At 34.7% G+C, this 61,494-nt stretch overlaps 5 protein-coding genes and 1 long non-coding RNA gene across 10 annotated transcripts; 3 read left to right on the plus strand and 3 right to left on the minus strand.

Moving 5' to 3' along the window:
• Positions 1-6,699: 6,699 nt before the first annotated feature.
• LOC112012643 (uncharacterized) lies at positions 6,700-15,329 on the minus strand. Its single transcript, XM_065776310.1, has 9 exons — positions 15,042-15,329; positions 13,336-13,451; positions 11,645-11,837; positions 9,942-9,991; positions 9,357-9,447; positions 8,643-9,259; positions 7,527-7,751; positions 7,394-7,450; positions 6,700-7,188 (listed from the first exon to the last, which is right to left on the minus strand). Exons 2-9 carry the CDS (start codon positions 13,387-13,389, stop codon positions 6,973-6,975), a joined length of 1,503 nt encoding a protein of 500 aa, XP_065632382.1. The 5' UTR covers positions 13,390-13,451; positions 15,042-15,329; the 3' UTR covers positions 6,700-6,972.
• A 4,324-nt stretch (positions 15,330-19,653) lies between these two features.
• Positions 19,654-24,621, minus strand: LOC112012659 (uncharacterized). Its single transcript, XM_024045042.2, has 7 exons — positions 24,174-24,621; positions 23,951-24,047; positions 23,502-23,617; positions 21,142-21,186; positions 20,769-20,794; positions 20,306-20,441; positions 19,654-20,180 (listed from the first exon to the last, which is right to left on the minus strand). Exons 1-7 carry the CDS (start codon positions 24,571-24,573, stop codon positions 20,068-20,070), a joined length of 933 nt encoding a protein of 310 aa, XP_023900810.1. The 5' UTR covers positions 24,574-24,621; the 3' UTR covers positions 19,654-20,067.
• Positions 24,622-26,089: 1,468 nt separating this feature from the next.
• Positions 26,090-30,547, plus strand: LOC112012656 (pentatricopeptide repeat-containing protein At2g32630). 3 transcript variants are annotated; one of them, XM_024045037.2, is made up of 4 exons: positions 26,090-28,263; positions 28,599-28,940; positions 29,358-29,447; positions 30,142-30,547. In XM_024045037.2, exon 1 carries the CDS (start codon positions 26,166-26,168, stop codon positions 28,017-28,019), a length of 1,854 nt encoding a protein of 617 aa, XP_023900805.2. In that variant the 5' UTR covers positions 26,090-26,165; the 3' UTR covers positions 28,020-28,263; positions 28,599-28,940; positions 29,358-29,447; positions 30,142-30,547. The 3 variants fall into 3 exon arrangements, with proteins under 3 accessions (XP_023900805.2, XP_023900804.2, XP_023900803.2); XM_024045036.2 differs by having other exon boundaries at positions 28,599-28,841; XM_024045035.2 differs by having other exon boundaries at positions 28,599-29,447.
• Positions 30,548-31,437: 890 nt separating this feature from the next.
• On the minus strand, positions 31,438-49,025 carry LOC112012652 (ABC transporter G family member 28). 3 transcript variants are annotated; one of them, XM_065776313.1, is made up of 15 exons: positions 48,491-49,025; positions 48,308-48,384; positions 47,076-47,351; positions 46,919-46,982; positions 46,668-46,814; positions 46,181-46,215; positions 45,428-45,501; positions 44,263-45,191; positions 41,306-41,602; positions 39,881-40,201; positions 34,478-34,657; positions 33,928-34,076; positions 33,203-33,492; positions 32,962-33,095; positions 31,438-31,896 (listed from the first exon to the last, which is right to left on the minus strand). In XM_065776313.1, the coding sequence occupies exons 1-15, from the start codon at positions 48,727-48,729 to the stop codon at positions 31,740-31,742; spliced, it is 3,369 nt and encodes a 1,122-aa protein (XP_065632385.1). In that variant the 5' UTR covers positions 48,730-49,025; the 3' UTR covers positions 31,438-31,739. The 3 variants fall into 3 exon arrangements, with proteins under 3 accessions (XP_065632385.1, XP_065632383.1, XP_065632384.1); XM_065776311.1 differs by lacking the exons at positions 31,438-31,896; positions 32,962-33,095; positions 33,203-33,492; positions 33,928-34,076; positions 34,478-34,657 and adding exons at positions 36,695-37,153; positions 38,222-38,355; positions 38,463-38,752; positions 39,184-39,332 and having other exon boundaries at positions 39,734-40,201; positions 48,491-49,024; XM_065776312.1 differs by lacking the exons at positions 31,438-31,896; positions 32,962-33,095; positions 33,203-33,492; positions 33,928-34,076; positions 34,478-34,657 and adding exons at positions 36,695-37,153; positions 38,222-38,355; positions 38,463-38,752; positions 39,184-39,332 and having other exon boundaries at positions 39,734-40,201; positions 48,574-48,709.
• A 4,105-nt stretch (positions 49,026-53,130) lies between these two features.
• Positions 53,131-53,751, plus strand: LOC112012651 (protein VACUOLELESS GAMETOPHYTES). The gene has a single exon (XM_024045029.2). The coding sequence runs from the start codon at positions 53,131-53,133 to the stop codon at positions 53,749-53,751; it is 621 nt and encodes a 206-aa protein (XP_023900797.2).
• A 1,704-nt stretch (positions 53,752-55,455) lies between these two features.
• Positions 55,456-60,265, plus strand: LOC112012641 (uncharacterized). The gene is made up of 5 exons (XR_010630072.1): positions 55,456-55,866; positions 55,981-57,963; positions 58,172-58,440; positions 58,661-58,987; positions 59,891-60,265. It is a non-coding gene; the product is annotated as an uncharacterized LOC112012641 (long non-coding RNA).
• The last annotated feature ends 1,229 nt before the right edge of the window (positions 60,266-61,494 follow it).

Here is a 61,494-nt window from a genome sequence, read left to right on the forward strand (position 1 = left end):
AAAGCTATACATGCCCCTAGATTTATCAATCTTGTCTGGACGGTAGCAGTGGAGGAACTCCCTTATCGTAAGCCTTCTCCTACTATTCGACATAGCTTCGTACAGAACCTCCATCACTATAAAAACCCTCCAGGTATTATGAGACACCTGGCTGACGGATATACCTAGGTATTTTAGGAGTTCACGATGCAATGAATTTAGTGGAAATCTTAGGCCGGCCTTGAGCACTTGTTCGTACACCCCTACTCCGTCCACTCCTTCATAATAGCATTTTTCTGACATATAGGGTAGATAGAGTGGGATGTGCTCTGGGATCTGGTAACGGGCCCTAAAGGTATTAACGTGAGGTTCTTTGATAGTGGATGTAAAGGCGTGTACCGTCCACTCTGGAAGCATGATGAACTCCCTAAGTCCATCAGCTCCCACGACGGATCTAACTATCGACTCTTCGTCGTCAGCTGAACCCTCTTGTATTTCAGTCATCTCCAGGCCCTCATTTGTTGAGGATGAGGAGGATGAGGATGGACTACTCTCCTCGCTCGGGGCGTCTTGGTTTTTGGGACCTGACGGGTATACCTCTTTGTAGTCTGCCCCGTCACGGACGACCGACTGATTACTCGACGCACTAGACATGGCCTACATGTAATGACAAAACCTAAGACTTTGATGGGTTTGGAAAGAACGACGGGGGCATAAAGTCTAAAAAAGAGAAGTAAAAAGTAAACAAAAATTAAAAGATGATGGATAGGAGATTGCTTACCAAAAATTCGTAGTGAGCAAGCTGTTACAGACGACGGGTATAAGAGTGAACGGAGTATTCTCTGACAGGTATGACGAACTCGCTCTAACAATTTTTTCCAGTAGCAAGTGGAAAAATGAGGGGCGGAGGGGTCGATATTTATAAAGGGTATGCACGGAAGACGAAACGACACCTCGTTCCAAAACAACAACCATTGAAGGGATGACACTTGGCACGACTCATAAATGTTACTCCTAATCTGACAATGTACGGAGGTAAGTTCATGGATCTAGGTATCATAGAAACATGATCGAGGTTTCAAAACTGTCACCCCACGGGTCCGTTATCTTATCTATGACGAACCCATCGGGTGAGGGAGCAACTGAAAGGATAGAAATATGGGCTAGGATGCCTAGTGTGAGTGGACGGGCTAATTATAGTCCGTGAGCCGAAAAAGAGACGAGCCTGTTATTCATGCAAGGCCTTACATGGACGGACCTGAAATGGACGGAGGGCAGAAGGATGGGCTGATCGGCCATGGGCCTGTTGGGCCTCTTAATGGGAATATTTTGGCCCATTCTCGAAAAGCCCTAAACAGAGTCCTAGTGCAAGGTGGATTCTAGAATTTTCATATATTGGTGAAGATCTTCCCTATAAGGAGAAGATCTGTCCACCACGTTTTGGATTCTAAAAAAGATGATTTCTACAAGGAAAGGACTTCGACTCCAAGCGAAAGAGGGAAAATTTTCGACTACTATAAAAGCCCCAATACTCTCACTAATCAAGGTACGTATTATTTACCCTCTCTAGCACTCTAGAGTTGTGAGAATATTTCTGACTTAACCTTCGAAGGGCATTTGGCTGGCACCACACCGGTGCTCTTTGATAGGTTTTCTTCATTGTATTGTGTAGGTTCACATTCGAGCGCGAAGGCATCGTGTGGCTTACTGGTGAATTTCTCAGCTTCATCATCATCAATGATGTTTCCATAGGTAGAAAATTCAGCACCTCCCATGAGTAATAACATTGATCACCAAAGCCAAATCCCCTTCAAAAACAACTCTGCAAAGCCCAATTTCAGCAGCAAATTGGACAGCTCTTCGACATGCCTAAGCTTCCATATCTGCCACTGAGTGAGAAACCGAGATGGACTGCAATAGAGCACCAATGACTTTCCCATGCCAATCACGAGCAATAATCTCAATACTAGCTATATTAGAAGCTTTGAAAACAGCTGCATCAAAGTTAAGCTTATAAGAATCCACATCTGGAGGGTGCCAATGTTTGCACATCAAATGGCAAAGTGATCATCAGTTCCACATCCTGTGCCACTAGAAAATCTTGGAGCAAGTTTCCTGCCAATGCACTAATGTTAGCAATAGGTTGCACGGGTCTACTAAAGTGGAGAGCATTCTTCCTATTCCACAAAAGCCAAGCCGAGATAGCAAAGATTTCCCTCCCAAAATCATCTTTAACCTGCAAAAACCGATTAGTTAGCTCACAAAAATCAGTTGGAGGAGGAAAGCATGCCATAAAAACATGCTTTGATGCATTTTTACATTGTAATCAAAATTAGGGCATGTTTGGTTTTAGCAAAAAATAGATGTACTCTGTATTTATTTTCAGCTTTTTTTGGGACCCATTACTAAAAAGCTTGTTTGGCTTTGTATTTATATTTTGTTTTTATTTTTATTATCCAAAAAAGTAGGATTTGAATACAAAAACTAAATACAACTTTTTGGTTTTTTCATTTTCTTGAAAATGAATATAATGACATTTTTGAAAAAAATAAAATCTGTAGGTCTCATTATCATTGACTTGTCACATCAAAGAACCCAAACTCACTCTCTCTCTCTCTCTCTCTCTCTCTCTCTCTCTCTCTCTCTCTCTCTCTCTCTCTCTCTCTCTCTCTCTCTCTCTCTCTCTCTCTCTCTCTCTCTCTCTCTCTCTCTCTCTCTCTCTCTCAGTGGTTATTAGGAAAAAAAGTGAAGCGGAAGACAAAATAAAAAATGATGCCAAACAAAAAAAATGTATGGGAACAAAAAATAAGTACCAAGATTTAAGTATAGAAAATGAGTCCTGAAAATGAATACAATCTCAATATAAATCAAACAAACCCTTAGTTACTAAGCTTGTATCTAAATAGTGAAGAGAGCTCAATTGACACCTCTTAATGTTTTGAAAAAAAAATGTTTAATATTCAAATATTTTTCCAAGCTGAATTGTGATGGTGCTTCTAAAAATAAATCAAAGAAAATAAAGAAAGAAAGCAAAATATAAAAGTACGTATAGAGGGTATTCATTTTATCAGCTCAATCACCGATTTACCATTGATAACCAAAACTTCAACTATAAGCTAGTGTGAGACAACAAATTGAGTAAACATCAACCATTTGAATTAGGTGTATGCACATCCATCCTCTTTACTTAGGTATTCTGACATCAGATGCCGTGCAAATCCTCCCTAATGTCTATTATGCTAATGAATTATTCATTTAGCTCCCATCATCGTAATCATTATTGTGGGGGTAGAATATGAGTCTGAGCCGAGAGCCAAAGGCCCAATAGATTATTTCTTGAAAGATGGACCTGGCCCAAAGGCGTGGGTGTGAATGAAGTGGTTTGGGGAATAAAAGACAACTCCTTGAGATAGATCCCATGGAGATCTGGGCTAACTTCCACTACCAAGGTAATGAGTAGAACCTTTCCTATAGCAAATACTACAAGAACCATGGATGATCAGTTCCCCTATGGACCGAGGTGACACCCTCTATCAAATTCACCTCGGGAAACACCATGAAGAGATAAGGACCACTAGAGCAGTCACCTCAACATTAATAAGGTGTTTCCACCTACTCTCTACCACATTAAATATTGACTGATTGGCTTGAACAGTAGAAACACCCCTAAGAATCCTATTTCATGATGAAAGAGTGGCAGAACAAAAGGGTGATGAGACAAGTATCTCTTAAATCCAACTGGGAACAGGTCAGGTGTGGAGAGATGAAAGGGGAAAATGCCTATAAAAAGAGGAGAGGTGCAACAAGAGAAGGGATTTAGAAAAATTAAGTAAGAAAGCTTAGAGAAGAACGAGAGAGAGAGAGAGAGAGAGAGAGAGAGAGAGAGAGAGAGAGAGAGAGAGTAGGTTGCAAATCCAAGAGCCCCTCTACCTAATATTAATATCTTCTACAGGTAATTAGCTAGCAAAATTTATTTTTATGTTTTGATACATACCAAAAGCAACCAAACAGGAAACTCATTATGCTTGATTGACTTTGCATATGCTAATATTTCCACTTAAAAGGTGGATTTTCCCTGTTAAGGCTGCTAATGCGAATCCGCTATTAAACAAATCATATGAGTCCCAATGTCTTGTCTCATTTTCGGTGGAGATCCCATAATTTAATTTTTAATACTATGTGTCACTAAATGACATTGGCATTATTTCCTATATATATATATATAGTGTCAACTAGCTAGATTGTATATATACAAAACACCACAAAAAATGAAGCTTGTAGTGATGTTCTTGGTTATAATGGTCGTGAGCTCTTCTTGCTTGGCAGTGCCGATGAGAGGTATGTTGGGTGGTATATATGGACAAGAGCAGCTATACCATGCTCAGAATAGAAAGGCAATGGAAGATAGTAAAGAAGAGAGCAAAGTTGAGTACCCAGATAGCAGCATCAACAACCACCATAACATACCTAGACAGAATTTCAATAGTGGGGATGGCTCTTCTCAAGGAGAAAATGGTTATAGTAATGAAGGTGGAAGTGGGTAACAATACTTGGCCATGAACTTGGAGTATTTGATGTGAATAGAGCGTTGATATATCTATATATCTAAATGGTTGTCAGTAGTTTTGTGTTTGTTTCTGATGGCTTGTAAGGTCTCGTACGTATTATTAGTTTCCTTATATAGCTTGCAGAGTTTGTGATAATAGTCTTGGTTTTTGTTGGGGTTCATGGAAAGTTCTAAATCTTTATCTCTAGCAGTCCCTCAACACTTCAAGTGTCATGATAATGTATATTGCAGTATAGGAACGTTAGGATCCAAATTGAAGCGTATGTTCAGTACTATCGTGATATCGTATGTAAAATATATTAAGTTTGACTAAAGATCTCACTTAGTCTTGGTTTTGTTGGTGTTCAAGAAAAGTTCTGAATCATTCTCTCCAAAAAGTCCCTAACACTTGGGTTATAAATAAACTAAATTGTTTATGAACCATTCGTGTTCAACCGGGGGGAAAGATTTGTTTATGTTTGTTTATTTAGCAAATAAGTCAAGCTCAAGTTCAAGTTTAAGCTCAACTATTAAACGAGCCAAGCTTAAACATAATGATGTGTTTGTGAACAAGCTTGTAAATATGATGAGACTCAATTTAAATATGAATTTTACTAATGTGTGCCATAAGGGCACATAATAGTAAACCAATTTTGGAAAAAGTTTATAAGAAATTGAAAAACTTTTGACAATTTTTTCAAATCCCAATAAAACTTTTTCAAAAATAAATTTGTTAATGTGTGCCATAAGGGCACACATTAACCGGACCCATTAAACATATATATATATATATATATATTTATATATAAAAAATATCATACTTTTATATGTATACTTGTCTAAAAATATCTTATACAAAGTTAAAATTAGATTATATAAGTTTGTTAATAGATTCATATGATATCAAATTATTATTTTTAGTTTATTATAAAACCAATTTATAGTAAAAATTCATAGATTTGTGAAGAGATAAAAAATTTTAGTTATGGCTTTACTATAAATAGAAAAAGAATAAGTTAATCAACTCGCTCATGAAAAAACTTGAGCTTATTTGACGAGAAAATCAACTAAGCTTGAACATATTATCTTGTCTCAGCTTGTTTATAGCCTACTTAGGTATCATAATAATGTATATTTCATTGTAAGATTAGTAGGGATGAAATCTACTAATGGATGGAAGCCGGTTTTGCATATTGTGCCATATCACCTCTTTAGGTGGGGGTGGGCTTCGCATATTTAATCTTTTTTTATATAAGTTATATTCCTAATTTATTTAGATATTTTATTACTATTCCTCAAAGCTCTCTCCCTCTCTCATTAATGTCAAAACTATCTCATTAAAAATGACAAAATACCTCCAACTCATCCCGGCTCCAATTACCTCATTTTAGCCCCACGAGGTTTTCCTGCCACAAAAAGGAAGGAAACAAGGAGGGGAGCACCTCTAATCCAACTCCATCCCGCTTTATTGCAATCCCTACGATTGAGAAACTTTGAATTACGGTCTCAATCGAAGTGCCTGTGCAACTTATTTGTTGTTTACATAAGAATTGAATTTGGACAAAGCATAACAATACTGCATCTTATCTTTTCTGTCCTTATAAAAACTGTGCAAAAGATACTCTTTAATGCAGCTAGGGAAGAAACTTCCAAGGTTTTAGATGTCATGTTCCTATCCATTTCCTCTGATGGTAATTCCCAAACCAATACGAATGGTATTCGGCCAAAAAAGGAGAAAGACAAACAAATAAGTACAAATGGTGACAATCCCAAAATCTCAATTTCCTCATTCAACCCAAGGCCCCTACCACTTGTTACATAGTAAGTATGAATCACCCAAAATCAAATTAATTAACATTTCAATATAACAGAATAAAGAGAGAACTTCCAATGTTTTAATCTCTACTTAAAGTTCTTGCTATGTGTAACTCTAAAGATGGATATTACATAGCAAACCCAACAAAACACCTGAAAATCCTCCCATCACTTTCTCCACAGAAAATCCCAACTCAACCACCACACCCATCAACTAAAAGTCTAAAACTAACTAGCAGAAAGCCTTAAAACTCCAAAAATGGCAGATTCATCATCAGCGATAATAATTCTAAATCAGAGAAAAAGACTTTTTACATAATCGAACCTTTAAACCAAGGACATTACATAGCTTAAGAACATCAGGCAATGCATGGGGTTTCGAATTGTCAAAGATAAACTACTAATGTTTAAGCATATCAGTTAGTTGCTAGCATCTATTACAAAGGAAATTTTTGACACTTTTGCAACATACATCACATTCTCTAACCAGAGTTTTGAGAAGATCCGAGAATTAGATGTTTATGTGCAGAGCATAGCTAACAAGATTTGTAATCCAAAATGCAGATTTTTACAGCTAAAAATTAATTTAATATTCCTGACTATTGCTTTACTGCAGATGGCGAAATGGTCCTTCAAGTACAGTTCTTCCTACGTACAGTTCTTCCTCCACCAAGATTAGATGGTGCACCTTTACTTGGCCCAGGAAGCATGAGAGGGGCAACTTGACCAAGACTTGATTTCTTTGACATGCGCACCCTTGGATATGGATGAATTTTGGCTAGTTCACGGACTCGTTTTAGCAAAGAAGTTGGTAAGGGACGCAAGGCATGCTCCTGCTTCTGCTCAACCTGCATTTGCCATAAAATTAACGTTATTATTGATTGTACCAAAACAAGCCCAGATGACATTTGCAACTTAAAATGAAGAACAAATGTGCTTTTATTACAGTGATTCAGCATAAAATCCATGAAGCACTAGAATAGTTGTAATATAGTATATATCATAACAAGTTTAACTAACTCTTTGCAAACAAAAGAAAATAAGAGAGCTAACCCCTTTTTTGCTTGCTTTTTGTGCACCGCTAGCTCTCAAAAGATTTCGCCATTTGTCCTGCAGAGTCATGGATGGTAAGCGAAATTTCATGTTTAAATACAACTGCTTAATTAGAAAAGGCATTGTAAAATACCCTGAGATCAATAGGAGTGCGATAAGCAGATGCTGAAAACAGGTTCCTCTTTATATCAGTCCATCGGCCTATTCCATGATCAGAAATACCATCAACCAACTTCATCACCTCGGAAAGGGTCCACATCCTTTGATGCTTTCTCCGATCATGCTTTTTAGATTTTTTCTTTGTGACACGGTCATCTTCAGACTCAGATGAGAGAGGTTCCTCATCAGATTCAGGCGCCTGCACATGATCATATATACAATTTAATATTTGATATTCTCAAACTACAGCAGCACATGATCTTGTCACCAAACCTCAGCATTTCAAGCAAAACAAACTTCCCGTGCAAGGATGGAAAAGAACAGAAAACTTACCTATCATTGAATATGGAAAAAGATCAATTTTCCCCTGAAAATTTCAGTTATATCCGTTTTGATAGACAAAGGACAATTTCATCAATAAGGTACAACCAAAAACAAATCAGTCTACAAGAATCAAAATATTTATGGATGTATGCCAGGCATAAAATATGCCTGATGGCAAATGTCCTTTTTTATTTTATTTTTTACTGATAAGTAATGCACACCTAGTGGGTTTTGAACCCACAACCTCACCCTCCACTCACTTTCGTGAGAGGATGTACCATTTGAGCTAGAGCTCATTGGTGGCTAATGACAAATGTCAGGATGCAGATCCCTCTGAAATGCAACAACAAAATCCTGACTGAAAATGTTAAATATATCATAAGACCCTCAGGCTCTCATCTCGGAGGGCCACATTGCACCTGGCCAGTACAAATGACTAATTAAAACCATAGCCCCTTGGCTGCTAACTGCTAACATCTTGATATAAAAAAATAAAAAAATAATAAAAATAAAAAAATAAATAAAAAGAGAAAGTAATCTGAAACTGAATATATTTTTACCATTTCAAAAATATACTCCAAAGACAGTTATTGTAATTTTGTTTTACAAAAGATTGGACATGTTTCAACTCAACTAAGCCATGGAAACATGTGAGCGTGTTTATAAGCCTGCGCACACACATATTGGGGGAGAGGGGTTTGAGTTCAATGAAGCCTCTAAATTACCGGAAGAAATGAGAGGATGTGATGGGTTAGGACCTCCTTACCAAAATTGGCGCCTGTTTTGTCGCTTGTTTCTTTGGCCGTCCCCTCCGTGCCCGAACTTCAGACACTGACTGAATACTAGTAACACGCAAAGGTTTCTCCCCATGAACTACTGTTAATGCTCTACGTCTCACATTATGAAGTTCACTATGAGATCTAACCTTCAGACTTGTATCTTTTGTAGCAGCAGCCAAATATTTTTCTCTTCCCTTCAAACATTTCGGTTTTTTATTTGAAACTTCTTCAATGTACCTCCTAGTAGGCTTACGCAATCTCTTCTCTCTAAGAACTCCACCAATCTTGCTTGCTTCTAAAAAGCTCTTATCGTCATTATCAAAGTCATCAAATTTACTTAATTCAAGTGAAGCAAGGTCTTCAGCTGGTGTTTGACATCCACATTTGCTCCTGAAGCCACCATGTAACTCACAGGTTAATGCCTTGTTAATAGTACCATTCTTGCATTCAGATGTTGGAATAGTCACTGCTGATGACTCTGAAATCCCTACAGCACCATTACTACTTCCACTTAATCCAGGAGACTGACTCTCCGAGCTTGAGTTTCCCACATATGATCCCACACGAGGACCAGAAATCAATTCAACTTTCTCAAATTCAATGTCTGTTCTTGCAGAGAAAAGGCGAGAAAGTATCACATTGACTGTAATCTAATCAAGTTACAATAGCAGATTAGCAAACGTGACGTCATAAAAATTTACCCAGAAGAAAATCTTCACATGCATTGGAGAGACCATGTGTCGCTTCCAGATCATCCACTTCCTCAACTTCATCCAGAAATCCATCAAGAACCTACTAAAACATTAATCAGAGATCAATCACAAACATTTTTTTTTTTTATGTTGCTCATTTATTAGCAGCATCAAAACAGTTCTAGAAGTGCATAGTTCTCAAAAGGGGATGAAAATTCAAATTCAAGCAAGCCAGAACTGATGGATGACTTTTGTAAAGAAAATTTGAGTGTATTCTTCTGGTAAGTAATTAATTTAAAAAGTGCCAAAATGAGGAACAACCAATTACGTAGAAGTATACACTTTTTTTTTTTTTTTGGTTGACAGAATAAAAGGGGTGCTTGCGCATGTGGTCATTGTCCCCCACCCACTTAAACCCTATTCTTATATGGCGTGCAACCGCCCAAGCAATAATGGGGCTTGCCACTACTCAAACTTCCTACCACTAAGCCATGCCCTCGAGTGGTACATAGAAGTATTCACAAGGTAAAAGAAAATCATACAGGATAATAAATGTGTCATGATGTATAAATATGCACAAAAACAGATACGTACTTCAAGTTGTAAATCTTCTCCTTCCTGAGTAGTATTAGAATCCAACCCACCTTGAGATGAATAAAATATTCACCAGTATTAGCATGATAAACAAAGTAAACAGGAAAAGCAGATAACATGCAAATACCCAGAAAGCTAAAATTGTCAAGGAAAAAGTGAACACCAGATGTACAGCTCTTGGGTTAACCTACGTAAATGTATCAAATTATCTCTAAGTACAGATATCCTGGATATCTGCGTCAAACATTAAAATTCTTTTTTTTTTTATAAGATGTGTGTGTCAAACATTAGAATCCCTTAATGCACTCTGATTTGACTGTGCAAGTATGTATTCCAATTAGGGCTGTAAATGAATCAAGGTATTTATGAACAACTTGTGATCAGCTTGAACAACTTGTTTTTGTTCATTTATTTAGCAATGAGCTAAGGTCAAGCCTAGGTTTAAGCTTGGTTATTAAATGAGCCAAGCTCAAACTTAATAACACGTATGAGTATGAGGCTCATTTTGAGTATATTATAATATTATATGTTTATCTTCATTTATTTATCAAAAAATATATTGAGAGAGAGAGGGAGTTTGAGATTGGCTTATGTAATTTTGTAAATAAGTTAAACAGTAGTTTGTAGTTTTACTGATACTAGGTTGGTGAATCTAATTCTTATAAGTTGATTGCCAATGAGATCTAACTCAACCAACACCTCCTCCCTTTATATATGCTTGGTGGAGGATGGGGTCGTGGGTTCAAGATTCACTAACTTATTAATAAATAAATAAAATAAAAAGTTCATAAATGAAAATCATTCTATCTAATTAACTCAAATAATATAATTTCAACTATAATTTAGTTGGTAATTATTAGCATGGATTTGTAAAGGCGTAAACCATTTTAGCCACAATGTTTACCATACATAGGAGAAAGATAAGTTAATCAAGTAACTCATGAACAAGCCTTGTTAGACAAGAAAATGAACCAAGCTTGAATATGTAATCTAACTTAATGATGAGCTCAAGTAAAAATTAATAAACCAATCCTGAACATGATTCAGCTTGGCTCATTTACAGATATTAATATCCCCACTCAATACAGTGTCAAAATTTCACTAGTAATTTCTCAGAGACAGAAAACACCCAACCATGAAACAACATAATCATAAAAAATAATGGAGGGAAATGTAAGTCCAAATTTAAAGATTACATAGTGATCAAAATTAATGTTAAAAAAATTTAAAAATTAAATTCCCTGCAATGCTGTTTGTGTGTGACAACCTAGGTGCATACTACAGACACAGTGAATCATTCCCACAAAAATCTGTTTCAAACTTTTTGAGGAAGTGCTGAAACCTCTATGAAACTCATGTCCAACATCTTTTTGAGTAACGTATGTATAGGTGTTCTCACATTCTTTTTTTTACTTCTGCAATATTTAGGTAATCTTCAGCCACAACAGGTTGGGATGATATCATGAGAGAGAAAAAAAGGGAGGGGGAGGGGGATTCAGTCTGTTCAACAAAGTTTATGAACCCAAGAAAATATTCCAAATTTACTCACGATAATCATGATGGATTAGACAGAGAGGGTGTTATCAAGCATTCCTGAAACTTCTATCTTCTCCCCTTTATCTAAACAAGTGGACCATGACATACATTCTTTCAAAGATAAAAGCAACAGCAAGGAGCAAGCTGACAAGTCATTAGAGTATTACCACTATTTGTTCTTAGTCCATACTCAAATCCACAGGAGAAATCATCCATTTGCAAGCCTTTTCCCAGATTCTCCCCACCAAAGCTTAGGACACCATCTACTGAAACATGCTCATTTTTTGGTTCCGCAAGTAAGTTCTCAACTTCAATCGCTTCATCTTCTAAAGCAGAAACAAATGATTCTTCTTTTTTTACCTACAAAGGGAACAACAAAAGGATGTTTGTAAAGGACAATGTCACAAGAGACAGTTAAGGAAAGGTCAAGGTACAGACAGGCATATTCTATGGCAGGAATTACATAAACTGACTTTATGGAAACAATTTTTTCCATTAGTAACTTTAAGAAAACATTTTAAAAATATGTAATATGAACTGGGACATGCATCATACAAAACATGCAAACATCTTAAGGCCCAAATACTCTTATTTTATGCCACTATCATGCAAACAGATAAGTTCAAAAAAAAAATTCCATGCTCATGAAAACTCTCACACTCCTCACTTCAACTTTTTAAGAATTTTTTTTTTGATAAATAATAAACTTTGTTGAAATATGATAAAAGAAAATACAGAGAAAACAAGGCACACAAGCAGTGCACAAAGAGGTTTCTTTTGAATTGCGTGAAACAGTGTTTTGTATGTTTGGTCAGAAAGTCAGAAACACACTAACCACAATCCCTTGCCATTATCCTACCAGATCCTAATCCCTTTTTATTTTCTTTTTTTGATCACTCAGCTCCTAATCATATTTATGCTACTTACGTAAATTTTTACTTGAATCCCTTATTAAAGTACTGGATCTTACATATGATGCAGAACCAAAGTTTCCTACGACATTTCATTTAAAAAACAAAAAAGCTTCCTAAAACATTCAAAGAGAATTAGACTCAATTGCTTTAAATATTTTCAAGTTTAACCAGCTGGGATAAAAACTGAACAGATTTTCTACTATTTTGCTTACCACTTATAATGAGTTAAAGAAAACCCCTTTTTATGCTTAAATATTAGACTCATCTCTTTCTTTTCTTTTCTTTTTTTCTTTTAATAACTTCGATACTCTCAATTTTCTGCCTAGTTGCTTTACCTAATCTTAAGTTTGTTAATTTTAACATATTTGCCAATGAGCTCTGGCTCAAATGGAACTTCGTTTTCTCCAAGTATGGGGGGACAATGATGCTGTGGGTTCTAACCCAACTGGTTACATGTGTAACTAACAGAGAAGGAAATATATTCATTTCAAAAGCACAAACATCATATGATGTTATCATGACTCCACACATGAAAAATGTCATGACCAGAAAGATATAAGACTCCATCGTTTAAAAATTGTTAAAAGTTTGATCAGCTTGGGTGAAATTATTGACCAGATTTTCTAGTATTTTTCCTACCAATTGTAATGAGTTGAATGAAAACGCTTTATATTAAACATCACATACTTTAGTTTGACAAACTCATTTCTTTGCCTAGTTGCTTTCCCTAATCTTAAGTTTCTTACTTTTTGAAGTTTTCCATTTTACAATAATGACTCTGCACAATCTAATAAAATAGTAATGTATGTAAATCCTTTCCTCGCAAGTTGCAATGTTGAAAGAAGAAAAAAACACAAGTCATTCCTAATTAAAAACATGAATTGTTGGATTGTTGGCAACCTCTGGCATAATAATAAAAGCAACACCCAGTAAGATATTCTCACCCTCTGGCATTTCATGTTGGCAACCTTCTTATGAAAATGTACTTTTTTATCCATATCATTTATCCTCTTAAGCTTGAAATGACAGTTTCAATGATGCATCAGTTGGCTCATTGTACCTAGCACATACAGGAAAAGACATTAGTAAAAATTATCGTCGTGGCCATCAGAAAACGCCCAAGTAGACAAACTATACAGATTCAGGTCAATCATAAAACTTTTTTTTTTTTTTAATAAGTAGATTCAGGTCAATCATAAACAATTAAAAGTGACCAAAAAAAATTAAAATGAGAATAAAGCACCACAGAATTACTAGAAGAAAATAGCTTTATAAAAAGGTGACATTAGGGGTAAAAGGAAATACTTTAAGATCCTCATAAACGAAGGAAAAGCATATTTGCATTCATCTCTTCTAATATTACATATGACATAAGAGTATACTTTCCGATATTCTAATCCTATTTGCGCATTTTTCCTAATCTGCAGAGTTGTAAGGTACAATAACAAAGAGTATGAAGGAATAGTCATAACAAATGGCCAAACATAACACATAATTACTTATTCCCATTTATGAGTAGATAACCTCTTATGCATCATAATTCTCAAAGTTTAGATATTAGTTTCCTCAAGTAGGAACTAGGTGAAACATTTATTTGGCCCTTTAAGAATTGAAGTCCTGGCCCAACTTCTACTCCCCCCCTTTTGCAATATTGTGCTTACAAAGTTGCGCTACAGCCTAAAAGCCTAAAGTATTTCTGACCAACATTTAACATCCCATGTTCAGATCTATCATCGGCATCTTCCTAAATCATCAAACCATCATTTTTTTTACAAGTAGGTTTTGACCCCATAGGGAGGGAAAGGAGAGATTCAGGATATTGACATCCACTTCTTGAAGCATGATCCCCAACAAACCGTGCTACCCCTTATAACCATTGCTGTTACTAGTGTATATCTCAACATTTTTTTTATTTAAAAAAACTCTCATATTACAAGTTCAATCCACCACAAAGTCTCCATGAATTTCCGAGGCCACTCATGGGCAGGGAGTGGAATAGCGTAGCCAAAGGCCGGGACACCACTCCATATATATATTGACCAAGGATCGATTCTAGAATTTTGTGTCTATTTTCATCATTTATTCTGATCACTCCCATGCCCTCTAATGTCACTGTTAATGACAATATCTTTTCAAGAATGGGGTATCCCCACCATGAAAAAATTTGCTCATGAATTTATATAACTACAAGATGGACCAGAAGCAACCATCTGCATTAATATGCAATACTCATATAATCACAAAAGTAATTAATCAATAAATTTTAAACCAAAATGAAAAATCAAAAAATTTCATAAGTGGGAAAAAAGAAAAAGAAAATCAATTTAAATAAAAAAGAAAAGAAAAGAAAAGAAATCTAAAGAAGATAAATCATCTAATACTATAATCTTCATGATCTAGGACCACACAGACAAGCAAATCATTTAGGGCCATACACACATTTAAAAAAAATTAAATTTAAAAATAATGAAAAAAACAACAGCGTGAGAGCTGTACCCGAACTGTTTACCTTAGCTTAGTCAAAGGTGTTTATTTTAATAAAAATTATAAAATTAAAAAAAAAAAAATAAAAAAAAAAAAAAAAAAAAAAAAAGCAGAGTTAGAGAGAGAGAGAGAGAGAGAGAGAGAGAGAGAGAGAAAGAGATCTAACCTGTGAGTGAGCGATGGAGAGAGTGAGAGAGAAATTCGAGCGAATGTTCGAAACCGAAAAGCCTTAAAACCGCCAAAAAGCGACACGAAACGAGGGATGATAATATAGACGAATTGGAAAAACCAACAAGAAAAAAAAAATGGATGGGTGCGTTTTCTTTCTCTCTTTCTCTTTCTTTATTCGATGGAATCGAAATGTTTTTTCTCCCTGTGTTTTTTTTTTTTTTTTTATTTATTTATAGTATTTTAGTATTTTTCGACCTAATTCAACAAATTTATTTGACACACACAGACACAGTTGAGTTCGTGACCTAATTTCGCGTTTGTGAAATGAATGTGATTTATAAGAGAGAGCGAGTGAGGTAAGCCACGTGGTAAACATTTAATAAAGAGCGTTACTTCTTGTTTTTTTACTGTATACTCAGTCTTCACTTTGCTCGTAGTCCACGTTAGTGAACAAAATTACGCAGTATGGTAAAAATTTTTATAATTGTATAAGATATTTAAAATTTAATCTCCGTCAATATAAAAAATTAATTAATATTTTAATCGAATGATAAAAATTTATCATCAGAAATGAATATCAGAAGTTAAAGGCTCGTTTATTATAGGTATTTAAATAAGTGTCCGGTTAATATGTGCCTTTAGAGTACACATTAACAAATCAATTTTTGAAAAAATTTTGGGTAAAATATCATTTTCGTCCCTAAACTATCATAAAAGTTCGTTTTTCGTCCCTAAACTTTCAAAAGTTCTATTTTCATCCCTAAACTATCACAAAAGTTCGTTTTTTGTCCCTAAACTTTCAAAAGTTCTATTTTCATCCCTAAATTATCACAAAAGTTCATTTTTCGTCCCTAAACTTTCAAAAGTTTTATTTTCGTCCCTAAACTTTTCCAAACGTATTGATTTTCGTCCCTCCCACATCAGCACTCTGTCAAGCCACGTCAGCACTCCATCAGAACTTTTGAAAGTTTAGGGACGAAAAACTAATTTTTGTGATAGTTTAGGGACGAAAATGATATTTTACCCAAAAATTTTTATTGAAAATTGAAAAAGTTGTCAAAGTTTTTTCAATTCTTGATAAACTTTTTCCAAAATTGGTTTACTATTGTGTGTCCTTAGGGTACACATTAATAAAATCCTTTAAATAAAAGCTTTTAGTATTTAAATAAGATTATACATATATTTTCACACACTTTTTCACTTACACATATTTTTTTAAAATACAAATAATACAAATAAATATAGATTTTTGACGGTCGTTAAATTATTAGCGTGCACCGTCAAAAGGGCTGCGATGATGATGATGCGTGGCACCAGATCCGGGGGATAATTCCTTATCGTGTCTTTAGTCATTTATTAATTTTTTTTTTAATTTTGATTTTGATTTTTTCAGTTTTAACCATTTATTTTAGGCTAGGCTCTAGGCTACATATATAGCCCACAGGTTAGTTCAGGTTAGCTCCCTGGCTGAATCGCCAGCTTTGTTGTTATCGATAAATTTATATCCTACTACTGTACTCTTAAGTCTTAAATACAAAAAAATGGTTGTATTTTCTTTTTCTTTTTTTCTTATACATTTATACAATTTTTAAATACAACAATTTTTTTTCCCAACTTAGCTTATAAATTACAAAGTATACTTCTAAAATTTAGGATTATTTAGATTTTACATCCTAAAATTTACATGTATTAGTAAAAGTAGCCCACCATTTTGTTGATGTGGCAAAAAAAAACTATAGATTAAACTCTAAATGTCACTTGGCAGCCATGTAAATAAATCTACTAACGAAGTGGTTGTCTTTTCCAACGGAGATAAACTTTATAGTGTAAAATCTAAATAATCTCAAAGTTTAGGGGTGTAAGTGAATTCTAACTAATTCAATTGGTAAAATATATTGTCATCAAGCAAAGAATCTGGGTTCAAACTTACCTACACCAAAAATCAATTAGTGAACATACATCATATATTAAATTTATATTTTATTTGTCAAATTTTTTTTAATAATATTAGGAGATCTAAGTTTCAAATTCCATCTATACTAAAAATAATTGAGTATCATAATCTAATGATAAAAAACAATTATTATAAAATCTCCTATTAAAATTCTATCTTATATATTTAAGGAAAAACACCAACAACAACAATGCTTCATCTATTAATCCACATCTAGCTTGAATAGGAAAGTACTTAACTTATATAACATTTTTTTTTTTATACAAGATAAAAATTCTACTCTAACTAAATTTAAGTGTATACATGTGTGAAATTCTCATATGAAGACTTCAATCGCAGTATTTGCCCTTCACATCTCACAAACACTTATAGAGTGACTATCGAGCCAAGGGTGCGCAGTGGTAAATTATATAACGTCTAACCACAAGTAATTATATGCTACTATATTTAGAGTTTTGATTTAATTGAGTGCGGTAAAATATAAAATTTTCACATCCATGCTTCTTTGCCAAATTAGGAATGCAAATAAAAACATTGGTGTATAGTAGATTCCTGACGCGTGGCTAAACTAGGGACGAGCATGAGTTCACATGATTCACCGACTAAAAGCTTTCATAATCCAGACTGGCTATACAACAAAAGTGTGGACTTGGGGTTGGAGGGGCCATTTCCCAAGTTTTGAAATTACTCAAATGGTCCGATTTCAATACATAATAATTAGTGATCAATAAATATCAGCAATTATTATTATTATTATATATGTACATAGTAGAAAAGGTAGAGTTAGAACTTTGACTGTAAGATACCATAAAATGGGTTAACCTTGTGTTTAATGTACTGAAGCATTGAACACAAGACGTGTCCCTATAAAATATGCTATTAACATTAGGCTTTTTCTAAACTCCACCTCAACATGTGCCAATATGATCCCAAGATGAAATTTCTAATTACACAACTAAAGAAAAACCTTAAATAAAATCTCTGTATGTGATAGATTAATGAACAACTAATTTAGAATGTATACAACTTTAGAAAGTCTCACTTTTTTCTAGTTTCTTTACTTATTTTTTGAAACAAAATAAATCAATAAAAATAAGTTATACCAAATACATATGCAATTTTTTTATAAAGAAAATGAAAAAAAAAAAAATCAAAGATTGTACAATTAAATTAGTATTTTGTAAGATACCATAAAATGGGTTAACCTTGTGTTTAATGTACTGAAGCATTGAACACAAGACGTGTCCCTATAAAATATGCTATTAACATTAGGCTTTTTCTAAACTCCACCTCAACATGTGCCAATATGATCCCAAGATGAAATTTCTAATTACACAACTAAAGAAAAACCTTAAATAAAATCTCTGTATGTGATAGATTAATGAACAACTAATTTAGAATGTATACAACTTTAGAAAGTCTCACTTTTTTCTAGTTTCTTTACTTATTTTTTGAAACAAAATAAATCAATAAAAATAAGTTATACCAAATACATATGCAATTTTTTTATAAAGAAAATGAAAAAAAAAAAAAAATCAAAGATTGTACAATTAAATTAGTATTGAATTCTGATTGTGCAAATAAATGTAGACTATGTAGTCATACATCTTAGTTTGAATTTCGAAGAAGTGCTATTGAGGAGGGACAAAGATGGGCACAAACTATGTTGTAGCCAATGACTACAACTTCATTTAATATCTTTTTATTGGATGTGAATTTTAACAAATTTATCATTGAATTACATTTTCTTTTTATATATTCTATGCTATGCTTACAAAGTTTCCAAAAGATCAAAGATCAATAGCTATGCCATCATTCAAAATTTTAAATTTCAAGTTTTTGTAGTCTAAAATTAAATTTATAAATCAAATAGTAAATAACATCCTATTGACACAGAATTTAATACTCTTGTTAAGAACACAAAGAATATTTAATTCAACGATTAGATTTTCAAATTATATGGTAATGTTAATTTTTTTAGTAAGATTTGTAGTAATTAACTACAACTAGATTTGCAGTCAAACTTTGTCGATAACAAGTTAATATTAGTTTTTCACATAATCTTATCGCTAACATAAAGAAACATTAGCTTCTTGTGCAAATTGTGTGTATATATAATCAAGAAGATTTATTGTTTTTAAATCTGATGGTCCCTACTAAAATCATATCATATGTTAATTTCATTGACATCCACCGCTAAAGGAGAATAACAGTTCGCATCGCAAATATCTTCATGACTTCAGAGGCGTCTTTTAACGCCCTTATAATGAGTGGTGGGTACAGTTCTGATTTTCTAACACCTTGCTATTTTTCACTTTTAAGAATTGACATTGACACCAATAATGTCACTGTTTTCATGGTCAAAAATGTAAATGTGTGTGTTTTCATATCTTTTTCGAATGAACTGGAAAACTTTATTGAAAGCATAAAAAGGGGGAAAAAAAAATAGTGGTTGCAATCATTATTGCTAAACTATTACCTGGACAAAGAGAGAAGAAATCCACACAAGAAACTTCCATTTATGTCCTTGAAAAAGCTTTGAAACATTAGAATCTAAAACGCTATTTATGAATGCAAAGGTCAAAACTCATCATCGCACTATTTGTATGATTGTATCTTACCCAATTATCTATAATGATTTTGACAGACAAGGTATTTTCAAAGGAATTTAATTCAGACTTTGCGACACAAAAGCCTCTTTGGGCTATCTAAATCTTTCAAACAGCAAAATTACTGACTTGTCACCTATATCTCATCTAATTATCTGATGACTTTGACAGACCAGGCATTTTCAAAGGAATTGATTTTGATTTTGCACCACTAAAACCCTTTGTGCCATCTTAAATATTTCAAATGAGCGAAGTTTACTGACTTGTCATATCATCAAGATGTACAGAGATAACTAAGAATCAGAAAACTACTTGTAATTTAAGATTGTCCTTCAATTCCTTGTTCTCCAATGCATCACCGGTGGCGGCCAAGGCTTGAATTTTAACATCATAGTAAACTTCAACTCTTCTTTAGGTCATACTTCATACTTGCCAAGAATCAGAAAACAACTTGTAATTCAAGATTGTCCTTCAATTCCTTGTTCTCCAATTGCATCACCGGTGGCGGCCAAACCCCGAATTTTAACATCATAGTAAACTTCTTCAACTCTTCTTAGGTCATACTTCATACCTGCCACAGATGAAAGATGAGAGAAGATTAATACAAGAGGACCCCATTCAAAATAATAGCAGACTTGGAAATTTTGCATTGATATAAGGATTATGAAGGGAAAAAGGTTTGATAAGATGGCCTACCATCAAACTTCTTGCGCAAAAAATCATTTCGGAGATTAAGCATACGGAAGGCTGCATGCAGATCCGTTAAGAATTTCAACACCTTTCTTGGGCAATCATAGTCTCCAGCTGTCACTTGATTCACCACATACCTTGGCTGCAAAGACACAATGTACTGCCTAAGAAACCCTTCCTTCTTACTAATTTATCGTTTACTTTAACACTAACAAATAGGCCAATCAACGAGCAGCGTAACTCAATCAATTTGCTCATCTTTATCATATTATAATGTTCAAAATACATGGTTTGAGTGTATACACCAGAATGTACCTCTTCACATTTTGTTACTCCCATATACAATTTTCACATTTTCCTGGTGTCCCTACCATTTTAATCAAGACTAATGACAAACATGCAGAGCAAATGTTTGCAGTTTGCATATGCAAGATGCCATGCTTTTGAAATTGTGCAGAAGAGTTCTTACCAATTCATTGGACATGAAACAAATACCTGCATAATTAAGAATATCCCAACATCAGTATATCTATCATAAAAAGAATGACCACTACTACATCCTGACTTAGTATCTACAACAAATTAGATAGTATAAATTGGACTCTTGAGGATGGTCGTACAAGTGCATATGAACTGTGAAATTGATTATCACACTTCCATAGTCTGTAACATACGCACCTGTATTGAATTTATAAGTCTGTGTCACTGTGTGTATTGGTGGTGTTTTGGCCCACACAAAAAGGAGAAGTTGTATGGACCTTATATGTGACCAACAAGTTGGTATCATCCACATCATTATGACAAATAACCAATAAGATATTTGATGCTGCAAGAAAACTTACCAACAAGATAATCTTCAATGTCCAGACCAAACTCTGAATTGTTCACTACATATTTGAAAAATAAATAATATTAGAATATAGTTCAGTGCAAAAGTGAAAAATGAACAAAACCTGAATACATGCATATTACTTTGGCAACTTAAACTGTATTATTATGACCGGAAATGATAGGAAACACTGTAGGCAATAATAGATATTAACTAACTAAAAAAATTAGGGAATAAAGACTCAAGATATTTTTGGGGGGAAGATAAGTGTATGGGAAGTGAGAATTAAAAATAATTAGGGGCTGTTTGGATGAAAGAAAATGCTCACTCATCACCCATCACTCAAATATCATCACTCATCACCCTATAACTCATTTACTATCACTCAAAAATCCCCAAATATCACCTTAAACTGGTTTGGCACCTAAACCTGGATATGTTTTCAAATCCAAAAACTCAAAAAAGTGGGACCCACACTGTTACAATAAAAGAAAACTATAAAATAAAGAATCACTCAACTCACCCAATGCTTCTTCTCTTTCCCCCGAAACCTCTGTTCTTCAAATTTTTGGATTTTATGATATTATTTTCTTCCTTCCTTTCCTTCCTCTGCTACCATGTAAACCCATCCATGAAAGAAAGTTGTGTTGATTTCATGATAAATTTTCCAAACCCTCCCACCAAAGTTTCAAAAATCCCAAACAAGAAAAAAAGAACACCTAACACACAACACCACGGTGTTCTAAATACAGAAGCAGGAAAAACAAAAGAAAAATATAAATAAAATCTAAACAAGTAAACCCAACACCCCTTCATGTTTGTTCAAGGAAGAGAGAGTGGTGGATCTAGCTTGGGGTTTCTGAAACTTTGAAGAAATGCTCTTGGGTTTTCGGGTTATCTCGCCATCGTCCTTCGCCGATCTGAGCTATAGCCGCCACAGGTTGTATCAAGTCAAATGGCTCACTAGACGTGGCTGGGCTGAACTTCCTTCATTTACTCTGAAGATGGGGGTTGTGATGAGGAAGTGAAGAAAGATGAAGGTATGTGGCTTTAGGCAGACGAGGAGTAGGTGTGGGAGCAAATGCTCATTAGAGCCGTTGGTGGGGAGTACAAAGTTTGTTGTGGATTTGACTACACTTTGACCGTGGGGCCCGCTTATGTAAGGGATATTACAAAAATGCCATCATCACTTTGTTTTGCTAACTCAAAAACACCCAAAAGTTGTTTTTAGTTTTGCTAACTCATCACTCAAAGATCAGAGAATTGAGTAATGAAAACAAAACTTGGAAACACAGCCAAACAAACTTCTTCTCCGTGGGACCCACTTATTTTGGGTGATGAGTGATGGTAATAGGATGATGAGTGATGGAAACCCACAAATCCAAACACCCCCTTAGCCACATTGTTGCCACTGCCTTCTTTTTTTTAGTAATAATAATTTTATTGAGTGAGACTACTTCATGCACATGGGAATGTATACAAAGGAGTCTAAAGAATTACAAGATGTTATGCACAAGGGGAAAATGATTCTAGAAACTCAGAAATGGAGTTACCATTAGTAAAACCCCACACCCAGGACCAATCAAACAACAATCTCGAAACAATTCTATCAAATATGTCCCTGTAATTTCCAAATTCTCAATTGTAATATGGTTACACTCTTGCCATAGTGTCCACATCAAATATAACAGAACCAGATTCCAAATATGTGAAGACTACTTGCCTAACCAATTCCACAATCAAAACAAAAGATCAGTGACTGTTCCGGGTAGCACCCATGGAAGCCCAAAGGTACTAAAACAAAACACCACAGCTTGAATGCAACATTACAGCATAACAAAATATGCTACATGGTCCATCCATTACAACAACACATACTAGCATACAACACCACCCTACTAATGTGTCTCCTCTCTTAATGAGATTATCACAAGGATCTTCCCCCCATGCCACTTCTTTCTCATAGATACCACCAACATCAACTCACATGGAGGTGCCAAATTTAAAAGAGAAATAAACACGTAATCATAAATTGCTCCAAATCATGAGCTTAAAAAATAGCACTTATTTATACACAGATTCGGGTGAAATGCAATGTGTATATGTTGGCCCTATAACTCCATTGCTAATCTAGCATTGCAGTCATCCTAGGATCAAATCATGCGACACACGGGAAATGGGTTTGAGCAGTTTTTGCCACTTCTATCACATGGAAAATTATGAAATATAATGCCCATAGCTCAAGTAACATAATCCAGATGTATGCACTTACAAACACACCCACTTGGGGGAGGGATAATAGAGAACAAGATGAATAAAAATAAAAACTCGTTATTGTATAGAAACAAAGAGAGAGAGTAAAAGCAAACATACACCCAAGCATTTCCTCAGCTTCAGAGTGCATAAGAAGAGTTCCTGTTTCCAACCAGTGCATGAAAGCCAGCAAAGAAACCACTGTCTGTGTCTCACTCCTCCAATCACCATGATACCTTTTCACAAACACAACACAAACCAAGATAAATTGCCTAACCATACATAAATTAACCAAATTAGATACATACATTAGACCTATGAAGCACGGACACGGACACCGACAACACATCAATTCTTCCAAAAATTAGGACACGACACAGTGGGCATACCGCAATTAATTAAATAATACATATTTTTAGGTAAATTTTGTTCATTTATGGATTTTTTTTCAATTAAAGAAAAATAACACGCATGTAGAAGTGTCCCAGACGTGTCTGGACACGCCGGGGTTTTGAAGTTTCGGTGCTTCATGGCATTAGACATAGAAAAGCCTCTCATTCACAACTCACCTGTAGTACTGCCCAGGGCATTCATTCAGAATCACAGCAAGCCGATTGTACAGCTCCTTCAGCACACCAACCTGAGCCTTCGCTTTCTCTAAAAGCTCTAAATCAAACAAAAACACAAACACACACACCATTTTCTTTCAAAATAGTACAAAACAGAGTGCGAACCAAAACCCTAGAAATGTAGAGAGAGAGAGAGAGAGAGAGGAAGAGAGAGATTGAGTACCAGGAGTTGGGCGAGACTGGTGGACAAGGAGGAGATTGGCGTGGATGAGCCTGGTAGTGGACTCGATCTCCATCACCACAGCTCGAATGCGCTCGCGCAAGCTTCCGGAGTCTTCGAGCTGGACGCGGAAGACCTCGAACTGCTTCTCCAGCGAAGGAAACGAGGTAGGCGGCGCGTGGGCTTCACCGTCCGCCATCGGAGAGTAGGAGCAGCAGGTGCGAGTGGGAGAAAGCGGACGAAACGTTTCGGTAGTTAAGCGAAAGGTACGAAACGTCGGTGGTAGAGAAGTGGAGAAAGTTGGGAATGCGTGGAGTGAGAAGGGTGGTAAAGTAAGCTTGGTGGGGTTAGGGTTTAAGGAGCGACTCAGTGTGAAATAAGCGTTTCGAAACGTTGGTCTCATATTTTTGGATTTTTTTTGGAAAAGTGGGGGTGTTTCATCATGTTTGTATTGTACGTCTCCACTATTGCCTTTTAAAAGTAAAAATTATTTCTTCTTTTATTATGATTACATAGGAATTAGGATTTAAAATTTATGGGATTGCTCAATAATGGGGATTATAAACTATGAGAATCATTTTGTATGATTCTAAAAAATAATTTTAAAAAATAAAAATTTATGTAGCAGGGAGAGAGAGCTCTCAATTAAACCATAACACTTTTATATTAAGTTAGGATCATAATTTAATTAGGCTTCACATAACCCAACAAGCAGAATGATCCCTATTTCTCTTTTTCCTTAACTAGTTTGTTATCATGGCCTGAATTTGCGATAATGTTGTAGCCCATGTGTTGCATTTCCCATCCCCTTTTTGTCACTACATTTTTTTTTTTTTTTGTTAGTGATGGCCCTTCAGATTCATTTCTTCACAGATTCCTAGTCTGGGGATTAGCTTTCCAAAACATCAATAGTAAGAAGACTGAAGGTGCCATTGGCATTTGCGAACCTGTTGTGATCTCACTGAAGGAGCTGTGAAAAGTGAAAACCTGAAGTAACATTAAAGTATTGGTACATATACATGCATTACAACTAATAATTTGACCTTAAATCCTTTGCATAGTACTAGTGAACCTTGATTGTTCACCTCAGTAGCTTAGAAGGAGACCCTTTTATATTCCCATCCATTCCAAACTGCCTCGAAATGCTCACAATTTCTCAACAGCAAACAAGTAATTGGTCTTAGAAAAAAGGTAGTGCATGTGACAAATAGGAACTTATCTGAAAAATAAAATTACGTAGCTCGTTTCAAATTAAGATGTTATAATACTTGCTAAGAAGCTGTAGAGAAATAGATACACACTCACTTGAAGAACACAATTTTACCTTACAACATAACATACATATTAACATTTTGAAGAACTTGAGTTCTATTCTAGGCTAGCTTGAATTCTTGAACAGCCAGCTTAAGGTCAAGTTGGGACACCCTCCAGATTTGAAGCTACAGCTAGCTAGAGGTAAATTCATCTTCAAGAGACAAAAGCTGTAACAGCAAATTTCCATCAGTCATTTAAAATACCAGAAACCTAACCATATGGCAAGAACACCACATCCATAGTAGCTACCTCTGTCATTCAACAACTAAAAAGCAAATCTGCATATGCCCCAAGTCAAGTCCTTTCACTACCAAGACACTGCTTGAGCCTCTACAATGATCGCTCACCTCTCCAGCTGAGCATCAATCCTAATATTTCATGAGTCTAGTTAATGTATGCCCTTAAGGCACATATTAATCATTCATTTTTGGAAATATTTTATGGAGAATTGAAAAAATTGTCAACAAAATTAGTGGCTTTTTCATTTTTTTTATAAATTTTTTTTAAAAATAATTTACTAATATATATAATATAATACTGGAATTAAAACTTAAGTACTATGAAAAGAAAAAACTCGCATAAAATGGGTATAATGGTAATTTAGCATTGTCATCGACTTGAGCCTTTGAGCAAGTGTGCAACCAGTTCAGTTGTAGCTTTCTTCCATTTCTGTCATAGAAAATGTCGATCGCAAAGCTCTTGAAAACCTTCAACAAAGTCATCCCCTCAAACCCCACTTTGATATCGAACCAAGAAATAATTGCCGAAAATCTAGCTAAAACCCTTGTGAGCTCGGGCCTTAAACCCCTTCAGGCCACACCATCCCTGCTCTCCAATCTCGATTCCCATATAATCCACCTTGTTCTCTCAAACCCACATGTCCCACCTCGTTCTTGCTTGAGTTTCTTCAATTTTTTGCAAAAAAATCAATCTTTAACTCCGCAAAAACTCGATCTTCGAGCCCATATAACTCTTGTTTGTAGGTTACATGGGGCTCGAAAGTTTGCTGAAATGAAGAATATATTGAATTGTATTGTGGCTGATGATAATCTCCGATGTCCGGTTTCCATTATTGTTTCGTTGGTTGAGGAGGATGGGTTTAACGAGCCTAAATTTGTTGGGAAATTGTGTGATATGCTAATGAGGGTTTACTCAGATAATAGAATGTTTGAAGAGGCTGTAGGGGTGTTTGATTATATGGAGAAGAATGGGTTTGAGATTGAGGAAAGGTCTTGCTTTGTGCTTTTGCTTGCTTTGAAGAGGTGTGATAGGGTGGAGTTGTGTTTCGAGTTTTTTCGTCGAATGGTTGAGTCGGGTGTTGAGATTACGGTTTATGCAATGACTAGTGTGATTGATGGGTTGTGTAGGAGAGGAGAGGTTGAAAGGGGTAGGGAGTTGATGGCTGAAATTGTTGGTAGAGGGATTAAACCCAATGTCATCACTTACAACACATTTGTGAATGCATACGTTGAAAGAAAGGATTTTGGGGGTGTGAATGAGATGTTGAGCATGATGGAGAGGGATCAAGTGGCTTACAATGTAGCAACTTATACAATTTTGATTGAATTGTATTCGAGTTGTGGCAAGATTGAAGAGGCAGAGAGGTTGTTTGAGGAAATGTGTAAGAAAGGGATAAAAGCAGATGTTCATGTTTATACTTCAATTATCAGTTGGAATTGTAGATTAGGAAATATGAAAAGGGCATTTGTGTTGTTTGATGAATTAACTGAGAGAGACCTTGTTCCTAATGTGCATACTTATGGCGCTCTAATTAATGGTTCATGCAAGGCAGGGCAGATGGAAGCGGCGGAAATCTTGGTAAATGAGATGCAAAGCAAAGGACTTGACCTGAATCAAGTGGTATTTAATACATTGATGGATGGGTATTGCAAAAGGGGGATGATAAATGAAGCTCTAAGATTGAAGGGTGTCATGGAAAATAAAGGACTTGAGGCTGATACATTTACTTATAACATAATTGCTGGAGGGTTGTGTAAATTGAATCGGCATGAGGAAGCGAAAACATTGTTATTCACAATGGTAGAAACGGGTGTGGCTCCAAATACAGTGACTTTGACTACCTTGATTGACATATATTGCAAAGAAGGAAACTTTGTAGAGGCAAAGAGGGTGTTCAGTGAGATGGAAAAGAAGGGAGTGAAACCAAATACAGTTACATACAATGCTTTAATTGATGGGTATAGCAAGGAAGGAAAGATGAAAGAAGCTCATAGGCTAAAAGATGAGATGGAAGATAAGGGTATAAAGCTGGACACATATACATACACATCTCTTATACATGGGGAAAGTGTTCATGGGAAGGTAGATATGGCACTAAAACTGTTTGATGAAATGTCTTGGAAGGGTTTAGTTCGGACTGTAGTCACTTACACAGCAATGATCTCAGGCTTATCTAAGGAGGGGAGATCAGATGAAGCTTTTAGATTGTATGATGAGATGATGAAGTCGGGCCTTACACCTGATGATAGAGTATATTCTTCACTTGTGAGCAGCCTTCATACTGCCAGGCCTTAGATTTGGAGGGTTCATCACCAATAACCGTTTAAAGGATTCTAGACCACAAAAAGAATTCAGTTTCACATTTCTGCTGGCAGTAAAAAGAGAAAGAAGAGAGCTAATATGAGTTAGCAACACATATTTAGTTTGTTTTGCATCTCTAGTAGAAACTATTTATGGGCTTAGATAGGAGTTCTCTTCGAAAGGGAGAAGTTTCAGTCCCACATTATTATCACCAATGGGAGTGTACCAGAGCAAAAGGGTATGCAGTTCATCTTTTCTATCAATCAGTTATATTTTGTTATGATACTCATAAATAGTTAAATTTGAGTTCAAGTGTGCATAAGTTTCATCTCTTGCAACAACATACAACAACAACAACAAAACCTAAGTCCCAAAAGTTTTTGGGGTCAGCTATGGATCCTCAAGTGTGCAAAAATTGCATCTCTTGCAGATATTAGAATTTCTAGTCCTCTCTGTTATATTTTACATTAATTAGCTTTGGGGACTTGTTTCTCCTAATAGAATTTCATCTTCAGGATTATGAACTATTCTCGCATCACTTCGTATTCTGACTCTTGGGTATTGCTCTTGCAGTTGGTTGAATGTATTATCTGAACAGGAAGACCTTGAGGAGGAGTTGGAACTGGCCCAAGGATCGAAAGCTAGACCTTGAACTTAACAAACTGAACTTGTTCTGCAGTTGCAGGCACTATATGTTCTTTTAAATAATTAGTTACAACGAAGGGAAGGAGAATTTGAAATATCATGCAGTACTAGTTGAGCTACAAGGCTCTTGGTGATGTATTACTATTCTGCAACAAGCTAAAATTTGTAATGGTAAATGAGAAAACCTTAAGTTGCCATTGCTAAAACACTGTCAGTAACAAAGTGCCTTGACTCAAATAACACTTCCTCCTCATACAAACCTGAGTGAGGGTAAGGTTGTGGGTTTAAAACCCACTGGTGGTGTGTGTAAGTGTAACTTACAATAGTTAGGTGTGTTTCATGTAGTCATGTGTTGATGTGTGTTTGTATTTGAATGTAATATATATATATATATATATAAATGTGGAGGGTTTTGGGAAATGATCTTCTAAGCAAGGTCCGTAAATTGTATATTCTGAGTTTTGTCCTCCATAGGCAAAGATTATAATTCTTTGTTGTCATTTTACTCATTAAGTTTTCTGTTCTACACAAGAATGATCACATCTTGTGCATTTGAGCTTCCATAACCGCAATATGTATTCACTTGTATATTATATTTGTATTTGTGGTCATGTAGTTTTATGTGGAAGAATGACTTGTGGTGTTTATACTTCTCCATTCATGTTATCTTCATTTTTCTCTTGCCAGGTTCCTCTCCTGGTGATCAATTATGACCTTCCAAACAATCCTGAGCTTTACATTCGTAGGATTGGTCGTTCTGGTCCTCAAGGAAGAAAGGTAAATATTTATTCTATTATGTTATATATGGATCAATTATCATGGATGAATTCAGAAATTGGTGACGCTTCTTGACCTTCTTCTGTGCAAGGAGTTGACTGTCAATTTTTTTTTTTCTCTGCATGAAAGATATTCAAAGCACATCATATTGCTTCTAACGTGCAAAATTGAAAAGATAAACAACATTTTGTTTCTGACTACAAAATTAAACAAACAGTAAAAATATATATTGCTTGTGAATGAAAAATTGAAACTACTGGTAAACTTACAAGTTCAATTAACTGTTAATGGATGCCACTTAACCTTTTAGTGCAAATTACATTTTGCTTGATTTTGCAATTTAGTGTGCATTTGGCATTGATTATTTTTGCCAGCTTATTTTTGCTACCATTCATGAGTATCACTTTACTATTTCAGTTAACTTTTATCTTTATCTACAGTACTTTTAACAAAAAGTTTTCAGTTTCAGCTAAATTAGCTGTTTCCAAATGGACACTTAGAATCAATATTTTGCGTTGTGGAAATATTTTTGCATTTTGATTGTCTCAAATTCTCTTTTTTCCATGTTTGTCACCCTTATTCATTTCTTGCTAACTAGTCTGCTAGCTAATGTTATTGTATTCGTCATCTGTCTCTCTCTATCTTGTAGTTGATCTGGGCATTGTCGTCGAAACTGACTTTTTGATGTTTGCAGGTTGTTGCAATAACTTGGCCAAAGCTGATGAAATCAGAATCCTACAAGACTTAGAGCAGTACTACGATACTCATATTGATGAAGTGCCGAGCAATATTGATCTAATATAAGTCTTGCTAGCCATCTTGTGTGTTGATGCATGACATTTTTGCGGTTGACATAATTTTTGTTTTGATGGTTTATACTTCATACAGTGGAGGGTGAGATGACATTCTCTGGTGTACAACATTACATATATATGTTAGAGTTGGATTCCCTCCATTAACATCTATGTGATTGGGATTTCTCTGCAATGTTCTCACATTGTATGGGGGATGGGACATTGTATTTTGTAAGGAGTTTAGTTTCAGTGATTTGCAAGGTTTTTGTGATGATAAGGGATATCTCTGTTGGTTTTTTTCTCTCATTATTTTTTCTTGGTATGGTTTGCATCAAGTTTGGACCATTTGAATGCCTTGAACATCTTATTACGACAGTCGAAAACCACCTAAACCAACTGATGTTTTTGAATAGTGACAGTATCTATGCAGTACCTCTCTAACTTACTGAAGCCCATGGGCTGGTTCCTTTAATTAATTCAACCAAGAACTATTTTATTTACGGAAAATTTTATTACGCACTTGTTATTGCACACTCCATATACATTTTCTATTAAGATTATGTTTTAAAAACAATTTCAATTAAAACATGATTTCAGTTCATGTGGCCGCATGTATGCACAGTGAGTGTGTAATATAGAGGGACTACCATTACTCTTTTATTTCCCTATTGATTTCTGTTGATCTCTTCCTTGATAAACCAAAAGAAATCAATTATTATAAGTCCACCCCATCCAAATGGAGACACGCAATTAGAATGAGATTCATATATTTGGTTAAAATATTGTTTATGTCCATAAAATTTGTAGGAATTTCTCTTTTTTCATCCTTCAACTTTATACATTTCGCATTTTTTCTCTAAACCTTTTTAAGAGATTTTTTCAGTAGTTTAAGGGTGAAAATAGGGACAAAAAAAAAAACGTTTTTTAATAATTCAAAGATAAATAAAATTTTTACCAAAAACTTTATAACTCAATTGACACTTCTTAGCATTTTCATTGAGAACGTCTAGAATTTAAATCTCCTTTCCACCCACTATGAAATTATCCAAATAAAAAAAATGAGAGAGAGAGAGAGAGAGAGAGAGAGAACCCAAACAAGATACAACAAGTAGCGTTTAATTGCTTTATGGGCCATCCTGTCATGCCCTAATGATAGAGAGAGAGAGTGAGTCGGGGAGTAAAAATTAAATAGAGTCTCAAATAAACATCATTTTTAATTACCTACAAATAAACGTGTCAGTTTTCTAATTATCTACAAATAAACATACTAAAGTACAAAAGGAAATGACCATAAATCCTAAAAATCCTAAACTGGATCATGAGACTTGATTTACATGATTCTGCTTAATTGTTAGCCATCAATTCCTATTCCTAAAGGGAATTTTCTTTCATCACTGACAGTTTTGGATCCCACTGTGAGCCTCTATGATATAAGGGTACCAAAATTGACTTCTAAAATTTGTACACTAGGACAGCAGTAAAAAGAGCATGTCCAAAATCACTTCTTCTGAAAGGTTACCATACAAAAGAATGCCGCGACACGGCTAATGATTCCAGTAATAATGAGGTAAATTAAACAACGATTCCAATCATGGAGATCATAGCCACTTTGCATTAATGAACTGCATCGAGTAATCAGCCACACTCCAGAGTACCTGAGGAACACAGCAGATAAAACTCTTACATGGCAAAACTGGCTATGTAATATAGTTGATTAGAGATGTACAATCTTAAAATAATTACTATGAAGCAATGTTTCCTCAAGTTACATCGAGATCTTATATGAGTCAAAAGAGTATGATGTAGAAGCAAGTTATAGCTCACATGCATAGATATGAAACTGTACAGAGGAGTTCAATGACAGAAAGATATAACCCAAACACAAGTTCTGAGTGAGAGTGGTCTAATTTCTTTGAGAACACTGCTGAGCTTCAATGATACCTAAAATAACCTAATCAAATCCAAAAGACTTACATCATGTCAAGTATGAATCATCACTTCTGTGTCAACGCCACTGAAATACAATGATATTCAGATCATTCAGTTAAAATTTCTGATATTTTTCTTGTCTTGCCACTGAATCTCTATTGAATCTCCAGGCATAGTTCCATTAATTAGTAGGCAGCAAGTTGTAGCATTCTCTTGGTAATTTAGAGTAAATAATTTTGTAAGCAAACCTATAGTCACTAATAAATTCTCTATATCTGAGTAGCTATTATTGAAGTAACTCTTACATATTCAATAGATAGGTACTGAATATTCCACATTTTCAGGAAATTAGCATTTTACAGTATCTAGGAGAGGCTTTCTTGGATGATAAAACTAATTTCTTCTATTAGGTATTTAAAAGGCAATGTGCATAAACCTGGAAAATGCCAGGAGCAACTTTTTCGTTAACCAAAATGCAGCCTTAAGAAGTCAACAGAAGACAGCACAAAGGAACCACATAGAAAGAACTCATTACCACTTAGTTTCCTCCCTTATATGTCTAAATTGCAATTCTGAGCATTGTATCCCAATTAAAATATTCACTGATGCCATTATTCCATATAAAATGACACAATGAGGTTTTAAGCAAATTTGGGCTGAATTCCCGGTAACAATATCCAGTTTTGCATGATTGTCTGTGCATGCACTAGGTTGCCAAGTTCATATCTGAGTGTGAATCCATTACATGGAGGAGGAGGGAGGAGGGGAGGAGGAACATAGTCACAACAAACCTTTCAGCATTTGCAATTACAAAAGCTTCTAAAGCCCACTTTGTGTAGCACAAATTTCCTAGATGCTTCACAAAAACACTGTCTGTATCCTGGGCCGCAATAAGAGTTAAAACAACAGGAAGAAGCACTGACCACTGCAAGGGGAAAATGAATTAGAACACTTGTTAGAAAAGAGACAGACAGAGTGAAAAATTACATATTATACACAATGAGTTGATTAATGTCATCTTCCAGTATATACCAGTTGGGCAGGACTAGGTTCAAGGTAGATGGCAAGTATATAAGCGATGCCTGTTACACAGTAAACTAGGCAGAGCAAAACAATGTAATTATCCGCAAAGGATGATCTTGGATTGTTGAAGAAATAGAACATGGACAGATAGACCAAAGGCTTGATGAATGTACTGAAATGATCAACTGTGTCTTTGGACAGAAAATAGGCCAGACTGCTCATCCCAGATGCACTCTCTCTCCAGTAGTGTAATTTGTCCAGAGAAAATGTTCTCAATGCGGAAATCTTGCTTAGTAGTGCTGAAAATGGACAATTAAAGATATACCATAAGAAAGGACGAAGTAAAAAAATCTACTTTATGAGTTATGACAACATAATTGATTTGTACATTCTAATTTTTTGCAAGATAATATGTACTTCATAAGGGAGATAACAGATTGCTACTTATATTTAAAAGGGAGGGGAGTGGTGATGATAAATTTTCATTTGAAATTGTAAAGATTTAGAAGAGGCAAAGTAAACCAGTGCCAGTAGGACAGTTGGCTAAGGCACTGGATTAAAACCAGGTGTCTCAGCCTCTCAGGTTTGACTCTCCTGTAATGCAATACATGTGGTTTCAAGTGATACTAGCATGATGTAATTCAGCAAAGGTGTTGGAAGTAACACCAATTCAATCTCATTTTCTATGGAACATCAACATGAAATAGCTAGCAAGTTTGCATTTTCAGACTTACAAACAGCAATGACAGAGTAAGTATAGCCGAGGGACCCAAATGTTTCATCGCTCACTTTAGCAAGAGTTCCCAAACAGGCTCCAGCAAGTAATAAAATCAGGTAATCAACTACTTCTAATCTAGCTTCTCGTAGTCGCTGCTTACCAACCCTGAAACATTTGACCATATGTTAAGAAATTTGTGTAGCAAGCTTGATAGTTGATGGAAGTCAAAGAAGGATAACCAACTCCCTTGTATAAATAGAAATTGTGAGTTATATCTTTAAAACTGAACAGCTTAACTAGCAGATCAATTTCAAATTCAATGCTAAAGTTTTCGAGGATGACCAATCAAAACTGTACCTTCCAGGAGAAAGCTGCACATAGATGTGTAGTTAACCTCTCATCTATCTTTCCAAATTACTTTCGCTATAGACACAAGCAAAGCTGATTGGCTTGTGTGGAATAGGAATCTAAGAGTTATTGGTTCATTTTTATCTAACCAGTTTCAGAAAGTAGAAAAATTTTGGTTGCTTTAGTTATCCAAATCAGAAAAGAATGGTGGATTATACCTCCCAAGGAAGTATTTGTATTGCCGGGCTACACCAGGAGTTTGTCGGTTGGATAAGTCCTTGGACCTTAAGAAATTATGCTGTATATGATCTCGTTTCAGCTCAACAGTAGACTTCATATCCTCCCAGAAATCCCCAGCAAAAGATTGTTCGGTAGCTCCATCGCCAGGATTTGAGCTAGTTGAGGGTGCTGCAAGTTCATCAACAAGTTGCAGCATATCTGGGGGTACTGGGTACCCATTGTGAAGCATCCATCTGACAGGAAGCTGTTCAGGAGTCACACTAGATTTTGGTTTCACTATACCTTCCAAAATGTCAATGAAGTGATCTGGAGGATTAACACGCTCTGGTACAGTGATCCCAAGGCCAGCAAAGTATTCTTCAACTTTCTTTACAGGTCCATGATATGCAGTAAGACCACCTTTGGCTAAAAGTATTATATCATCAAACATCTTGAATAAAGAATAACTGTATGGGAGAAGGGGGGAAAAGAATCAACCTCAAATTTTTACTGAACTAGTCATGAAAAAGAAAAATAAATATGTGACTCTATTCCTTCATAAATCTATTAAGAGGAAGAGAAAACAACGCTGATAACATGGTTGAACGAGCCAATTATAAATTACTTAACAGAAATCCCACATGAAGTCCAAAAATTCATTGAATTTATTTCCATAGTTAATTGATTGGAAATACTATACTAACATGGACAATAAAACTTCACTACCATGGACAGTAACCAAAATATAAAGACCTAATCAGGGGCGGAGCTATAGCATGGCTTGGGGGGTCCATGGCCCCTCCAAAATTTTAAAAAATTATTTTATATTATGTATAAGTATTAAAACTTTAAATATTTAGCTACAAAAATAGAAGTTGGCCTCCCTAAATGTTTGAGTTAGTCCAATAATGCTCTTATTTATTTTTGATAAGTACAATAATGCTCTTAAAAACCAATAGAATTTGTCAATTGGTCTAGTAGTTATAGAGACAAGGTAGTTTTTGGTTTCTCTAATTCGTATTTTGTACATGTTTAATATCAAATTAGACAGCTTTTGTATACACATTGGAGTTTAAAAGATGATAAGTTCTCCTAAAAAATTATCTTGCGAATATATATATTTGAAATTTGTTAATTTTATATACAATATATTTATAAATTATGACCTACTCTAGTATCAAAATTTTAATGTTTATATTTGTGTATGTACGTTTACGTACATGTACGATAGTTTATTTTCACTCGAAACTAATATATTGATACCAAAATTTGGCCCCCCCAAACAAAAAATCCTAGCTCCATCCCTGGACCTAATGAACCTCTCGTTGTGATCCTTTTCGCCAGTAGCTCACCATTAAAACCTATGCCTTTTTTGGTTGTTGTGCGAAATAGTAAAATAGAGAACTCGGATGTGTATATAAAGCTTTCAGTAAAATTCTTTGATTGCAATTTGTGACAAGTTATGCATAAACACTGAAAGACGAGCAAGACAAAAAGAAAAAGGACAAACATGTCATCATTTTAGTTTTAAAAGAACAATTATTTGTTGGCCATTTATGTAGACCACAAAAAAATTTTAGAGAAAAAAAGAGCATACCTCGGTTGGTGAAGAACCATGCAGATGTTTACCCCTTCAAGAGCTTCACGTCGAAGTGCTCTAAGAAGTTCATTACTCTTTTATTTCCCTATTGATTTCTGTTGATCTCTTCCTTGATAAACCAAAAGAAATCAATTATTATAAGTCCACCCCATCCAAATGGAGACACGCAATTAGAATGAGATTCATATATTTGGTTAAAATATTGTTTATGTCCATAAAATTTGTAGGAATTTCTCTTTTTTCATCCTTCAACTTTATACATTTCGCATTTTTTCTCTAAACCTTTTTAAGAGATTTTTTCAGTAGTTTAAGGGTGAAAATAGGGACAAAAAAAAAAACGTTTTTTAATAATTCAAAGATAAATAAAATTTTTACCAAAAACTTTATAACTCAATTGACACTTCTTAGCATTTTCATTGAGAACGTCTAGAATTTAAATCTCCTTTCCACCCACTATGAAATTATCCAAATAAAAAAAATGAGAGAGAGAGAGAGAGAGAGAGAGAGAACCCAAACAAGATACAACAAGTAGCGTTTAATTGCTTTATGGGCCATCCTGTCATGCCCTAATGATAGAGAGAGAGAGTGAGTCGGGGAGTAAAAATTAAATAGAGTCTCAAATAAACATCATTTTTAATTACCTACAAATAAACGTGTCAGTTTTCTAATTATCTACAAATAAACATACTAAAGTACAAAAGGAAATGACCATAAATCCTAAAAATCCTAAACTGGATCATGAGACTTGATTTACATGATTCTGCTTAATTGTTAGTCATCAATTCCTATTCCTAAAGGGAATTTTCTTTCATCACTGACAGTTTTGGATCCCACTGTGAGCCTCTATGATATAAGGGTACCAAAATTGACTTCTAAAATTTGTACACTAGGACAGCAGTAAAAAGAGCATGTCCAAAATCACTTCTTCTGAAAGGTTACCATACAAAAGAATGCCGCGACACGGCTAATGATTCCAGTAATAATGAGGTAAATTAAACAACGATTCCAATCATGGAGATCATAGCCACTTTGCATTAATGAACTGCATCGAGTAATCAGCCACACTCCAGAGTACCTGAGGAACACAGCAGATAAAACTCTTACATGGCAAAACTGGCTACGTAATATAGTTGATTAGAGATGTACAATCTTAAGATAATTACTATGAAGCAATGTTTCCTCAAGTTACGTCGAGATCTTATATGAGTCAAAAGAGTATGATGTAGAAGCAAGTTATAGCTCACATGCATAGATATGAAACTGTACAGAGGAGTTCAATGACAGAAAGATATAACCCAAACACAAGTTCTGAGTGAGAGTGGTCTAATTTCTTTGAGAACACTGCTGAGCTTCAATGATACCTAAAATAACCTAATCAAATCCAAAAGACTTACATCATGTCAAGTATGAATCATCACTTCTGTGTCAACGCCACTGAAATACAATGATATTCAGATCATTCAGTTAAAATTTCTGATATTTTTCTTGTCTTGCCACTGAATCTCTATTGAATCTCCAGGCATAGTTCCATTAATAGTAGGCAGCAAGTTGTAGCATTCTCTTGGTAATTTAGAGTAAATAATTTTGTAAGCAAACCTATAGTCACTAATAAATTCTCTATATCTGAGTAGCTATTATTGAAGTAACTCTTACATATTCAATAGATAGGTACTGAATATTCCACATTTTCAGGAAATTAGCATTTTACAGTATCTAGGAGAGGCTTTCTTGGATGATAAAACTAATTTCTTCTATTAGGTATTTAAAAGGCAATGTGCATAAACCTGGAAAATGCCAGGAGCAACTTTTTCGTTAACCAAAATGCAGCCTTAAGAAGTCAACAGAAGACAGCACAAAGGAACCACATAGAAAGAACTCATTACCACTTAGTTTCCTCCCTTATATGTCTAAATTGCAATTCTGAGCATTGTATCCCAATTAAAATATTCACTGATGCCATTATTCCATATAAAATGACACAATGAGGTTTTAAGCAAATTTGGGCTGAATTCCCGGTAACAATATCCAGTTTTGCATGATTGTCTGTGCATGCACTAGGTTGCCAAGTTCATATCTGAGTGAGTGTGAATCCATTACATGGAGGAGGAGGGAGGAGGGGAGGAGGAACATAGTCACAACAAACCTTTCAGCATTTGCAATTACAAAAGCTTCTAAAGCCCACTTTGTGTAGCACAAATTTCCTAGATGCTTCACAAAAACACTGTCTGTATCCTGGGCCGCAATAAGAGTTAAAACAACAGGAAGAAGCACTGACCACTGCAAGGGGAAAATGAATTAGAACACTTGTTAGAAAAGAGACAGACAGAGTGAAAAATTACATATTATACACAATGAGTTGATTAATGTCATCTTCCAGTATATACCAGTTGGGCAGGACTAGGTTCAAGGTAGATGGCAAGTATATAAGCGATGCCTGTTACACAGTAAACTAGGCAGAGCAAAACAATGTAATTATCCGCAAAGGATGATCTTGGATTGTTGAAGAAATAGAACATGGACAGATAAACCAAAGGCTTGATGAATGTACTGAAATGATCAACTGTGTCTTTGGACAGAAAATAGGCCAGACTGCTCATCCCAGATGCACTCTCTCTCCAGTAGTGTAATTTGTCCAGAGAAAATGTTCTCAATGCGGAAATCTTGCTTAGTAGTGCTGAAAATGGACAATTAAAGATATACCATAAGAAAGAAGTAAAAAAATCTACTTTATGAGTTATGACAACATAATTGATTTGTACATTCTAATTTTTTGCAAGATAATATGTACTTCATAAGGGAGATAACAGATTGCTACTTATATTTAAAAGGGAGGGGGGTGGGGATGATAAATTTTCATTTGAAATTGTAAAGATTTAGAAGAGGCAAAGTAAACCAGTGCCAGTAGGACAGTTGGCTAAGGCACTGGATTAAAACCAGGTGTCTCAGCCTCTCAGGTTTGACTCTCCTGTAATGCAATACATGTGATTTCAAGTGATACTAGCATGATGTAATTCAGCAAAGGTGTTGGAAGTAACACCAATTCAATCTCATTTTCTATGGAACATCAACATGAAATAGCTAGCAAGTTTGCATTTTCAGACTTACAAACAGCAATGACAGAGTAAGTATAGCCGAGGGACCCAAATGTTTCATCGCTCACTTTAGCAAGAGTTCCCAAACAGGCTCCAGCAAGTAATAAAATCAGGTAATCAACTACTTCTAATCTAGCTTCTCGTAGTCGCTGCTTACCAACCCTGAAACATTTGACCATATGTTAAGAAATTTGTGTAGCAAGCTTGATAGTTGATGGAAGTCAAAGAAGGATAACCAACTCCCTTGTATAAATAGAAATTGTGAGTTATATCTTTAAAACTGAACAGCTTAACTAGCAGATCAATTTCAAATTCAATGCTAAAGTTTTCGAGGATGACCAATCAAAACTGTACCTTCCAGGAGAAAGCTGCACATAGATGTGTAGTTAACCTCTCATCTATCTTTCCAAATTACTTTCGCTATAGACACAAGCAAAGCTGATTGGCTTGTGTGGAATAGGAATCTAAGAGTTATTGGTTCATTTTTATCTAACCAGTTTCAGAAAGTAGAAAAATTTTGGTTGCTTTATTTATCCAAATCAGAAAAGAATGGTGGATTATACCTCCCAAGGAAGTATTTGTATTGCCGGGCTACACCAGGAGTTTGTCGGTTGGATAAGTCCTTGGACCTTAAGAAATTATGCTGTATATGATCTCGTTTCAGCTCAACAGTAGACTTCATATCCTCCCAGAAATCCCCAGCAAAAGATTGTTCGGTAGCTCCATCGCCAGGATTTGAGCTAGTTGAGGGTGCTGCAAGTTCATCAACAAGTTGCAGCATATCTGGGGGTACTGGGTACCCATTGTGAAGCATCCATCTGACAGGAAGCTGTTCAGGAGTCACACTAGAGTTTGGTTTCACTATACCTTCCAAAATGTCAATGAAGTGATCTGGAGGATTAACACGCTCTGGTACAGTGATCCCAAGGCCAGCAAAGTATTCTTCAACTTTCTTTACAGGTCCATGATATGCAGTAAGACCACCTTTGGCTAAAAGTATTATATCATCAAACATCTTGAATAAAGAATAACTGTATGGGAGAAGAGGGGGGGAAAAGAATCAACCTCAAATTTTTACTGAACTAGTCATGAAAAAGAAAAATAAATATGTGACTCTGTTCCTTCATAAATCTATTAAGAGGAAGAGAAAACAACGCTGATAACATGGTTGAACGAGCCAATTATAAATTACTTAACAGAAATCCCACATGAAGTCCAAAAATTCATTGAATTTATTTCCATAGTTAATTGATTGGAAATACTATACTAACATGGACAATAAAATTCACTACCATGGACAGTAACCAAAATATAAAGACCTAATCAGGGGCGGAGCTATAGCATGGCTTGGGGGGTCCATGGCCCCTCCAAAATTTTAAAAAATTATTTTATATTATGTATAAGTATTAAAACTTTAAATATTTAGCTACAAAAATAGAAGTTGGCCTCCCTAAATGTTTGAGTTAGTCCAATAATGCTCTTATTTATTTTTGATAAGTACAATAATGCTCTTAAAAACCAATAGAATTTGTCAATTGGTCTAGTAGTTATAGAGACAAGGTAGTTTTTGGTTTCTCTAATTCGTATTTTGTACATGTTTAATATCAAATTAGACAGCTTTTGTATATACATTGGAGTTTAAAAGATGATAAGTTCTCCTAAAAAATTATCTTGCGAATATATATATTTGAAATTTGTTAATTTTATATACAATATATTTATAAATTATGACCTACTCTAGTATCAAGATTTTAATGTTTATATTTGTGTATTTTCACTCGAAACTAATATATTGATACCAAAATTTGGCCCCCCCCCAAACAAAAAATCCTAACTCCATCTCGGGACCTAATGAACCTCTTGTTGTGATCCTTTTCGCCAGTAGCTCACCATTAAAACCTATGCCTTTTTTTGTTGTTGTGCGAAATAGTAAAATAGAGAACTCGGATGTGTATATAAAGCTTTCAGTAAAATTCTTTGATTGCAATTTGTGACAAGTTATGCATAAACACTGAAAGACGAGCAAGACAAAAAGAAAAAGGACAAACATGTCATCATTTTAGTTTTAAAAGAACAATTATTTGTTGGCCATTTATGTAGACCACAAAAAAATTTTAGAGAAAAAAAGAGCATACCTCGGTTGGTGAAGAACCATGCAGATGTTTACCCCTTCAAGAGCTTCACGTCGAAGTGCTCTAAGAAGTAACTGAGAAGATGAACTGTCCAGACCAGTTGTTGGCTCATCCAAGATCAACAATGAAGGTTCCATGACCATCTCTAGCCCCACATTTACACGTTTCCTCTGGCCTCCAGAGATTCCTCGCTTCTCCACTGTTCCAACTAGAGAATCCCTCACTGCCTGAAGTCCCAAGCACTCAATGACTCTTTCAACAACTAGAACCTTATCGGGTTTGGGCAAGTCAGCAGATAGTCTACGGTATCAAGGAGTCCGGAAATAGAAATGAAAGAACAATGAGAATGGAACTAAATAAATTCCAGATATCAATCAATTTAATTTGGAAGTCAAATTGTAGAGTGAAGAATCAGTGGCAAGAAAAACGATATTTAATCATAAATAGGCATTAGAAAAGAATATGTTTGGTTCAGCATGACATATCAATTAATTGACAACATGGATTTGTAAAGTGAAACATATGGTAATAAAATTATAATAACTAGGATCTCCACAAAAGTATAAGGCTCTCACTGTTGAAATTATGCAGGGATATTTGTTTGAGACACATCATGTGCTCCAAATTGTGTCTTGTCAGAGATTTTAAATAAAGTATGAAACTCTAGACATTAAAAAATTTGAAGGCTTACTTTTTCTTTTCTTTTTTTTGGATAATTCAATAGTTACAATTGGGGAGAGGGGATTTGAACTCTAGATGTCTTGGAAACATTAAGTGGTTCCAAGCAACTGAGCTACAAGGTTCTTGGTGTTCTTTTTTTTTTTTTTGATAATTCGTTAATTACAACGGGGTAAGAGGGATTTGTAGCCTAGATGTTTTGGAAATACCAGGAGGTGCCAACCAGTTGACCTACAAGGCTCTTGTAGGCTTACTTATTTTGGTTATATCATATCTTTTACTAATATAGTTTTTGAGTTTAAGGCTCTAATTACTGAAATTGAATGGTGTAATACTTCTGATACATTTACCAGTTGGTCTAATGGCACCCCAGCTAGTAGGAGGGTGGGGGATGGCACTTCCCAAGTGAGATTGATCCTAAGTTCATGAGTTCAAGTCGCCCTAAATTATGTTAGGATAAAGAAGTTATTTATGGAGTTAGAGGAAAATTCAAAAACTTCAAGAATAGGCTAGTTATCATTGGAGTTAGAGGAAAATTCTAAAAATTCGAGAAGAGGCTAGAACCTTCATTAAATTTGAAGTAGGTTCAGGTAAAAATATATTTCTTTGGCATGATTGGTAGCATCCAAATGGTATTCTATATAAAAAATATGGACATAGAGCTATATATGATGCAACTACTAACTTCAATGCCAAGGTCCCAAGTTTCTTATAGGGAAAGAACTGGATTTGGAAACCTGCAAGATCAGAAAATTTAGTGAACCTACAAAGCAAGCATGGTTTGGGGATATTGGGAGAGGAAGACAAGCCAGTTCGATTCTGTCCAAATCTGGGCATAACTCTTGTGCAGAAACTTGGAATCACATCAGAGGCAAAAACCAAGAAGTGAGCTGTAGGAAACTAGTTTGGTTTCCTAGGCATATCCCTAAGCATACTTTTATAGGGTGGCTGGCTATTCAGAAGAGACTAGCAACAGAGGACAAATTTCTTTGGGGACTCAATGTTGATCCACAATATGCTTTACGTAGGAGTAGAAGAGAAGACGAAGATCACCTGTTTTTCCAGTGCCCTTTTTCAAACTGGTGCCTTGTAAGACACCCAAAATTCCACTGGAATGAAGTCATAAGTTGGGAAGAGGCTGTGTTTTGTCAACTAGCTCTATGGTGAAGTATTTACTACATATGGCAGCAGTGTAATGCAGTGATTCATCAAGGAAGGATTAACTCCGAGGAAGTTATATTGAAGATGATCAAATATGAAGTAAAGTGCAGATTACAATCTCAAAAAGGGTTTTGTAACTCTGTTATTAACAGAGCCATTTGTTGCTTTTGGGGTGTTTCTCATTCTGTTCTTAGGGACAATCCTTTAGGTGGATCCCCTGTTTGTTTCAGTGTTTCTTATTGATTTGGGGTAGGCTGTAATAGAGCTGATTATTTTCAGCTCTTTGGTTTAGGTGCTTTGTTGTATATGACTTTTAATTCTTTTGAAATAAATTGCACATTCATCTAAAAAAAAAATTGTCCGTGGTGTGTAACTAGGTATCAGAGTTCATATCAGCATTACTATAAGAAGAAAAAAAAAAAAAATTCTTTGAAAGCCCACATTGTGCAGGGGGCATAAAACCAAGCTACAGCCCACAAACACGGAGAAAGATGCCCCTATAACATCAATTTCCAGAATATGATAAATCCATCAAGGGGGGATGCATATTTGCAGTCCGTTTGTGTCCAGCCTTTTTGTTTAGCTTTTAGTATTTTTTTGTTTATGAACAGTTTTATAAAACTTCAATTTTTCAAAGTGCAAGTATATTTTTAGCTTGCGTTCAGCAAATAGCCAAATAAGCTAATGCCAATCGCACACTTGATAGACTCATAATTGAGTTAAGTTGTGGGGTTGGACCAATCAGCAATAATCCGAGTTTGATTAAAATAGTCTCTCTCTTGTGAAATGTAAGGTGATTGCAGTCGTTGCTGAAGGAAATGGAATCAATCTTTTGGCAAAACCATGTGTGTCAAATTGAAAGGAGTACAATTAATACCATCAGGTTTTTAAGTTTCCGTTAAAAAGTGAAGAAAATTTTGGCAAGTGATAATCTCTGACATATAATGATATATCCTGATATGTAATAATCTCTGAGACCATTGATAGTGATAATGAGTTATAAATTTCCATGGCAAATAGTTGCTACCATTATTGATAATGAGCAATAAATGAATTCCACATATGAATTCAAGAATGGTAACAAATATTGCAGATAGATTGCATGGCAAAAAATCACATACCTGCAGTTTGCACTAAATCGGAGATTCTCCTCTACTGTCAAGTTCCCATGCACAATATCATCTTGCGGTACAAAACCAATAATTTTCTTATACGATTGCATGGATTCATCTTTTCCATTTATGATAATTAAACCTGTCATGGTGCATCCAGTCACTTTTCCAGCCAAAGAAGAAAGAAATGTCGTTTTTCCAGCCCCTGAAGGACCCATGACAGCTGAAACTCGACCTGGCATGAATTTCCCGGAGACACACCTAAGCAAATGCTTTTTTTTCCCTTTTAAAGTAAGAGTTAGATCTTTAAAAGCCACCTCAATCGTAGGCCTAGTTCTGGTTTCACTACCGGTAGCCATTGAAATTACTCCTGAGAATGTTAAGTCCTTGTTTTGCTGTTGCATAGCTTTCTCCTTCTCCAGTTGACCATATGCATACTTAAATATTTGGCTATGAGTATGAATTTGTTTACCTTTTGGCAGCTTCTTTTTAATATTTTTGTCCCCGATTTCCAGATTAAAGCCCTCATGACTATCTGGATTTTCCTCAAAGGAATGCAACATTTTTGTGAGATTACTCGGTTCCTTTTTCTTTGCTTTGGGAGCTGCGGAAGATTGCCCAGATGTGCTTAAAGAACTTGAAGGCAAAGGTGGTAAACGAGCAGCATCTGTTGCAGGTTTGGCTTGACTTAAAACCTTCAACTCCCCCGACTGTCTTGTAGACTTTTTACGAGAAAATGTGCGGGATAACTGATTTTGCAACCCCACTGCACGCTTCTTGGCAGTATCTTTTGCAGATTTCCACCTTTCTCGTGCCTGTGCAGTTTCTCGTGCATGCCTGGCTGCAGCTTCCCTAGATTTAGCCTCTCTTTTTTCCCGAAGAGTGAGAACATGATCAGAACAGTTGTATATGATGATCAGCAGAGTGCAAAGAGCAGCCTGCATAGGCAAGTTAACCACATCAAATTCAAAATGCTGGACCCACAGGAGAAATAATGTTCAACAAACAGATCAGATAAATGTTTGGTTTTAGAAATGCTGAATGAAAACTCGGGAGATTGTAAATATTGTTCTCCAAATAAGTATGTATGTATTCTTGTTTCAAGAAACAACAAGTTACACTGAACCATCTAAAAAATTAATGTTCAACCTTTTATCTAAGGGCAATTACTTACAAAAAGCATAACCCCATAAAAATGAATATTTTGGTTTGCCGTTTTTGGATTACAGGTAGTCAACTTGAAGCACCCTGCAAAAGGGTTAACAAGAACCAAATCATTCAAACTGAAGATATGGAGTAAATTTACTGAGTAAACTAATTATCCATGTAAACAAGTAGTAAAAAGGCGAATCATCAATGAAAATGTCAATTACAGACATAATATGGTGCATCAAACTGATCTTATCACAATACACCCTGGGTTATATCCAAACTTCCTCTAGCCAAACTACGTATTATCAGAATAAATAACATAATCCGAGTAAAGAGATAAAGTTACAACTTGATGTCTTTATCTGAAAGTATACAAATGCATATATTTAATCATGAGATCTACTGTATTTAAGAGCCCAGTTCCTCCATATGAGATGTGACAATCTGACACTTTTTGCTTGTTTGACACATTTCTCCCCCAGACAGGTATGAAATTCACCAAGTATACTAGGAAGGACATTCAGAAATGAATGAGTTCTCCTTTAACACCCATTGACATGGGTTAGGCTTAAAAATCTTCATTTCCCAAATTCCTCATCTAAAGCAATCATAACAGTAAATGAGACAGATGTGCTGGGGAAAAAGATAGCTCCAAGATAGCTTGTTTACACATAGATTACATACAACAAGAAGACCATGAAATTTTGTGCACAAGTGAAGAATTGAGATTAGTGCCATGTTACATGGCACAAACCATAAAGATTAAAAAACTTACGTTTTTCAGCAGTGGCGCCCATCCTGCAGTAATGTCTGAAATTGCATGAGGAAATCATATTAGTACAAACAGATACAGAGAACCGAAAAATTGCACTATATTATTAAGGGACAAAGCCAGTTTGGAGGAATCTCCTCCTATCCATTATCTAGCCATTTAGATGACTATCCATGTGTACTTTAATCACATAATCTATTAAGTCATTTAAACCAGTCACATGGTTGTGTGATTATCATTTGATATCATATTTATGTGTCTAAAAGCACAAATGGATTATCATTCGAATTGCCACATGGTGGGTTGAAGGAAATTCTATATTATCAAGTCATGCCAAAGACATTAAACTGGGGAAAAAAAAAAAATTCTTGTACTGATTTATTTATTTATTTTGATAAGTAAAGAAATGGTTAATATATTGTAATGATTTGTATCAAGCGCTATACTAAAAATGAGATGGGTTGTGTGAGTTCTGAGATAAAAGCACTACCCGCTCCTGCAAGGAACTTTTTGTGTGGTAGTTGGACAGTAAGATCCTGGTGAACAGAAAATTTCACTGCTGCCTTCAACATCAGCCCAAATGTCAGCACCCCCACAAGTATGATTGGGTTTTCCAGGAGGCATTTGGTAACTGTATCTGCAAATTTGTCTCAACTAATGAATATTAATGCATGGTACAAAACCATAAGAAACCTCTGGAATAGGAGATAAAGAATGTCAAGACTAGATTAAAAAACTTACGGGTCACAGATTCCAGTCGTTTTATTAAATTTTGCAAGCGGACAGTAAGAACCTAATGGGCAAGCTTATTTACAAGAAAAAAGAACAAAAAAAAAACTGTTAGATACAGTTCAACACCAACAATGAGTTATGTTCCATCAATTTATCACATACTTACGTATCATGCAAGTAAGACCCTCAGGACAGAAGAAGCCCTCACAACAAGGTTGACAGTCTTGAGTTCTATAAGGCATACTATTTGAAGTTTTGAGATCAACTTTCTGGTCTTGGCCAACACTACAACCCCAACCTGGCTCACATCCAGAAGCCCATGAAGTCAAATTGCAGTTCTTGTTAGGTTTTAAGTAATTGTCATCTGCTGCCCCCCTCTCAAATAAACTACTGAAGTAGAATTTTATTTCTGCTGCTGTACATAGTCTCTGCGTGACATCTCCTGTTAAGTAGCTCACATTTGTTAGAATAATGGTCAAGTGATTAAAGTCATCATTTCTTAACACCTTAAACTTTTGGGACAATTAATAATTTATCATGATATTAGAGCAGGTGCTCCTAAGTTTGAATCTTATCTCCACTTTACCTCTCATTTAAAAAGTTAAAAATCTCACGTGTTGGGATTCACTTATTAAAAATCTCACGTGTCCACACATGAGTAAAAGTGTTAGAGTAATGGTTAAGTGATTAAATTTATCATTTTTTAACGGTTTAAGCTTTTGGGTCAATCTATAATTTATCAACATCCATCATCAGGACATAGGCAAGAGTATTCCTTTGAAGGGAAGGAATCCACAAGAAATGAAAGTTGAGATGTTAATATATAGGATCAGATTACTTAGCCTACAAACTTTATGTAGCCCTTTAGTTCCTGGTTCTATCTTGATACTAGCTAGATCTTAACATTCTGCACTGTAGATGAGGGTGGTCCAGCCATTCTGATGCATTTGGATTAGCTATTATCTGTTAGTTTATTAGCTTATTTTCTTATGTATAGTTCTTCAATGCCTCATTTTTTCTAGGTACAACTATACTTTTGCAAACTTTCAACAAATAATCAAATAAGCTTTGAGCAAAAAGTTAATCCAAACGCACGATATGCACCAAATGAAAAGTAATTTTCATAGCTTTGGGGATGTAATGAACAACCCTCCCTCTCACAAGTTATATTATTACCATAAGATTCTTATGTCTCTTATAAACTGAAAATTTGTGCCTTTTGTTTCATTTTTAATGCCCCTTGTTTGTTTCTAGCAAAACAAGAATGCTCCCTGTTTGTTATATAGAGATTTTATGAATCTACATGTCCTAACAAAAAGTTCTAAAGCATCATTGTACATGGGTGCAACATTTCTGCAAAGACAGCAAATCCATTTGCAATTGCCCAGAGAATCATACCTTTTGTCTTCTTAATACAATTAGTCAAGAAATCCAACTTCCCAGCATAATTGAATGCACCATTCCAATCAGTATTCCTAAAAAGAAAAAAAAAAAAAAAAAAATCGTGGGTCAGGACAAAACAAGTGGAATAAAGCATCAAACTATTTTTTTTTAAATAAATAAATAAATCAAATTACTCACACATCCTTAATGCAAAATCCCAAATTGCTAACAATGTCCTGGGTCAAAATTTTAGTGAGATTGGAAAGGCGACCATAGATAACCTGTGTAACAGCGGGAAGCAGAGCTGGGTCACCGGTCTTACTGTAATCATCTCCATCCACACAATGAATACAAGGCACTAGACCCACAAATACAATGAGAAACAACAAAACATGGGCAACCCAATTGGCATTAGCCCTGAAAACACTCATTCCCATCACTCGAACCTCTCCAAATCACAAACTCTAGGAAAACCATCCAAGTGATCACAATCATAAACCAAATTCTTGAATGGTAAAGATTATATTTTGGGAAATTCATATATAGTGATTAACCATGGCATCATGGGTAGTATTAGTCCTTCATTGTGCTACTTTCAAAACAAAGTTTTTTTTTTGTTTTTTTTTTTTTTCCAATTTAGTTTTTGTAGAACAAGAGTTGAGTGATAATGGGTGCTTTGGAAAAATGCTGTTTGAACGTTAGAGAATCTTGTTGCAGAACAACAATGGAGGTTGAACGTAACTAGGAAATGTTAGTTAAAGGTGTTGTGAGATTAAACCTTGTGAGCTTTGGAGGGTCCAGATTTGGAAATGAAGAAATGGCGGGGAGGAATGGGTGGCTAAATTGAAGGGATAAAAATGGAGCAGACTTGTTTTGTTTTTTTTGGAGAAACTGACACACTCAAACACAAACAATTGGCTCTTATTAATGGAGGGAAAATATTAATATTACTATTATTTTTAAAAATTGACTCTTTACCTACTTAAATTTGTATTTGTTTAAAATTAAAAAAAAAAAAAAAAACACACAAAAACAAACAAACAAACTTATATTTATATCTTTTGGACTCGGTTTACGTCCAGTGCATTAGTGTACTGGACACGTTAAAATATAGACATATATCCACATCCTAAAGTGTCCAGTACTTTAATGTACTAGACACAATCCCAACCTATGTCTCTTTTCCTCTCTTTAATATATAAAATTATATGAAAATTGACTTTCTATAATAAAAATGTGGGTTTCTCTCCGTTTTGGTTAAGAAAGTCGAGAGATAGCTAGAGATGCTCTTAATTCTCTTGGACACTCTCTAATGATACCCTTTGGCTTTGTTAAATAATAAACAAGATTTTTATATAAATTCTTATGACCTCTAATGTAAAAAAAATGGCATTTTAAGAAGTTCCCTATTTTTGAACAATAGTATCATTTCAAATAGAACTAATAAAAATTAAACTTAGATCCAATAGCTTGAAGGAAAATATTTGACTCAAACCTAAGATTTTTTATTTAAATAAAAATGGGTTGACTCGTGACTCAACTTGTTTTGCCCTGTGACCATATAAATTAGCAAATCACTTCAAATGCTAAACCATGTAAAAGAAACATAATGTCAACCATTCAGAGGTAATGACTACATTGAATCAAATAACAGCCACCAAAAAGTTTTCTTCCTAATTTGACCATGAGGCAACAAGAATAAGAGAAATTGAGCTTATAATATACAATTTTGAGAGTATCAAGTAGCTTAGATTGAAACATTTCTACATCTTTTGGTGTGATAAAAGACCCAAAGCATTGGTCTAAACCCTAAATTTTTGCAATAAAACTCATAAAATCCATGTCATTTTCATACTCATCTGTTGCAAATGAATCGTCTCTTTCACTGTCTCCAAGCGAAATGAAGTCTATATCTAAGAGGAAGAGAGTCGAATGAATATATCACTATTGCACAAGAATGCCAGCAAAGTTATGGACACTTGCTGTTATTTAAAAAAAAATAAAAATATATATATATATATTTCTTAATTTTATGAATTTTTTTAATGTAAGAAAAAGAAACCAAAACTATGTCATTTTTTTAGATGACAAATCACCTAAATTTTATGGTAATTATATCATTAGTGGACTTTAAATTATGTAAAATTAAGAGTTTATCTATTATTTAACTTATTTTTTTTAAGTATTTTGCCATTTTTGTTATTTAGCATTTTTTTTTTCATTTAACATGTGAAAAAATATGGCTTGTAATCTGATTAACCCGACTCAAGCAAAAGATAGCCAAATTTTTACTTGAAGCCATTTTCGACCCCAACTCAATTAACCAGACTCAACCCGTTTCAAATGTCTCTAGGCCCATTTGACCCTGGGCCAAGATGGGGCCAAGAAATACATTTGCATTTGTTTGGGCCATTAACTTATGGGTTTTCGCTTGTTAATGAGCTATGGCCACTTGGAAAGTTAGAGGTTAATGGGCTTAACCCAGCCTTGGTAATGTGCTAGTGTTTTGTTTTGTTATTGTTGATTTGGATCTCTCCATTTCTCTTTGAAATGGAGAGTGTCCATTTAAGGGTTGAGATTTAACTCAAATCAATATATGTCTTGAAATATGCCACATCATTTAAAAGACACTAACCTAACATTTCAAGGAGAAATGAAAGCCTTATTATTTGACAAGTGAATCAAGTGATGCAAACTGTATTAGTAAACATGAAAATTTATATACGAGCATCATACTTTTTTTTTTTGGATAAGTATATACAAGTAGCATACATAGACTCCCTCTAAATAATTATAAACTAAAAAATTTTTAGCTGAAATTGAAATTTTTTTTGTTGAAAGTGTAGAAAAAAAGAAGAACTAAAAGCTAGTTGAATGGTACAATGGAATTCATAAATAATACCAAAAAGTGCCACGGAACCATAAATAATTCAAAAAAAAAAAAAAAAAAGCTAAAATAAGCTGAAAGCTTATTTCAATACAAACGTGTGGTTACTTATCTCTATCATCTATCCTTATTGTCCATATAAGCAAAGGGGTATCCTAATAAGAAGCAATTACATATGAAAGCTTAATTCAAGTTGCGACTATGATCTAATGACTACCAAACTTACATTAGCATTCAAATCAGTCCCGCCAATAACCCAATTTTAAAACCCAAGCAAAATCATCAAGCTTTATACTTAATAATAAAACTCAATCATTAAGCTAATCAAAAGTGAAACAAAAAGAGATCCAAGGGGTTCGGTAAACAAAAAAAAAAAAAAATTAAAGAAAAAAAAAATAGAGAGACTCATACACCAACTACAGTTACCCCAAATCTATAGCAAAGAAGGAAAAAAAAATTCAATTAAAGAAAAGCATAATATTTCTTGCTATAAATGAAGGAAAGGGATGATCTTGGCAAATACAACAAGAAAAGAAAAGGAAAAAAAAAATACATAAATTTGATATCAAAATTTCCTTTAGAAACATAGGTGGAGAATTGGAGAAGCTTGACCATCTCTGGGTTTGATGGGAGGGAGAGAGAAACAGAGAGGAGAGGGATAGAGAGTTAGTGTCCGTTTGGCAAATATTATTTTTACCAACTTATTTTACCATTCAGCTTATTTCTGGTACTATTCATAGGTTCTACTGCACTTTTTGGTGCTATTCATGAGTCCTACTGTACTATTTCAGTTAACTTTTATCTTTATCTACAGTACTTTCAGCAAAAAATTTTCAGTTTTAGCAAAATAAGTAGATCACAAATGGACCCTTAGAGAAGAAAACCTAGATGTTGAAACTAACATTAGTTTAGCTTTTCAGTTAAGTCTCATGTTAGTGCTTTTAAATGACATAGCAGATTTTAGGCCATGGATTTATTTTAAATCAATCTTAGCCCTTAATTGGACACTCTCCATTTCTAATGGAATGGAGAGGATCCTAAGCAACCCGGTATATGCCACACCACACATGACTAAGACCAAACAAGCCTTAAGTTAATAATAATAATAATAATAATAATAATAAACAAACCCCTCACACAACGTCATTTCCTGACATCTTCCAATTTCTTGTAACAAGTATGTTAAATACTTTGAAAAATAGAAATTCATAGCATATTTAAGTTTATATATATATATATATAAATATTTTGAATTGTTCCATTTTGAGGATATTTAAGTTGGTATTTGTCATTTGATTTTCTGTTTTAAAATTTGTGTGTGTGTGTGTGTGTTTGTTTGGTTACCAAGAAATTGGCATGAAAGTTAAAAGAAAAAGGGAAAATAAAAAATAAAACACAAATGCCACATAAGTTTTTGATGTGAATTTTTCTAAAACCAGTTAAATATTTTCATTATTGTGATTAAGTAACTTGTAAGGAATTTATTAGCAGTATCAACATTTTTGGTGAGTTAGATGATGACAAGGAGCACACTGAAGTGGATACATAAGGGGTATGGATTAAATTGACATAGAAGTTTTTCTAATGACCAAAAGCAAACTATCCCTAAAAGTAAAGAACTAAAAGGCAAAATACTAATGATTTATCCTATTTATGTTGACATGAAACAAAATATTGTTTGTATGTTTGATAAAATAAGTTATGATTCTATTTTTACAATATTAATGAATAATTTATAATTAGAAAGGTTGTGTATGCAAAGCATTAATCTACCCGTACAAATCAATAATAATAAATCATTAATTTTATAGCATGAGAAATATTTTTACATCAAATGTTGAGACATGCGAGATCCTATCATTACTAATGAATAGTTAAGTGATACATTGTATATAAATAAAAAACCTCTTTCCTCTATATGTGATCAGAAAGGGGGGAAATTGGCTATAGTATGGAGACCCATCGCACTTGTCCCAAGAAGCATGAGCTCAAGCTAGTTAACAATCCAAACAAAAAATGCTACATATGCAACGGATGCAAGGAATATGGCAGCAAGGGAATGAGATACAGATGTGAAGATTGCGACTATGATCTTCACAAAGATTGCATGTTTAGCAAGCCCACCACAACCCACGAGATCTTCAAAGACTTCGTTTTCAAATTCTATGAGCAACCACCCCCTTCAAAACTCTACGGCAAAAGAACCAAGAGATATTGTAATGCTTGTGGGAAACATGTCAAGGGTTTCATCTACCATTGCCCTGAAAAGGACTTGGATTTGCACCCATGTTGTCTCAACCTCAAGAAAGAATTCCAAATTGATCATGTGAAATTTCACCTTTGTGGGACTAAGTCAAAGTGCATATTTTGCAATCAAATTGATTTGTCGGGAATTGAGGTGTGGTCGTACGTGTCCGAGTGTGGTGAGTATAATGTTCATGTTTCTTGCATAAGGGAATTGATAGTTGAGGAATTGGAGAATGGAACAACTGATATTTTGGCTTTGAAGAATTTGGGGCTGCCTATTCAACGTCGATTGAAAAGAAACGGTTGGATGGGTAAATTTGCTTGAAAATACTCAAAATATTTCTCAAGACAATTATCAGTATTCTTCTTAGTGATCCAATTACTTTTGTCAGTCTTCTTGCTGATTTGGCTAATAATTAAATAGATAATGGTGGTATTGTATTTATATTTTATCAATTTTCATATGGGCATGTATTTCTAGATTAAGGTTATATTTGGTGCAATTCTAAGTAATATTATACAATCTAATAACTTTTTACTATATTCATATTTTGAGAATTTAACCTTTAGATTATAATGTCTTCTTTTATTCTCAATGTTTGCATAATTTTAATATGAGCAAAAATTAAAATTATAAAATGAATAGAATAAAGTCATACAAAATTTATGTGCGTCAATTTTGTATAGTCAATAATGTACATCCCCACGTATTAGTCCAACGGATTGAAATTAGCTTGATATGAATCTTATCAAACAAATCCACATGACCCTAGAAAGTCATACACAAACAGGCAATTAATGTGATGCATCATGCAAATAATGTGAATTTCATGAGATACATGAAATTCACATCACTAGTCTACTTTAAGAAAGAGTGTTTTTAGTACGGAAGTTTCATAAAACCTCATACACACATCGACATGCATGGGAATAGTGTTCCATTGTAGAGTCTTAAGCCATTATTCAATATACAATTTCTAATCATAAACAGAATAAAGTAAAAATTATAATCAAGCTATGTGGTCATTTGAACAAGATTTTGCCTCCTACAAAATTAGGAATAAAAATAAAATAAGCAAAGGCCAATACATATGAATGCAGTATTTCCCTATATATTTTCTACTTAATAATCGCAAATAATACTGATGATTCAGATTTGGTCTAATTATTTACAATAGCTATGTCAACAGGATAGCTCACGTTATTAATAAATGGACTTTAAATGTATGATGTAACGGTCATCTTAATTCAAATAATTTCCTCCTTATCTGTTTTGTGACAGAAAAAAAAAATAGTAAGTAAATTGTGAGTACTTAAGATAACCATTATTTGAATTAAAATAGAACGAACCCTCTAGCTTTTGTTGGCTGTGCTACTGATATATGGCTTGTTCACGGGCTAGGTTAGCTGTATGAGCCTATAACCCTATTAGTCGTTAACCCGTGCGATGCACGGAAGAGTTAAACAAAAGTTTTAAATTTTCACTTTTGCTTAAAGTTATGATCACTTGAAAATAAAAGTTACAATTGAAAAGAGAAAAAAAAAATTTCTAATACCAATGATAAGTCCAACACCAATAATAATTTGGTATTTCTTTGATATCAGTACTAATTTGTTATACCTAAAATTCATGCTAAAAAAGACGACATTAATATATATATATATATATATATATATAATTATTCCCAATAGCCGGAAATCATACTCAATAAGAGCAATATTTTTTTAAAAAGTTTAAAGAAATTGATAACAAACCTGGAATAGCAGTATTATAAGTTATTAAAATATAAAGATAATAATGTAAATAATCTAATATAAAAAGATTGAAGAAATTTTTAACAAACCTGGAATAGCATTATTATAAGTTAATAAAATATAAAGGAAATAATGTAAAGGGGCCTATAGGCCCAGAAAATTGTAGATTTACGCCGTCACTTGGAGTGGGCCCGAAAACTTTTTTTTATTTTTTGACAGAATAGAAACAAAACCTAAAAGTATAAAACCCTTTCCTATTCCCCTCCCACTCACACTCACACTCACGCTCATTGACTCACACACAACACAGCAATTCAAAAACCCTAAAACCAGATCAACTTCATCTCGCCGTTTCTATCGGAAAAAAAAAAAAAAAAAAATGAATCCACCAACCCCCGACAGGCCATATCACATCTATCATCGCTCACAATCATGTCAAAAGATAGTTGTGTATCCACAGGGCTCTAATTTACGCGACGTCAGGGTCTTCGTGAATTGGAACACAGGGATAGTTACTGTGGAGGCTAAGATTGATTCGGCGATTTCGCACTTTCCTATGGAAATTCGTCTTCCGCCAGGCTTTTACGACCAAAATTCCCTCGGATTCAACGTTTTTGGAAGTGAACAAATTGTCATTGACTTTCCGTTTGCTGGAAACGGTTCGTGGGTGCCTATTAGGCGATTGGTATATATTTATATTTTTTTAAAATTTTTCCTTCTTTATCTATATATGTATTTCCATTTTTTGTAATATTTTAGTTGATTACTAATCACTATTATATTATAATTTAATTCTCAGGCTTAATCTTAGTAGGTGCAATATCAGGGAGAATACCGCTGCTGATTTGGGTCATGACATTATCATCTGGGCATGGAGCAGAGCAGAAACAAAAACAAACAACTAATCTATATTTTTTTTTGTTTAGGTAAAAAAAAAAAAAAAAAACACTTAGATTCTAATGTAATGTAGTGGTGCTTTGATGACCCATTGGGGTTTTAAAATGTCTGCTTGTGTCTGCTATTCCATACATTTTGTTCTCCCGTGCGATTATGGTTGGACCAAAAAAGTCTATAATTTGATTTTGTTCAATCAAATTTTCCTAATAGATGTGCGTTGAATTCTGAGATTTTTTTTTTTTTGGCTAGGAATTGAGACATAATTTCAATATACTTTTTGCTCTCCAATGACAAGAATGTATGGCACTTAAACAATATAATAAATAAATGTTTGAAAGAAACTTTGTCTTCTATCGCATCCTGAATCTGAGCTAAACACAATACATCAAACAAGGCATTTACATACTACGATTTTCTCAATCATGCACCTACCTGCCTCACAAAACCGGGTTCCTTGCACTACTCCACTCTTATCATTGAACACAGCCTCCAATGCGTTTTAGTGGGTTCTAGGTTGAATTGGTGCCAAGGGTAAAAGAAAACAATGGAAAATGAAAAAGACATTGCAGATGGCTCCAAAAAAATTGGGAAAATCACTGCAAATATCAGGAGATTCCGGCGAGTCAGATGGTGTGTTCTTCGGATTCTGGTGACCTTGTCAGTGCTGACGTTAGCACACCCCTCTCATTGGAACATAGCCTCCAATGTGTGTTGGTAAGTTCTAGGGTTGGATCAGGACGCTTTAATACCAAGTTGAGTTGTAAATTATGAAAATGTTTCATTTATTTCAAATTGTTATTTTGGCAACATAATTATGGAATATGTATAAATCTGTCATTTTCTTAAGTTAGTTTACAATGTTGGAAAATGAAATTTGTCTTAATAGTGGAATAAAAATATACAAACAAACCATTTTGGAAGACTATGCAGCTTTACAGAGATAGATAGGTTTTATATACTGTGCCTGTGAAACCCAAATTGGGATTCAGGATTCAGCTACTATACAATATGGCACATTGAAATGGCATCCTGGATAAAATAGTTTTAGTATCTGATAAGTCAATATGAACATGTAATAATCAGCAGCATGTTGGTGTATAAATTTCTTTCTTTGACAGATACATAAAACTCAGGCACCGGAACTGGACTCTCTGTCCCTCATTTATGTGGGAAGGAGATGCTATTTGGTCCAATGATCACTGGTATTTTGTTATGTACATTAGAAAAATGACATTATTGTTTTGTGAACATGCCACAATATATGAACATATGTTATCCCTGTTTGTTTTTATTTTGTTATACACTGCTTTGCAATTCCTGCATGCACTGGGTACAAGTCTAACTTTTAACAGGCTTTAGTACCTTAATGAGTTTATGAGTTATGATGCTTTGCATTTTTTCTTTGACAGGGATATATTATGTGACAGTGCATTTGATCCTCATCGTTGGGTTGCTCCAGGACAGCGTTCTTTATGGCCTGTTCCCTGTAAATGTGGGTGGATACTCCAGAAGTGCCTTTGGCTGCAAAATTCCATACTGAAGACCCAAAGTTATGATTGGAAATAGCTGTGATAAAGGTCATAGATGGATGAGTTTAAAAACCATGGCTGATTGTGTTGAAGCCCTCATAGGAGCCTACTATATTGGTGGTGGAATAATTGCTGCACTCCATCTGATGAAATGGCTTGGAATCGATGCTGAACTTGATCCCTCATTAGTTGTTTTAAGCAATTACTACTGCTTCTCTACGGTCCTATGTCCCAAAAGATAATGAGGTTGCAACCTAGAGTCAAAGCTTGGTTATGAATTTTCTGTTAAGGGTCTTTTACAGGAGGCCATAACACATGCATCCCAGCAAGAACTGGGAGTTGGCTATTGTTACCAGGTAGCAATGGACATTCTTAGCAGATTTGAATCACTTGGTTGAATTTTTCTCTTTCTGCCCCCTCACCCCTCTTCCTTTTCCTAAAATATCCTTTTTAAATGTCTGTTGAAGAAGTCTTTGTAAATTTTGAAAATGACAAGAAATTGAACACACAATAAGCAAGAGCTCTATATAATCTCTCTTCTTAACTTCTTGAATTTTTTGACAGAGGCATGAATATCTTGGTGACTCGGTGTTGGACCTGCTTATTACATGGCATCTCTATCAGAGCTACACAGATATTGATCCAGGCGAGTTGATTGACTTACGTTCAGCTTCAGTAAATAATGAAAATTTCGCTCAAGCTGCTGTAAGACTAAACTTCACCAGGATCTTCAACACTGCTCAGGGTTACTTCTATGTCAACTAACAGAATATGTGAAGTCTATTTCTGAATCTCATACTGATGGATCACTCCAAGGCCCAAAAGGTCCTAAGGTTAGTTTTTATGCTCATTCCCCTTTTTTTCTTCTTGATGTGAATTTTGACAGTTGCCATCTGTATCCATGATTCTTAGTCAATTTTTCTTAAATATTTGCAGTTGTGTAAGTCATTTGGTAGTGAGTTCTACATTGACTTGCTTCTTTGTGGTTTGGTTGCCATTATTTTTCTGTTTATGATTAGTTTGTTTGTTTATATGACCATCTTTTTGTTACAGGCTCTTGGAGATATGGTGGAAAGTATTGCAGGGGCAATACTACTTGACACCAAGCTTAATCTTAATGAAGTTTGGAGAATATATAAGCCCCTGTTATCTCCAATTGTGACCCTGATAAGCTTGAACTGCATCCATTTCGAAAAATGAAAGAACTATGTGCTTCTTGTGGGTATTTTATAAAAGAAAAATTTATAAAGAAAGGGAGATATGGTGCATGCTGAGCTTAGTTTACAGCTGAAAGGCGTCCTTTTGATTGGAGAGGGATATGAGGGGGAGAAAAAAATTGCAAGAGGGGAAGCAGCTTGTCACTTATTTAAAAAACTTGAGGTTTGTTGGTGCTTCTCTAAATGCTTGTGCTTCTTCTTTGTTTCATAAACCTTACTATGCAGATCACCATTTTAATTAAAGATTATTGGGCAGTTCAATTTTTTCTTAGAAATGTTAAGATTTTATTTAATATAAAGTTTTAGGGTACTCTCTTACATGCTTTTGCTTCTTTGCATTTATCAGTTTTTTGAATATACATATTTCTTACTTATCAAAAAAAAAAAAAGTTTTAGGTTTACTTTATTAGCTATCTATCTTTTTATAGTTTTTTGCAGATACAATCTCATTGTTGTCATAAATCACCCAATGTTTTTTGCGTGGGAACAATTTTAAATCTAAAAAATGGACATTGCATTGGAAACTTTTTTTTTTTTAAATTAAAAATATTATTATTTATATTCACCTCTTTCCTTTCTGATGTCTTATTTAAGAAATAAAAGTAACCCAAAAAAAACTTCTGAAACCTATGCAAAGAATGGTTTCTTCCATTCTCCAAATTAATTGTGATGACGATTTAAAAGTTGTCTTAGGTGTCCTCTTATTTTCCTCCCATCTCCCCTTTTGGCGGTTATTTAAGCAAGAGTTACGTTAGAAGTAGATAGATAATTAGCATGAAAATTGAACTATTTATGAATGGTTATGGAATGGAACTTAAATGTCTTAAAAATAATTAATTTGGTGATAGAATTTATATTTTGAATGATTTCATGAGTTCAGACTGAAAAAGACATACACAAGTTTAGTTTCTTGTAAAGCTAGCCCAATGCTTCAGTAGTAATGAATGGGGCTAAGTGTTGAGCGGTTTGGTCACAAGTAGATTTTGCTGATGTGCTGCACATCTGAGAATCTGTCAACTTTTTTAATTACCCAACATAGCTAATGTGATACTTTTAATTGCAACAGGAAAGAGGAATTGTATTCTCCTGAAGTGCTTCCAAAATGGGAAAACTGGATGCTGTCCATATTGACGATTCAACTGCTTCATACATGGAAATTGATTTATGTGATCAATTAACTGATGAAAATTTTCAGAGCTAGCAATCAATAAAAAGCGAAAATCAACTGAAGATCAATTGACCTCTGAGTCAACTAGTGTTTCTTCCCCAACCAATGATTGTTCTAACAAGGACTGCAGTCCTGACAGTGGCACCCTTGGTTTGCACCATCTATGCATTATTTTTCTTGTTTTGATACTGAGAGTGATGGATCCAAACAATGCCAGAGCATTATGTATTAAGATAGTCAATGTGTGTGGCATTCAGCTATTGCATTTTGATATTTGCTTTTATTACGCTTTCCTTCCATACTCAAGCCTTCAAAAAAAAAAAAAAAAAAAAAACTGATGACTACTTATTGTTCGTAAATGATTGTGATTAGAATTGTTCACACAGCGCTGCTTTTGCTTATCTGGAACTTGCACATATTTTCTTTTAATATTTTTATTTAAATTACTAAAAAAGTTGATCAAATGACAATGGGTGCAAATTCAAATGTGTTGGCCATTTAATACTCAATGTTGTCCTACAATAACCACATCAATGTTGGATAAATTAGGTTTATAATATATAAACAATCACATTCTCTTTTACGTTTGATCAAAGTAAAATTTCAGGGGATTTATAATCTGGTGATAGAATTAAATGAGCTTTATATATTTATTTGGAGACAAAGGGATCCTCACCCGAAATAGAGTCTAACCGCCAAGTAGGCTTAACACGTGCTGGATAAGCTTATAAAAATGCTATGTGTTGGACCCAGTGCAATCACCAGAATAGGGGCCTCTCAAGTTCAGTTGTAAGTAAACAGCTGCAAATTTCTTGATTGAATATCTCTTCCACTCCCTCCCGAAGAGAATCATAAATTTAATTATCAAGGTAAATGTAAGATGTGATCTCAATAAGAAAATTTAATTTCTGGATATGTCATGGTTGACTATATTTTTTTCAACCTTTTTGGCATCTTATTTATATTCTTGTTGTGCACTTATGACTTCTTTTTTCTGTTTTGTTTATAATTATTAACTATGCAATTGTGGAGTTTGCTTCTTGTAATCTTTCATACTTGAATTTATCCTTTATTATGACTTTCTAAATCCTTAACAATAGGGGCTAACTGTTTATTGCCATATACATTAAAAAAAAAGATGATGAATTATATTAATTAATACCTATGAAGCACGGGTGCGTTTTGGGACTCGGGTTCGGGTGCGGGTGCTTGTGCGGGACTCGGCAATTTTTGAAAAAGGTGGGTGTGGATGCGGCAGGACTCGGCAATTAAAAAATTATTAAAAATATTTTTATTTATATTTTTAATATATTGCTAAGCATAATTTTATATATAATAATAATAATAATAATAATAATTGTGCGCGCCCGATACCGAAACCCGTCGGACTGGGCCTCAAGTTGGGCTCACAACTTACTTGTATAGTGGGTTTGGATTTCCAACACTGGGTCGTTCTTCTCGCTGAGACCTAAGGCCCTTTCTTTTCTTTCCTCGTGGGTCTG

The sequence above is a fragment of the Quercus suber genome, unplaced genomic scaffold (assembly GCF_002906115.3).
Source record: "Quercus suber isolate HL8 unplaced genomic scaffold, Cork oak 2.0 scaffold_132, whole genome shotgun sequence".
Lineage (NCBI taxonomy): Eukaryota > Viridiplantae > Streptophyta > Magnoliopsida > Fagales > Fagaceae > Quercus > Quercus suber.

What these genes read in the sequence shown, in the direction of transcription:
- LOC112012643 (XM_065776310.1), bottom strand. Translation starts at nt 13,389, where the DNA reads ATGGATAAAAAAGTACATTTTCATAAGAAGGTTGCCAACATGAAATGC. An exon ending in TGGACTAAGAACAAATAGTG is followed by an intron (nt 9,992 to 11,644) that starts GTAATACTCTAA and finishes ATTCATCTCAAG; the next exon opens with GTGGGTTGGATTCTAATACT. An exon ending in ATGTGAAGATTTTCTTCTGG is followed by an intron (nt 9,260 to 9,356) that starts GTAAATTTTTAT and finishes CTGCAAGAACAG; the next exon opens with ACATTGAATTTGAGAAAGTT.
- LOC112012659 (XM_024045042.2), bottom strand. Translation starts at nt 24,573, where the DNA reads ATGAGACCAACGTTTCGAAACGCTTATTTCACACTGAGTCGCTCCTTA. An exon ending in CATTGAAGATTATCTTGTTG is followed by an intron (nt 20,795 to 21,141) that starts GTAAGTTTTCTT and finishes TTAATTATGCAG; the next exon opens with GTATTTGTTTCATGTCCAAT. An exon ending in TTTGCGCAAGAAGTTTGATG is followed by an intron (nt 20,181 to 20,305) that starts GTAGGCCATCTT and finishes CATCTGTGGCAG; the next exon opens with GTATGAAGTATGACCTAAGA.
- LOC112012656 (XM_024045035.2), top strand. Translation starts at nt 26,166, where the DNA reads ATGTCGATCGCAAAGCTCTTGAAAACCTTCAACAAAGTCATCCCCTCA.
- LOC112012652 (XM_065776313.1), bottom strand. Translation starts at nt 48,729, where the DNA reads ATGGGAATGAGTGTTTTCAGGGCTAATGCCAATTGGGTTGCCCATGTT. An exon ending in GGATTTTGCATTAAGGATGT is followed by an intron (nt 48,385 to 48,490) that starts GTGAGTAATTTG and finishes TTTTCTTTTTAG; the next exon opens with GAATACTGATTGGAATGGTG. An exon ending in GTAATTGCAAATGCTGAAAG is followed by an intron (nt 31,897 to 32,961) that starts GTTTGTTGTGAC and finishes TGTGTTCCTCAG; the next exon opens with GTACTCTGGAGTGTGGCTGA.
- LOC112012651 (XM_024045029.2), top strand. Translation starts at nt 53,131, where the DNA reads ATGGAGACCCATCGCACTTGTCCCAAGAAGCATGAGCTCAAGCTAGTT.